At 41.6% G+C, this 72089-nt stretch overlaps 1 protein-coding gene across 1 annotated transcript; it reads right to left on the reverse strand.

Annotated features, from left to right (window-relative positions):
* Nucleotides 1-1396: 1396 nt before the first annotated feature.
* Nucleotides 1397-51555, reverse strand: LOC128830823 (uncharacterized). Its single transcript, XM_054016614.1, has 4 exons — nucleotides 51353-51555; nucleotides 50421-50754; nucleotides 3009-3087; nucleotides 1397-1561 (listed from the first exon to the last, which is right to left on the reverse strand). The coding sequence occupies exons 1-4, from the start codon at nucleotides 51426-51428 to the stop codon at nucleotides 1397-1399; spliced, it is 654 nt and encodes a 217-aa protein (XP_053872589.1). The 5' UTR covers nucleotides 51429-51555.
* Between the last annotated feature and the right edge of the window lie 20534 nt (nucleotides 51556-72089).

Below are 72089 nucleotides of genomic sequence, written 5' to 3' on the forward strand. Positions count from 1 at the left end.
TGCTCACACTTCTAAACTTAATCCAGAGACTCTCAGGTTTTTCTGCAGTTTCATACCGGAGGCAGGTAGGAGAGCCTGCCAAGAAAGATTGGGGTGGAGAGAGGAAATCAATAAATTGGCATGCTCTGTTACCACTGTATTTGCCTTTTCACAACTTCTTGCATATACACTGAAATTAATACACTTTCAGAAAAGTGTCCCTGGGACTGGCTCCCATTTCTTGGGCTGACAAAAGTGACAGTTTGGGGTAAAGTACCTGAGAAATATGCCATCTCAAATGGTGGAGACTTATAGATAAGTACCTCAGATAAAAGAATGTCTTTAGTATGATGGTAATCCCAAATGACAGGTACAAGACACCTGCCAGACTGAAGACATCTTTTCTTGAACAACTGATCTGGCATAACAGCACCTCAGTGTGCTGGCAGTCCCTCTTTCTCTAAAGTCTGGATTGCAACATGACATCATTTCTAACTCTAAATCATCAATGACAGAATAATAAACAATTGCAGACATTTGAAACTGCATATACAAACTTCTCTTCCTGTTAAGAAATCTTCACAAACACTGTCAAACTCCAGCAACTTAGAGAGTTGCCTCTTTGCATGAAAGGCCCAGCCCTGAAGCACACCAGGCAGTAGTGGAGTAGAGAACACCAGCTGAAGTGGAGGAGCAGGCAGACATTTTACTGTTGCTGTCAAATTGTATAACAACTCTAGTTCTGGAGATAGGATTGCCTTGTGGTTGCACAGTGAATGATGAGAATGTGCCTATCCCCAACCACTGTAGATACCAGCATTTGATTTTTCATTTCATTTTAAAAGACTGGCTCTAAGACAGCATCGAAGAATGATTAACCTCATTTTCTAAAAGAAAAAGAAGCAGTCAGGTAAAAAGTAGCCAGACCAAGGAACTGTGTGATATGGAGGAATTGCAACATATGGGTCTGCTCCATAGTAGTCATGAGTTGGAGATGACATATTCACATTGTGCTACATTACATTCCTGTCTGAAGGAATTGAGAAGGGAACCATAGATCCATTGTCTAAATGAATGTTCCCGACTTTTTGCACTATTTGTCTTCTGGGACAGACTCTAGTCATTTTAGACAGTAATCATAAATTACAAGAAGGGGCATTTCTGAGAATCTTAGTAAAACAATGGATTTTTATTTCTTGAAAACTATGTGACAAACCACAAATGGGCTGCTGAAGAGCCATGAGGCTGTGGGATCACAAAGAAATACACATTTTATTAAACCTGTGGACAAAAATAGAATAAACTTAATGATCAAATAATAGCAGACTTGGATTCCTTATGGTAGGAATGTATTTGTTTTTATTAGAATAAGAGCAGAGATGCATCCAAGGGGAATCTCGGAGAGATAGTGCCAATCTCAATTCTCATTCACTTTTCTTTCATTCTTTTTCCCATGTGAATTTGATGTGATTTGTTGTTGTTCAAAAACAGCCAATTTGGAGTTCTTCTTATTCCACTCTTTGCAAGGAAGGCAGTGAATGAAGGTTTTCCTTAACTGCTGAGGTTGTTTATATCTGTTCACCTGTCAGAATTTTAGGCACGCGTTTGAATTGCTTCTCTGTTCCCTATCCACTAACAGTAATAATTTTCTAAAATTTCTACCTGTTCAAGCAAAAGATAAATTAATCACAAAAAAACATGTGAATGAAATGCTAAGAAGTTCCATATGAAGGGACGTTGGAAATAAATGTGGTTGTTTATTTGAGAAAAGACAAACAAGAAGGGATATGATAAAGGTATACAAAACAATGAATGGCATAGAGAAGATAGATTGGGCACTATTTAGGGAACATTCAATGATATTAGTAGGAAGCAAATTTAGGCTATAGCTGCCTTCTGCAGGATTTCTTTCACTTTTCTCTGAAGCAGCTGGTACTGGCAACTGTCCAAGATTGGACAAGGGGCTGTATGGACCATTGGTCTGATACTTAGGCTACATCTGGCAACTGAAAAAATGCTGATGCTTAATATATATATGGAGATATACCTATCTCATAGAACTGGAAGGGACCTTGAAAGGTCATTGAGTCCAGTCCCTTGCCTTCACTAGCAGGACTAAGTACTGATTTTTGCCCTAGATGGTCCCTTCAAGGATTGAACTCACAACCCTGGGTTTAGCAGGCCAATGCTCAAACCACTGAGCTATCCCTCCCTCTCCTTCAGCATTCTTAATGCTGAAGAATGTTCCATAGCAAAATCTGTTGGGCGACCTTAAATAAATGAAATCCATTCTCTCTTCATGTTCACGATTTTCTCTTGTCCTTGATGCTGCCTTTTGGTTTTTGTTTCTGGAGGATTTTGCTTTTGTTTGTATGTATTAATGAGGCATTTACATCTCTCTCATGTAAACTGTCCCCTATAGATTCTATGGATAGGAGAGCTAAGAGAATGTGCATTGTGATATCACAAAGGGGATGAGGTTTCACTGAGCTCTGCAATTGAAAACAAACAAACAAATGCTAATCTTAGCATGGTCAGAAATGATTTTTTTTCCAGTTGACAGTAACTTTATTATACACCCAGTTTTATTCAAACTTGACATCAGACAAATTTGTTAATTAAAAAATTAGCTGCATGTCAAATTTCAAAGTTCAATTGTTTGAATATTCTGTGTGTGTTGGAGAGCAGGGGAAAGTATGGCAATAATGGTGTGAAAGTGTATTTTATTCAGTCTTTCATAATTCGAGAACCATTTTGTCTCTATTTTCTTTTTTTCTTCTTCTTTTTTTTTTTTTTTTTTGAGACAAACACCTTTGGCTGAAGCTAAGCATGGAAAATTTGAGCCCAGAAATTCTGTGAAAGTTTTGAGTGAATGAAGATGGTGTATAACTGAAACTGTTCAACAACCATAACTACAGTATTTGGCCTGGTGTATACTAGTAGTGGGGGGGGGGGGGGATCGATCTCAGTTACACAACTTCAGCTATGTGAATACCATAGTTGAAGTTGACGTACCAAGATCTACTTACCACATTGTCTTCACTGCGGTAAGTTGATGGCTGACGCTCTCCTGTAGACTCCACTTGTGCCTCTTGCCCTGGTGTAGTACTGGAGTTGACGGAAGAGTGCTTGGTGGTCAATTTATCGCATCTAGACTAGACACTATAAATTGATTCCCGCAGGATCGATCGCTGCCCATTGATCCAGTGGGTAATGTAGACAATTCCTTTGTTGTCAAAAGATTGGCACAATGCTAGATCACATGCTGTAGTTTAGCTTATAGTGGCATGGAACTCCTTAAAGTAAAAGCACATTGTAAAATGGAGAGTGGGGAGGAGGGGAACTACAGAAGCTGGTGTGTTGGTTAGCATTAGAAACATTTTGTCAGGGACAAACCTTCTAAGTTGTTATTTTTTTATTGTAAGCTCACTAGGGCAGGGACTGTCTCTTATTATATGTTTCTACAGTGCCTAATACAATGGGGACCAGACTGGTTGTGGCTTTTAGAGATTACCACAACATTAATGCTTAATAGCCCAGATTTTTGAGCATGTAGAGTACTAAGCACTAAGATAATATCTGTTTAGTAGAATCAAAGAAAAAGGCAGGGGCAAAAATAATACATGCACAAAGCCCATGGGCCCCAGTTCATTTGATAAATCATCCCTTGAAAACCTTTCCTACCTCCATTCTGTCCGTCCCCCTTCCCATAACTCCACTGTTCTGACCTTTTCTGCCCTCTCCTCCCATCAAGATGGCTCACCAATCTATTTCTCCGCTTCCCTATGGCTCCCCCGTGACAGTGCACCCCATATTCTTCACAGTGATATTATTATATGATTATAACATAATTATAATATATATTATTAAGTTATGTGAGATGTCTTTGAAAAGGTTATGATTTGTTGAATATGATTATCCTATTTGTATGCATGTATCATTTTTGTATCTGAAGTTATGAATATTGACTACGTATCTGTATTTCAAATATAATTACAGTTGGGTAATGCTCACTAGACAAGATGTTTTCAGTCTAGATAGCTGGGTGGGGAAGGGCCTATTCAGGGCAATAAGCCATTAGGAAAAAACAATAGGCCTTAGGAGAAGCTTATCTCCCACCTGGGGAGCCTTCCTGAAAAAGCTACAAACAGCCTCTGAGTAATGGCTGCTATGACTCTACAAGGACATGAAATGTGACCACATGTCTCTAGATTCCATCTTGGGATGTCAGTAGTTTTCCACAGACCGGTCTGGGAAGCAAGCTTTGAGAACAAAGGGTTCCTGCTATATGCAAAAGCTATATCAGGGAGGGAGTGACATCATCTGGTGTTCTTCGCTCCCCACACAAGAAGACTGCTAAAAACACCTGAGGAACATAGACTGAACTGGCGGAAATGCTGGACCCAAGCTAAAGGGATTTTTAGCCTGTGAATAGAACACCTGGGGATTCCAAGCTGTAGGCAAGGGAAGCTTGCCCCTTAAGAATCTGCAGCCTGCTTGTATCACCTGTTAGGGTGAGAAACTGCTAGTCATATCCAGTCAATTTAGCATATTATGTTTAGTTTGAGTTTTTTGTTTATTTGCTAGGTAATCTGCTTTGATCTGTTTGCTATCCCTTATAATCACTTAAAATCGATCTTTTGTATTTAATAAACTCATTTTTGCTTTATCTAAACCAGTGTGTGTGAATCATAACTCAGGGGCAAAAAGCTGTTGCATATTGCTCTCCACATTGAGTGAGGGGGCGAAATTTATGAGCTTACACTGTACAGTTCCCTGTGCAGTGCAAGACGGTATAATTTAGGATTTATACTCCAGAGGGTGTGCATGCCTGAGGAGCTGATAGTTGCCCTAGCTGTAGCCTTCCCATGCAGGGGCTGGTCAGAGACCCTGCATGTAACTGCAGCTGAGTGTGCCCCTACCTATATGTATGCTGGTGAAACTGCAGGCTGGAGAGGGCTTCCCAGAAAATCCATTTGATGGTGTTATATTAAAAAAAAAAAAACTCAATTTGTTAGACATGTTGATGCATTATGAGGCAAATATTATCTGTGGTTTCACAATGCCCCAGAACTCTTTTGGTGCTTTTTTATTGAAAGACAAAAACCACTGAAAGTATGATAATAAAACAAAGACCAAAACATTGGTATAATCATATCAAAGCTGCTTATGCCAAATAAAGGCAAAATGATGCTGGAATACCTGAGTAATTAATTTGGTGTTTAACTGACCCTAATAACCTTTGAGTGACTTTTTTCACTACACTAAATCCACAACAGGTATGCAGATAAAACCAGTGTTAACAGGTTGTCATTATCATAATTTGAGAATACCTTAAGAAAGAAGAGGCAGAGCCTATCCTTTATTTAAATTTGTATACATATTTGGGGGCCAAGAGATGCCTAAAGACCTTGGAAGTATAGTACTTTCATTTTCCCCATTGACTAATACCGAGGTGTCTAACTGTCCCCATTACTTCTTAGTGATTTTATTTGCTATAAAAAAGCCACATCAGATAGGATGATAAAATCAATGCAGAAAGATTGACTTCATTTTAGTTTGAGTATATGTTATTGTAGTGAGGCAGAGTGGCCTCTCTCTTGCTTGGAGAGCGAGGGGGCACTACACTCCCCTTGGTGGGCAGAACTAAACCCGCCCCCCTCGCCGGAAGTACCAGGGCAGGAAGTATAAAAGGAAGGCTATGCAGCTCAGCTGAGCTGGAGCCAGCAGACGAGATGGATGCCTCTGCCTTGCTGCAGCATCCAGAACGGAACCCTCAGAGGAGATGAACCCAGACGAGGATTTGCCAGGACTACCATTGGCTGTATACCCCAAGGAGCCCGAGGACCTGAAGTACCAAAACCCCGGGAGGTAGAAAGTATCCCAGGGGCATCCAACAACTAGCCGCTATAGGGCTGACTACATCTAAGTCGATATGTTGCGCCTGGATCCCCGCCAACCCAGTGGCAGACCCCTCTGCCACTGTAACGGGCCTTGGGCTGGGAAGTGGTAGAGGAGGGTGGGCCCACGTCCCCCTGCCACCCAAACCCTGGGGTGGGCGACCTCCCCACCTTAGGCCAGGATGCCTGTGCTCTATGAACACACCTGCCAGCACCCTAGACTGCTTGGCAGATGCGTAAACCCCTTTTAGAGCCCCTGGACTGTGTGGGTGCTGCCCTTACCTGAACCCCGAGACTACGTGTGTTTTCTGGCTGCCTGAACTCCAAGCTTAGACGTAGCCTGCTCCCTGCTCTGCCTTGCCCAAAGGACTAGAGCTAATAGATGGTGTCTGTTTGCTGGCTGCCTAAGCCCACAAGCCCAGGCAAAATCCTTCCCCCCTGCTCTGCCCCACCCCAAAAAGCTAGAGCTTATTGACTAGATGTATTTGCTGGCTGCCTGGGCCGGGAGGCTTAGAATACAGCCTGCCACCAGCCCAGCCCCCCTGGAGGGCTAGGGCCCTAGACTGTTAATTGTGGTCAGCTCCACTGAGGGGCTGTGAGCTGGACACTGTGCCGGGTGCTTCCCTGCCCAGGGGCAAAAGCCCCAGACTATTTTTGTTTGCTTGAGCTCTAGACTGCTTACGGCTCAGCCCCACTGGTGTGACCTCAGCCCAAGAACTAAACCTGGAAAAAAGGAGTGGCCTCCCTCCTCACTGGACAGCGAGGAGCACTACAGTTATATATGGAGACACACAGGTTTGGCATAAAAAAATGTATTTACATTTTTGTGTGCATTGGGGTCAGATAGCTCCCAAAAGTTTAGGAGGGTTAAATGGCTGACAATAGCTTAAATGGCATCTCTATATACAGCAATTCTTGTGGGAGTACTTAATTAAGTCATAATTACAAAAAATATCCTTGTCAGGCACTACAGGACTATAGGGAAACTGAAAGACATGTAGAGGAGAATCTCATTATCAAAGATCTGTTCTATATAAATTAAAATTGACTTATTCCAAATAGGCTAGATTAATTGAAAAGCTTGTCTTTATGAATTTACAAAGTAGTTCAAGCATACCATAAAAATAGAGATTCAGGAATATTTTAATTAAAATATGAAACAGGTACTTGATTAAGGGATAAAATCCATGGTTGATGGGAGATCCTAAGATGACCGCTAAAATTCTGGAAAAACAAATAACATTTTTTCTTTTTGTCACTCAATTTCCTTCTCAGGCTTATGGAAGGATTCTTTCCACAGTATCCTGAGCACCAGGGATAGATAAGGTATCTTAGGCTTTGTCTACACTGGCACTTTTGTTGTTAAAACTTTTGTCACTCTGGGGTGTGAAAAAATACCCTCCTGAACGACAAAAATTTTAACGACGAAAAGCACCGGTGTGGACAGTGCTTCATCCTGTCAACGAAGCTACCGCCCCTCATTGGAGGTGGTTTTATTTTGTCACCGGGAGAGCTCTCTCTCAGTGATGAAGACCAGCCACGCCGCACACCTTACACTGGCGTGGCTACAGCGGCACAGTCCCGCAATTGTAAAGTGCACAGTGTAGACATAGTCTTAGATCTATGCCGTGAATGAACAACAGCTTGAATAACAGCAGTGGGACTATTCACACATCATTCTCATGACTTTGGGCCAGATCCTGCAATTGCATCCATACAAGCAGGTGACTTCTGCCCAAATGGAATCCCTTTGACTTTAGAGGTGCACCACAGAAGTTCAGGGATCTGTCTGCATGGATCCAGTTGCAGGATCTGGCCCTTTTACTGTATGATAGGCGCTTTCCCTATATGTTTTGTCTCTTGCTGTGTGCTTGTACAGCACCTAGGTCAATCCTGATCAGGGCCTTCTGTGTGATAGAGTAATATAAGCAATAACAGACAATAAAGCTTGGTAATTTAAATACTCAAACATTTGATTAATGTTTAATAATCTTTATTATAATTAATTGTAAAATTATCAAGATGAATTGTCAGTCTGCAGTATAAGCTCCTGTTCAACAAATACATGAAACTAAGGAATTTTTGTGACGACAAAGTGGCAATTTCAGGAGTGGTGCCTCCCAGAGATGGCTTCTTTGTGCAATTTCTGAGGAAAATTGTTGCACTGAATGACGAACGGTGCTGTTATACAAAATGCCGTGTTGCCACCTCTTGTGACAAAATCATGAATCTCAAATATTTTAATGTGTTTTTCCCCCCTTAAAGCCCCAGGTGCTGAAATCATGCTATTACATGAAAATCTCATCTTAGTTTTTATTTAGATGAAAATTCTTAGCCCTCGTGGTTGAAGAGAAAAGCCTAAAAATGGATGCAATGTATCAGAGAGAAACCACACTATCCATTGTGCATAACCCTCTCAGAGACTGTTAGAGCCAAGATTTGTTTATTTGAACTTTCAAAAACAATGACAGTCCCCCGTAATCCATTCCTACACAATCTACCCACCCAGAACAGGCATCTGGCAGAACTTTCCCTCAAACTCCCCCCCACCACCACCTATTGTTGTCTTGCGATGGCAGGAGTGGTGGCCTGCTACCCCTGTCAATGTCTTTGCCAGATCTTAGAATCAAAAGGATAGGAGATATGTGATATAGCTCCAAAAATGCAAAGGTTGAAATACTCCTGCCAAAACACCAATCAGGCAACAAAACCTAGGCAACCCAGCTCAATTTGGAAATGTAACATAGAAATAAACATTGCATTTTCATGGACATTCAGGCAGTTTACATTTTTGGAGACATAATTAAATTAATAGGAAAATACATTTGTGTCACAGAAGCTTAGAGAACTCCAAAGAGAATGTGACAGGTTGCCTCTGGGGTGCCACCTGGAACTGGGGTACCACTGAGCCCTCTGACCCACCAACCTGGGCTCCCTATCACACTGTGCTGCTGTGACAAGCTGCAAAGCCCCCCAAGCTTGTACTTTCACCAGAACTCACACAGGTAGGGTAACTCACACCAAGTTGCAGTTACACACTGGATCTCTAACCACCAGCTTCCCAGCCTGGGACCCCAGAGCAGTACTGTCCTGCCCTGGTTAAATCTGGCCAGAAGATGGGTTTAATACCCAGTCCACCACTCCCTCAATGTGAAGAGGACCATGCACACTTGTGATAACCAAGCTGTGATTTCCCCCCGAGACCTTAGTCCAGGGATCGGCAACCTTTGGCACGCGGCCCATCAGGGAAATCCACTGATGGACTGGGACGGTTTGTTTTCCTGCAGCGTCCTCAGTTTCAGACAATCACAGCTCCCACTGGCCACAGTTCGCCGTTCCAGGCCAATGGGGGCTGGGGGAAGTGACGTGGACCGAGGGATGTGCTGGCCGCCGCTTCCCGCAGCCCCCATTGGTTTGGAACGGCAAACCATGGCCAGTGGGAGCTGTGATTGGCCGAACCTGCGGACGCTGCAGGTAAATCCTGCCAGCGGATTTCTCTGATGGGCCGCATGCCAAAGGTTGCTGATCCCTGCATTAGTCAAACGCACACTGGTTTGGATTAAAATATAAAATATGTTTATTAACTACAAAATATAGATTTTAAGTGATTGTAAGTTATAGCAAACAGATCAACGCAGATTACCTATTAAATAAACAAAACTGCAAACTGAGCTTAACTTACTAGATAGGTATGATATGAATTACCAAATTGTTACCCTGAGTAATAAACAGGCTGGCAGATTCTTAAGGCACAAGCTGCCTTTGCTTTGCAGATTGAGTTTCCCAAGTTTTCATACACGGGCTAGAAATCCCTTTAGCCTATGACCATCACTTCCCCCAGTTCAGTCTTTGTTCCTCAGATGTTTCCAAGTGAGTTGTTGCAGGGAGAGTGAGATGCCATCATGATGTCATTTCCCCTTTTTATAGCTTCTTCCCACTTGCTGGAAAGGTCTTGTGCTGTGACCTGGGTCAAACAGTTCCCATTGTGTAGTGCTATCTCTGAGAGGTTTCTATTGTACACAGTTCCTAGTAATCCTTGTGCTTGTGTGCATTTCCTCAATACGCCATTAACATTGTTTGGCCTTTTTACTGTTGTACCTGAAAGGCTGCTTGTGGGTGTTTTCAGCCTCACAATATGTTTCAGTAACACATGCATAGCCAAACTTCATAACTTCACATTCTACAACAGCACATACAATCCAATGAAATATTAAAGTCTAGCAGATCAAGACTTTTAGAATGATACCTCACAAGGCATACTTTGTGCAAAACATATCCTAATTATATGACAGTGGTGAATAAGGGGGTGCCAGGGTGTCTCAGAGAAATTTTAATTTTTGTTTTGTTTTAAATGTGACATATTTTACACAAATTTGCAACTGAGATAGGAAACTCTAAGATGCATGAGTTCCAATGAACAAAGTAGGCCTTTGCCTCAACTGTAATAACAAGTACTAAATAAATCTGTTAAGTTTTATGAAGTCACTATTGATATGCATAGTATATTAACACATGACCTCATATGTGGTAAGGAGTTTTAAGAAGCAAGTTTTCTGTGTTTGCCTCCATGAAATTCATAACCTCATGATCAGAGAGAAATGTGAAAAAAGTCAAAAAGGAAAAATAAGTAAGAGGGTGCAAACAATACTTCAGAAGACAGCAAGGGGTCAATGAGGTACTGGTTGCTCAGTGGGGTGTTGATGTCTCACTAGATTGCAATGAGGTAGTGCTGCTCAACATACATGTTGCAACTATGGAGCATGTAGATAACAAGAAAGTTCATTTAGAAGGAATCATTTCTCAGTTGGAGTACAACTTGTAGACTGGAACTAAAATAGGGTGGGCCTGCCTGGTTTGGAACACAACTGTACAAGTTGTCTTAGTAATGTTACAAACCATTGTTACTACTATACACAGGTGGTGCCTCAGGAGCAAGAAGGAGTTACCTTTCTTTGGGCTTGTCTACACATACAGCACTGCTGCAATGGAGCTGCACCGTTGCAGCTGCGCCGCTGTAGCGCTTAGTGAAAATGCTACCTAAGCAAACGCTACCTCAGCTGATGACACTGACATAACTTCATTATTTTCAATTGATTTATACTTGCTGAGAATCTGGCCCTCCATTCATACAATTTTGTATTATGCTTCTTTGTATCAATTCTTCGTCAACTGTCCTGGCACCATGTAAGTTTTTCAAGCATTGCACTCCACAATTTACTTGCCTAATTAAAAACAAGGAGGTGCACGAAAGCCGACAAACAGCTTGTAAAATCTGACATGCTATTACTGAATGTAAAAATGTTTTCTAGTTTCATTCTTCCTTTCAACTGTCTTCTTCTTATTAGACTAGGTTAAAGCACACAGCAGTGCCTTGTACAATGGAGAACATATTGGGCAGGATTTCACCTATGGCCTTGTCTTCACTGATGCATTCAATTGTGCTTCAATCTGTTGTAATACAAACAACTGAGTCAAGGGGGCCTCTGAGACTGCCCTGCTGACAGCCCCCTCTTATAAACAAAAGAGGCTGAAGTTTGAGGTGGCTCTGCAGCTCACAACTGATCAGTATCACATGGAGAGAGAGAGAGAGAGAGAGAGTGGCAGCCTTTCCAAAAATTGTGGAATTGGCCCTCTTATCCAAGAGAAGCTCGTGTGTCTCCGAGGGATTTTTGCTAAAGGATCCTGACACAAAGTCATTCATCTAATTTGTTTAGACAGGCAGAGACTTAGGGTTAAAGGTGAAAATAGCACCTTCTTTGGTTCTGACTTGCATTCCTACAGACCATGCATATTCTGTATATCTCCATTTCCCTAATTTCATCAAGTCTTATCCATCTTCTTGAGTTTGCAGTTATCTTATGGATCTTCTGGGTAGGAACACATTTGTGTTGTAAGTTAATATGGCAGCAAGTAGAGCTGTTACAGCTTGTGAGTTGGTTTGAAGGTGGATTGGCTTGTAAATTGTTCAATTTTTGGCACCCAAGCCACAGAAATATATGGTACTTAATTGTAATCTTTAAATGGAAGATAATGGCCAGTGGAAGACAATGAAACAGATATTATTTAGAAAAAAATCTGCCTGTCTATATCATAATTTTTCTTCTTCTATTAAAGTTAAAGGGAAAACTAAGGGCCTGAATCATTATTGCATTAATCCAATGAAGCACCATTGAAATTGAAAGAGATAAGTCAGTGTAAATAGGAGTACACAACAGTGAATTAGGCCCTAGATCTGAGTTTGTTCCTTATTTCCCCACTTAGAGTCCTACATTCTTTGTTTTGAAACAGTAACTAGAAATGTGTGAAGTTTTGTAAGAAAATCTGAAATAGTACTAAATTCAAGAATTTTTCACAAACACAAAACCAACCCCACTTCCACACAAAGCTTCATTAATATACGTAACTCTTTGTAGAAGAAAAGGGGCAATTCTTCAGTGCAGATAGACCAGTTCAATGGCCCTGAGCAAAAAATGGATGAAAGTGGAACCAATTTAGCAAAAAATAGACTTTGGATTTAAAAGTATAAAAAGTGATGTTTCTGCATATATTTAATACAGAAATAACAAAACATAATATTTCCATATTAAAATTAACTTTCATTGTTATTATCATTTGTATTACTGTGACCTTAAAATCTGTAAGTGTCTAGGATCCCAAATCAATCCTATTGTGTTAGGTGTGTACAAACACAGAACAAAAAGACTGGTTCTGTCTGCCACAAAGAGCTTACAGTCTAAATACAAGAGTGGTAAAAGGCGTGTAACACACAAGCAGAGTGAACAGTGTGATGGCAGGAAATGTTTGTTAGGTGTTATGTTTTTGTTTGTTTTTTGCAGTTAGTGGTTGGGTGGGTGGTTAGGATTTTTTGGGTGGGTTTAGTTAGAAGTGGATCAGCTAAATGGAATGAAAAGGGACATGAGGGGGAATGCACAGGGTACACAGGGCATGTGTGGAGTGAAACTGAGGTGAAGAGAGTGTGAGGAAGGAGTGGAAGGAAAAAAACAGCCAATCAGCACAGAGCAGAGAAAGTCAGAACATTCTACAGTTTTGCTTGGAATGTCCAGAGGTCTACCTGTCCCCAGCATCCACAAAGGACATTCTCTCTTCTTCTCACCAATCATCTATAACATTCTGAAGCCTTCTGGGGTGGGCTGTGAGAGAAAAAGCAGGGCTGATAACGTTGAACTTATCAATGTCTAGGAAACTTTCCTGACAGCTTGTATACCCAACTTCTCATACTTCTATCCCTTTGGCCACTGCCTGGCACCCTTGCCATCTAGGATCTGGGCTACCCCGAGATTCCAGGATCTAACTCCTAGTGGGCTAACAAGCAGAATGCCTCCATGTGAGCAAGCCAAAATATTCCATTTCTGTACTCCTGATACCAGGATGGGAGGTTTTTTTTTCAAAATTTTGACATTTTTGGCAGCAGGAAAAGATTGTTTTCTAGTCACCTCTGGTTCTAAAGGTTGTAGCACAGAACTAGGAATCAAGAGGTCCAGGCTTCTAATTCTGACACTGACTCAGTGCATGACTCTGGTGGAGCCAAAGCCTCAAGTTCCCCATCTGCCCAGTGAGGATTGTTGTAGGGTTTTTCTGTTTACCTACCCATTTAATTTGCTTTACAATTAATATTCAAAAGCACAGGTACATAAAGCCAGCAGCTTTCCCTGAACCAGGAGATTAGAAAATAAGCCAGATACTTGAAATCCAAACTCTAACCAATACTAGCCCTCATTACCTTTCCCCCACCAAAAGCTGAACAAAAGAGAGATGAGTCATGTAATATGTACTGGAAATCAACAGATTTCAGACTGAGGAGAAGAGTAAATTCCAAACTCGAGGCTCTAAGTGTTTATGTCTCGCTAATATCCACAAAACTGATTCTATTGTGCTTGTAGTTTGACAGACCTAATGAGGTTTTGATAAGAGCCTCCTAACTGAGGCTGAACAAAAGCCAGAAGTGACCCATTTCAGTGTTACTAATTTACCTTGGTTATGTGCATCATTGTGTTACAGAACTTTCGATATGCCCCACCAGAGTAAATTAATTCAGATCAATTCATGGTTTTCAAACCTTGCAAAACATGTACATGATAGAATTGAAAATCAAATGCAACTGCAAATATGGAACAAAAATGTAAAAGTTGCAAAAGATGCTGCTGCATCTACCTACTTCTTTATAAGCTCTTTCAAGAGTGATGTTGCTTTCATCAAGTAGCTCTCTCAATTAACTATGTCCTGATATATAAATAGCTGACAAATGGAGATGCATTGAACATGCTTGGTACGTACTCTGCATGACTGTTGAGAGGTGTCATGCAAACTTTTGCATGACTGTTGAGGGGTGTCATGCCACATCAATTTGAGCCGGGTCCTCAGCTGGTGTAAAAAGGGATAAATTCCATTGGCATCAGTAAAGCAATAGTCCAGCTGAGGATCCAGCTCTCTGATTTTACCTATCTTTGTCTAAGCCAGTTGGCGTTGTGAGTTTGTATATTATTGGAGAAATTTTGTTTACCAAAATGCCATCACAATATTGCAAATGCAGAATGGCTTCCCCCTGCAACTAGACATGCTTTGTATGGATTATGGCAGGGAACTGAAAATGATTAAATATGCCCCTGAGTTTTGTAAAAGTTTCCCGAGTATAACTCGTCCCAACTCAAATTTCAGACCTGCTTCAATGGTAAGTTTGCAAGTTTGGGCCAGTTTCTGGTGTTACATTCCACAATATTACAAGGTTTGGGGTTGGAATGGTACTCATATACTACCAGGTGAAAATCAGCAGTTCTGATTAATTTTTGCTTCATTTGAAACCAAAACTCAAAGTGAAACTTGGCAGGTGACTGTTAAAATTCCGATGATGTTCACACAACCTCATGCTTAGAGCCCTACCAATTTCACCACCCTGAAAAACATGTCAGGCAAGTGAAATCAGCCCTTCCCTGTGAAATCTGATCTCCCTTGCTCTGGGACCCTGGGGCTCCTAACAGCTAGTCTGGCCATGCTGTGGAGGGACAGGAGTTGTCTTTCCCCTGCAGGGCTGGTCTTGGTAGGGAGATGAGACCCACCTCCAGAGGCAGCACAGAGATGAGGATGGTACACCCTCACTTCTGCACTACAGCAGCCCAGGAGCTGGGCTCTGGGCTTTTGTCCCCTGCCCCCAGAGCCTCTTGCTGGGTTGGGGGCTGGCAGCTCCAGCTGGGGCAGCCTGGGCTTGGGGCCTCCCTCCTGCTCCAGCCAGGGCTTGGGGCAGCCAGGCTGGGGGCTTCCACCCCTCCCCCAGCCAAGACAACCCTGGCTCTGGGCTTCTGTAACCTGTTGCTCCAGCTGGGACTTGAGGCACCCCCTGCCACTCCAGCTGGGGCAGCCTGGGCTCCGGGCTTCTGCACCCCCACCCATCTCAGGCATCCTGGGCTCCAGGCTTCTGCACCCCCACCCATCTCAGGCATCCTGGGCTTCAGGCTTCTGCACCACCACCCATCTCAGGCAGCCTGGGCTTGGAGCTTCTGACCCACTCCGAGCTGTGGCTTGGGGCAACCCCCACCTGATCAGCCCAGGATCAGGACTTCTGGCTTCAGCCCTGTGGCTCCGGCCATGGCTGGGAGCTTCCGCTCCTGTCAACTACAGCTGGGGAGCCCAGGCTCCGGGCTTCTACCCCCAGCTGGGGCTCAGGATGCCCGGTCTCAGGGCTTCTTCACCCAGGGCTCCTGCTGGGGATTGGGGTGACCCAGTCCAGGTTTCCACCCTAGACCATGAAACAGCAAGGTTTTGTGAAAGTCTAGTATTTCCCACACTTTAGTCCATATCTATCATTCCCCCCAAATCACACCCAATTTAGGCCCAGCATAAATAGCATAAACCCCATTTTTGTGCCAGTTTGAGCTAGCGTACTAGAAAAAGAAATGTAGCTGTGGTGGCCAGAGCAGTGGGAGGAGCTTGTCATGGGTCTGTACTGAGGGTGGCTAGCCCCTAGTGATGCAGTGGCTACAATTCTTCTTCTTCTTCTTCTTTTTTATTAGTGCAGGTATGTCTTCTCAAGCTGGAAATTATACCTCCAACCCAAAACATACTCATAACCACTGAGGCTAAACTATGATCTTAAAAAAAGAAAGAGTCATGGAGTATGGCTACGAAATAACATTTCTCCATTTTTCTTCCTCTTTTTTCTTTGTTAATAGAATTTACAAAAGTTCACCATTTTTTTTCACTAGGTATGTGAAGGTTAACTTAGTTTTATAGGCATTTCCAGAGGAGAAAATCTAGATGTAAGCCTAGCAGTCCCATTTTATTTTGTGCAATTCAAAGTATGGCAGATGACTGATACTGTAAATCACTTAATAAAGTTTTCCACCCATGACTTGCACAGTGTACAGTTTTTGTCCTTAAATAATCTAATTTTCCATGTCCACTCACAGAACATCAGGTAGCCAATAAAGTTTTCAGCAGAATTTTCTGTCAGCCCATTCTTCCCTGGCTTCTTTAATTTATAGTTTTTGCTAAAAGATTGTGAAAGACATCAAACAATTTTTTAAAAAGAAGAACAGGAGTACTTGTGGCACCTTAGAGACTAACAAATTTTTGTTAGTCTCTAAGGTGCCACAAGTACTCCTGTTCTTCTTTTTGCGGATACAGACTAACACGGCTGTTACTCTGAAACAATTTTTTTGTGCTCTTTTGACTGGTGGTGTACTGTTTTCACTTTTAAGAAAATAACATTGTTTTGTTTTGTTTTCAAGGTAATACCAAAGATTAACAGAGAAAGTTATGAGGACTTGCCCATTGTTTTGTGGAAAACTCATTTATTTTATTCAAATGCACAGCATACTCAGTGATGCTTATTTTGTATTTGACTGTAATGAAGTCAGTAGAGCTTATTAATTTGGAATAGTGGAAAAAGACAGTAAGAAAGATAGTGTTTGAAACTGCTTAAAATAATAATGAGGGACACAGTAGTTTCTCTTAAGTGCTGGAATGTCTATTTTGTGCTTTATGGCATACAGAGCTCTACTTCTCTGTTACCTCACTTCATCCAAACGAAAGCTATATATGGTAGAAAAAGAATCACATCAAGTTGTTTTTTGCTTAGCTGAGATAAAAAAAGCCATGAAACAGATGTTTCACAAGTGTTAAATTTATATTTTTACATCTTTTCAGAAGTCTCACAGTGGCATGTCATTCCAATCAAATAGGCTTCAGGTCACAGATGTAGATGTAACGTGAAAAGTAATTACATTGATTGAAGCCATAATTCATGCAGTTCATACCTGAAATGAAGAGTGCACTTACATAATTTTGAAGATAAAGGTAGTTATGCCTACTTAAAAGTCAATGTGAAAGTTATATTCATGACAGAATTTAAGTGTTGTAAAATTCCAGAACATTAAGAAGAATAAGCAGCTCACACCAAAACTGACATGATACAGATACTTTGACATGGCCAAAAAACACTAGGAATGGGAAAATTGGTAGTCTGAAAAAATATATTATTAAAATATAAATATTATTCTTCAAGAAGTCTAAAACAGTTTTATCCCCCTCAACGTTTTTCAAAATCCCATTAAACCGAGATCTCATTGAATCTCACAAGTTAACTAAATTTGGTCAGTACTTTGATGAGAGACTGCAAAAGGTTGCTCGGCAAATTATGTCGGTTAACCAAATATCCAGCTGTTGATATGCCTGTGATGACACCCCTCTTCCCATGTTCCAACTACCATCTCTCTCCTTAGGAAGCTCAGAGGCAGGTCTGCAGTTATCATAATCTGGCAAAACTCTATTGAAGTCAGCTATGTTACTTTACACCATCTCAGGATCTAGCTCTCTGTTTCCACCACTGGTCTTCTTCCAGCACTTTTTTACTCCTGACATTTAAATAGTTATTCAAACCCACTGTAGATAACAAGTAGCATTATAAGGATAGAGGGATGTGTTTTTCTTTGCAAAAATCAGTCAGCAACAGTATTCTATTAACCCCATGCATACATTTCCCCTCAGTGATGGTTGTGGTTTGTTTGTTGTTGTTATGTTTTGTTTTTGTTATCTATATAAATTAGGTTACAAATGGAGCTGGGCAAAATAATTTGGACAAAGAATATTCCCACTGAATAATTCAGATTTGGATTAACTAAAACATTTCACTGCTTCATGTTGAATTTGTCACATTGTTTTGGTCGAACCCTCTCTCAAAATTCCAATGAAATTTAAATGTTTTATTTTGACATTTTTCAAACATTTTGACTTTTCATATGACTTTTCATTTTTAAATATTACTTCAATTTTATTTAAAAAAATAAAAACAAAATTTAAGATTTTGTTCCTGGTCTAATGAAATATTTTGTGAAAGCTAAAATGATTTTCAGTTTGACCACCACAACAAGAAAAAGGTTATTCACACAGCTCTAGTTACAAATTCTTCAAGACTTGTGTTGGCTACAAATCACATGCAAATGAATGACACAATACAAATAAATAATAAATGATTCACTCTGACCTCTCAGTCTATTCTAAAAATATGGCAGGATCCCATCATGTTTGTTGATAGACGTGGTGTCTTCTAAATAAGAAAATAGTGGTCTTGGCCATTTGATCATAAAACACGATGGAATTTTTTGCAGTACACAGAAGCCCCCTGAAGTTAAAATTAGCTATAATATTCATTGCTGCATTTTCAATCCTAAGTTTTTGTATAATGTTGCCATGCTCTGTGCCATTCCATGCTAGATCCATGGATGATAAACTATCACTCATTAGTTTCTATAGTATATAGGGGCCAGGTTCTCAGCTGATTTGAATGGACTTCAACAGAGCTATATCATTTTATTCCAGCTGAGAATTTGGTATCCTATCATTAGAGCCCTGCGGGTATCTGCTTTATATCTGTGGACCATTTCTGTGGATAGTAGCACAGATGCAGATACACATTTTGTATCCATGCAGGGCTCTGACGGTACGAGCCGGGTGGGCAGCTGTGAGGAACCGCAGTGCAGATTCTCCACCTTCCCTGAGCGGAGGACTTGGGGGGCAGGGCAGATGGAGGGTCTGCCACTGACAAAGGTGTGAGTGGAGAAAGTGGAAAATCATAGACGAGACCTGTGAAAGCTGCAGCAGGAAGGAGGCACACAGGGGTGGCTCTATGTTTTTTGCCTCCCCAAGCATGGCAGGCAGGCGGCTTTCGGCAGCACGCCTACGTGAGGTCCGCTGGTGCCACGCCATCGGTGTCTCCGCTGCCGAATTGCCACCGAAGCCGCGGGACCGGCCCCCCCGTGGCTTGCCACCCCAGGCACGTGCTTGCTGCACTGGTGCCTGGAGCCGTCCCTGGAGGCACAGTCCAGCCTCAGCAGCAATGGAGCCCACATTGCAAATGACTCTTATAGAGAAGTTTGATATTGGCAACTCAATCAGTTGGCATTGATGGATCCAGAGATTTGAAGCAATTCTGGATACCTTTTGCTTTAATAGATAAGGCACAAAATATCAGGTAAATGCCCGGATATTTGCTATGGGTGATGCTGAGGCTGAGATCCTATATGCCATACCCCTAAATGGTGTGTGTCAGGGGAAGATATTCCAAAATGAAAGATGCTTTTAATGTCCATTTCATAGGCAGACAAAATGTGCCAGGAACAATGCAAAACAGCTCAGACTTTTACTAGTGCAATTTGAATTTAAGAACAGTCAAAACCTTCAATTTAAAATTGATACTGAGGGAACAGTCACCCTGCAATTAAAAAAAAAAACTAATAAAAATAATAAAGAGATTACAATCAATCCCAGGATGGAAACCAACTAAGTTTCTATTTGGCTTTAGTAACTACACTGGATGTTTGTGATTATTTCCTAGGAAAGCTGGAGAAAGGATGGAAAGTTATTCAACAAATCAGATATGTAATATAAGGTTTAACAACTCCCCTACTAGGGTTGCTAGAAATACAAAGACTACACCTAGTACAGAAACTGGAATGCAAAAAGAAAACTATACAGGAGATGTAATCCACACATTTTCATAGGGCTAGGAAAGCTCTCAGGGGAGTACAAAATAAAATAGGTGCCATCAGTGATTCCTTTGTTCTAAACAGACCCCACACCACATTTCTATATTCTTACTAGGGAAAGTCAAAGGAAAAATAGAGAATGAAAGATAGGGGGTTATTTCCCAGATAGAACCCACTGACTGGTGTGTGGGGATTGTTTACTACTTAAGTCCAAAGGCAAAATCTGTGTTTATGTGGACCTTACAGGAAGCTTAATAAAGCCTGTGCAAAGAGAGACATGCTTTCTGCAGTTCATCAAATCTTATTGAGCTATCAGAAGCCAAATGGTTCTCAAAGTTAGCTGCTACAGAAAGCTTTTGTCAAATCCCCCTTGCTAAAGAATCTGTACCTTTAACTGCGTTCATCGCCCTTTGATGAAGATACTGTTTTAATCATCTTGCATTCCGCTTATCTTCAATACCAGATCAGTTTCAAAAGAGAGTATCTCCGATTGTATCAGGTTTGTCTGGCATCCTTTCCCACGCAGATGATGTGTTGGCTTATGGCAGAAAATGAACATGATGAGCAACTACAGACAATTTTTATATGCTTCCAACAAGCCAGCTTCACTCTGAATGGGAAATGTGGATTCAGAAAAGAGTAAATAAAATTTGTAGGACATGCAATTAGCAAACAGGGAATTCAGCCAGATTCAAACAAACGGAAAGCATTAGTCACCTTACCCAACCACAAGATGTTTCTGTTGTAAAAATAATCCTGGGCATGGCAAATCATGTTGGTTCCAAGTATCAGAGGGGTGTTTGTCTGTATCCACAAAAACAACGAGCAGTCTGGTGGCACCTTAAAGACTAATAGATTTATTTGGGCATAAGCTTTCATGGGTAAAAAAACAAAACACTTCTTCAGATGCATGGAGTGAAAATTACAGATACAGGCATAAATATACCGACAAATGAAGAGAAGGGTGTTATCTTACAAGTGGAGAACCAGTGTTAATAAGGCCAATTCAGTCAGAGTGGATGTGGTCCAGTCCCAATAATTGATGAGGAGGTGTCAATACCAAGAGAGGGAAAATTGCTTTTGTAGTGATCCAGCCACTCCCAGTCCCTATTCAAGCCCAAATTAAAGGTGTTAAATTTGCCACACTGCCTTATGTCTAAGGGCTGCTATATTGACTCTAGCCATTGGGTCGCACTGCCCTGTACCCAAAGGCTGTTATAATGACACTGGCCCTTAGATCTCACCACCCTGTGCATAGGGGCTATGATATTGACTCTGGCCATCAGGCTGCACTACCCTTCACCAGAGGGCTGTTATATGGATCCTGGCCATTAGGCCATTTTGCCCTGCACCTGAGGGTGGTTATATTGACTCTGGCCACTAGGACACACTGCCCTGAACATGAGGGCCACCGTAATTGACACTGGCTGCTAGGCTACACTGCCCTGAACCCGAGGGGCACCATACGTGATGCTAGCCACTAGGCTGCACTGCCCTGAACGTGAGGGTTGCTGTAATTGACTTGAGCTGCTAGGCTGAGCTGTCCTGAACACCAGGGCCACTACACTTGACTCTGGCCATTAGGCCACACTGCCCTGATCCCAAGGGCTGCTATACTATGTCCCGCCTCTCGGCTGTGCCATTTTCGAGCTAAGGACTGTCAGGGAAACTGTGACGGTGGTAATATCACAACCTACTCCCCCCCCAAAGGAGGACAGAGTGTATATTTAACATGACAGACTCCTTGAGTGGTAATAGCAAATATAGACCCCATCATTTTGTATGTATAGTTGAGATTATGTTTTCCACTGTGCATTGAATTTCATCCGCCATTTTGTTGTCCAGGCACCCAGTTTTGTGAGATTCCTTTGTAACTCTTTGCAGGCTGCTTTGGACTTAACTATCTTGAGTAATTTTTTATTTTCTACAAATTTTGCCACCTCACCATTTACCCTTTTTCCAGATCATTTCTGAATATGTTGAACAACACTGGTCTCAGTGAAGTCCCCTGGGGGACACCACTATTTACCTTTCTCCATTTTGAAAACTGACCATTTATTCCTACCCTTTGTTTCCTATCTTTTAACCAGTTACTGAACCATAAGAGGACCTGCCCTCTTAACCCATGACTGTTTACTATGCTTAAGAGCCTTCGGTGAGAGACTTTGTCAAAGGCTTTCTGAAAGTCAAGAACACTATATCCACTGGATCATCCTTGGCTACATATTTTTGACCCTCCCTCAAAGAATTCTAATAGACTGGTGAAGCATGATTTCCCTTTACAAAAGCCATATTCACTCTTCCCCCCCAAAATTGTGTTCATCTATGTGTCTGATAATTTTTTTTTTACTATAGTTTCAACCAATTTGCCTGCTGCTGAAGGTAGGCTTACCAGCCTATAATTGCTGGGATCGCCTCTGGAACCTTTTTTTAAAAATTGGCAGTGGATAATAACAAATTAGTTTTTTCTGGAAAGAAAAAGGTACATAATTTTAGTCAATTAATTGCCCAGATATATTGACCTTGCTATACTTACACAGGTACATCTCATCCAGAAACTAACATCAGTATTTGCTAGACATGATGTTCCTGAAATCCTCATATCAGATAATAGGCCTCAATTTATTTCTAAAACATTCCTAGTGTTTGTACAGGACTTTTATTCTGGACATCATACAAATAGTCCAAATACCCCCAGAGCAACAGGAAGCTGGAGAAAGCCATGCAGACTTTTAAAAGACTTCTGCAAAAATCAGTGGATTCTTACAAGGAACTCATGGCACATCAGTCTACACCACTTGTATCTGAATTATCTCCAGCAGAACGTTTAATGGGAAAAATACTAAGGTTGCCTTCATCTGTAGCACTGATACAGCTTAAGTCTAATGGAATTTCAAAACTGGAATGATGAAATAAAAATTTGGCAGCAAGAAAATGTGAATGTTGGCCACAGAACAGAAGCACTACCTGAACTTAGAAAAGAGACAAAATAATTGACTGAAAAACTCCAAATGTCTGGAACTGTTCAGAACTCAGCAGAAACTCCCAGATCCTATCTACCAAAGACTCCAGGAGGACAGCTTCAGAGGAAATGTGTTCATCTTCAGTATTTTAGTATTTATCTCTGTTAGACAGTGAGCCGCCTCCACAGATAACTCTGCATGCAAACTCAACAGAAATGAGAATATGGTCTGAAAGACTGATCAGATACCTCAAAAATTTGATCTTTAGAATACTGTTTTAGACTCATTAAATGGAATTGATAAGGGGACATATTAAATAGTGTAAATAGTTTTATGGAATTTGAAGTTTCTTTTGAATTGTTGTATATATACACATTGGTTTATAATTTAAATTGTAATCTTCTATTAGGAAGAAAGGGAGAATTGGAGCGGTCCTCTAGAGAGTGAACCAGGATGTGTTGCAGGGGTAACTTAATAAAGAGAGGGACTTCCCTGTCAGGAAGTTCTCTAGTTATGGCTCTTTTTGTTTATTTTGTTTTTTAGTTTTTTGTTTAGTATATAATGTACTACTAAACATTAATAAGGGTGGCAGAAACTAACTTGGAGTTAGGGAGTAGTCTGAATCACTTTTCACTAGAGGTTCTGATCCCTTTCCACCAGAGATGGAACATCTTGAAACTGTATAGTATTTTCATGGGAATGTAGTTTGGACAGGCATGTTGTATAGTTGAGTTCTATGGAACACACAAATCAATATACTAGATCAAAACAGTGGTCCATCTCATCCAGTATCCCATCTGTGACAGTGACCAGTATAAATACTTTAGAGGAAGGTTCAAGAAACCCCATAACTGACAATTATGAAATAATCTGTCCATAGGGCAAACTTCTGTTTACTGGTAATCTCAGGCAATTGCAAGTTTCCTTCTGTACTGAAACAAGAGGGTTTATACATTATTTAATAGAAAAATAAGGGGTAACTGTGGAGTTCTCATTATCCATATAAAACAACACTTTAAAAAAACACTTTTATGATTAATTGGATGGAGAATGGTGTTATGTTGTTTAGTAAAGGGATGTTGTTTAGTATGTTGTTTAGTATGAATGTTGTTTACTAAAGGGAAATCATGCCTTACCAATCTACTAGAATTCTTTGAGGGGGTCAACAAGCATGTGGACCAAGGGGATCCTGTGGATATAGTATACTTAGATTTTCAGAAAGCCTTGACAAGGTCTCTCATCAAAGACTCTTACACAAAGTAAGCTGCCACAGAATAAGAGGGAAGGTGCTCTCATGGACTGGTAACCGGTTAAAAGATAGGAAACAAAGGGTAGGTATAAATGCTCAGTTTTCAGAATGGAAAGAAGTAAATAGTGGTCTCCTCCAGGGGTCTGTTCTGGGACCAGTCCTATTTAACATATTCATACATGATCTGGAAAAAGGGTAAACAGTGAGGTGGCAAAATTTGCAGATGATACAAAATTACTAAAGATAGTTAAAACCCAGACAGACTGCGAAGAGCTACAAAAGGATCTCTCAAAACTGGGTGACTGGGCAACAAAATGGCAGATGAAATTTAATGCTGATAAATGCAAAGTAATGCACAATGGAAAGCATAATCCCAACTATACCTATAAAATGATGGCGTCTAAATTAGCTGTTATCACTCAAGAAAGAGATCTTGGAGTCATTGTGGATAATTCTCTGAAAACATCCACTCAATGTGCAGCGGCAGTCAAAAAAGCAAACAGAATGTTTTGAATAGTTAAGAAAGGGATAGACAATAGGACAGAAAATATCATGTTGCCTCTATATAAATCCATGGGACGCCCACATCTTGAATACTGTGTGCAGATGTGGTTGCCCCATCTCAAAAAAGATATATTGGAATTGGAAAAGGTTCAAAAAAGGGCAACAAAAATGATTAGGGGTATGGAACGGCTTCCGTATGAGGAGAGATTAATAAGACCGGAACTTTTCAGCTTGGAAAAGAGACGGCTAAGGGGAGATATGATTTAGGTCTATAAAATCATGACTGGTGTAGAGGAAGTAGATAAGAAAGTGTTGTTTACTACTTCTCATAACACAAGAACTATTAAATTAATAGGAAGCAGGTTTAAAACAAATAAAAGTAAGTATTTTTTCACACAACGCACAGTCAACCTGTGGAACTCCTTGCCAGAGGATTTTGTGAAGGCAAAGACCATAACAGGGTTAAAAAAAGAACTAGGTAAATTCATGGAGGATAGGTCCATCAATGGCTATTAGCCAGGATGGGCAGGAACAGTGTCCCTAGCCTCTGTTTTACAGAAGCTGGGAATGAGTGACAGCGAATGGATCACTTAATGATTACTTGTTCTGTTCATTCCCTCTGGGGCACCTGGCACTGGCCACTGTCGAAAGGCAGGGCAGTCGGCTAGATGGACCAGTGGTCTGACCCAGTAGGGCCATTCTTATGTTCTTATATTATCCCAATGAGATTCAGGACCTGTAAGATATTTATGTTGAGAGCTTTTAAATTTGTCTTGCCTGTATTTATTTTAGTCTCTGTATAAAGCAATTATATCTATTGTGATTCTTAGGTAGGTAATGTTCTGTGCAATATATTAGCTTATATTCTGATTTTTTTTAAGTTAAACAGTTTTAAAGTATCATGCCCCCCTATACAGTGGCACTCTTTCATTAATTATAAAGGAATCTATATTTCTTGATGAACAAATTATGTGATCAGTAGGAGGTATTGCTAAGTAGCGATCAGAGAACACATTCCGGTTTTAACATGTAAAAATATAGGCTGAAATCTTGCAAAACTTTTCACACAGACTTCATTTTGAAGTAAATGGGCCAACTCAGTTCACAAAATCAAACACATGAGTTCATCTTTGTAGCACCAGGGTTGTAGTAGCTAAATAAAATACTTTATTTTCTCACATCCAACAGAATGCAAACAGATATTATTTAGTGTCTAATTTTGCCACAATACACTTTTACATTTAACCCTGTGATATAGAAAGCTTGGCTTTTTCAAATAGTCTTTAAGTAATAGTGAAACTTACAATGAGGGCCAACATCTTGTCTTAAAGCAATCACTTGAAGCAGCCACGGGGTTTCCAGTATAACTTTGTTCAACCTCTAGTTTTAAGTCTGTTTCTACTAGAGAATCCAGGTTACCTTTAGGTCTTAGAAAGGTGAGCAGCAGAATATGGATCCTGGACTTCAGAAAAGCTCTTTGACTCCCTCAGGGAACTGATGGGAAGGATCCCCTGGGAGAATAACATGAGGAGGAAAGGAGTCCAGGAGAGCTGGCTGTAATTTAAAGAATCCTTATTGAGGTTGCAGGAACAAACCATCCCGATGTGTAGAAAGAATAGTAAATATGTGAGGCGACCAACTTGGCTTGACAGTGAAATCCTTGCTGATCTTAAACACAAAAAAGAAGCTTCCAAGAAGTGGAAGATTGGACAAATGACCAGGGAGGAGTATAAAAATATTGCTCAGGCATGCAGAAGTGAAATCAGGAAGGCCAAATCACACTTGGAGTTGCAGCTAGCAAGGGATTTTAGAGTAACAAGAAGGGTTTCTACATGTATGTTAGCAACAAGAAGAAGATCAGGGAAAGTGTGGGCCCCTCACTGAATGGGGGAGACAACCTAGTGACAGAGGATATGGAAAAAGCTAATGTACTCAATGCTTTTTTTGCCTTTGTCTTCACGAACAAGGTCAGCTCCCAGACTACTGCACTGGGCAGCACAGTATGGGGAGGAGGTGACCAGCCCTCTATGAAGAAAGAAGTGGTTCAGGACTATTTAGAAAAGCTGGATGAGCACAAGTCCATGGGGCCGGACGCGCTGTATCTGAGGGTGCTAAAGGAGTTGGCAAATGTGATTCATTGGACATTAATTTTGAAAACTCATGGCGATCTGGATGACTGGAAAAAGGCTAATGTAGTGAACATCTTTAAAAAAGGGAAGGAGGAGGATCTGGGGAACTAAGACCAGTCAGCCTCACCTCAGTCCCTTGAAAAATCATGGAGTAGGTCCTCAAGGAATCAATTTTGAAGCACTTCGAGGAGAGGAAAGTGAACAGGAACAGTCAACATGAATTCACCAAGGACAAGTCATGCCTGACTAACCTAATTGCCTTCTATGATGAGATAACTGGCACTGTGGATGATGGGAAAACAGTGGATGTGTTATTTCTTGACTTTAGCAAAGCTTTTGATACAGTCTCCCACAGTATTCTTGCCATCAAGTGAAAGAAATCTGGGCTGGATGAATGGACTATAAGGTGGATAGAAAGCTCGCTAAATCATCAGGTTCAACGGGTAGCAATCAATGGCTCCATGTCTAGTTGGCAGCCGGTATCAAGAGGAGTGCCCAAAGGATCAGTCCTGGGGCTGGTTTTGTTCAATATTTTCATTAACAATCTGGAGGATGGCGTGGATTGCACCTTCAGCAAGTTTGCAGATGACACTAAACAGGGAGGAGTGGTAGATACGCTGGAGGGTAGGGATAGGATATAGAGGGAAGTAGACAAATTAGAGGATTGGGACAAAAGAAATCTGATGAGGTTCGATAAGGATAAGTCCTGCACTTAGCATGGAAGAATTTCATGCACTGCTACAGACTAGGGACCGAATGGCTAGGCAGCAGTTCTGCAGAAAAGGACCAAGGGATTACAGTGGATGAGAAGCTGGATATGAGTCAACAGTGTGCCCTTGTTGCCAAGAAGGCTAATGACATTTTGGGCTGCATAAGTAGGAGCATTGCCAGCAGATCGAGGGATGTGATCATTCCCCTCTATTCGACATTGGTGAGGCCTCATCTGGAGAACTGTGTCCAGTTTTGGGCCCCACACTACAAGAAGGATGTGGAAAAATTGGAAAGAGTCCAGAAGAGGGTAACAAAAATGATTAGGGGGCTGGAGCACATGACTTATGAGGAGAGGCTGAGGGAACTGGGATTATTTAGTATGCAGAAGAGAAGAATAAGGGGGATTTCATAGCTGCTTTCAACTACCTGAAAGGGGGTTCCAAAGAGGATGGATCTAGACTGTTCTCAATGCTACCTGATGACAGAACAAGGAGTAATGGTCTCAAATTGCAGCGGGGGAGGTTTAGGTTGGATATTAGGAAACACTTTTTGACTAGGAGGTTGGAGAAGCACTGGAATACGTTACCAAGGGACGTGGTGGAATCTCCTTCCTTAGAGATTTTTAAGGTCAAGGGTGGGGAGGCTCTTTTAGAAGACCAAGCAAAGGGCTGGATTTAAAGGGCCCAGAGATGCAGCTGAAGACCATGGTGAGGGCTGAGCATTTGAACTCTTTGCTATCCTTGAAGGGGTACATCCATTTTGACTGTGTGACTTGGCTGGAGGGCTGAGCAGCTGAAGACCTGTCTAATGAGGCTTACAACCAACAGGTGGTGGCAGGGGCAGCCCAGCCACTAGGAGGCACTAAAGAAATGAGCTAATACATCACCATATTTTTGGCTATATATTTGAAGACATGGGACCTGATTCTTTTCTCATTTGTTTATTTTGCATTACTGTACCTCCAATGATGTCAATAGGATTAATACCATCGTACATTGATGTAAATAACATTGCACTAATTCTATGTTTTTAAGGATTACTTTAAATCTCAACTATTAAGTCTTAGATCATTACTAATTACATTCTTATGAATAACTCTATCCTATGACCATATGTGAGACTGACTATTAATAAAGAGTTCTGGTAGGAGCTTTTTACACTAACTACTACTTCACTCCATTTGAAAAAGGAATTGTGAAAGTTATCATGAACTCTTCAGCAGCTAACTCCAGGAAGTTGGGAGCTGTGTTTAATGTTTCCCAGCTGAAACATCACAGCTGAATCAAGATTGATTATTATGATTTGTTCAAGAAGTAAGATTGGTTCCAAGTGAACTTATATCCACCATGTAGTCTAAAACAATTACTCAGAATGTGGCTACCTCCGCCTTATTTAGGATTTCAACTAATTAATTACTGATATTTAGTGGCAACACTATCGCAGAACACTGTTCAGAGTATTTACAAATTATGCATTTCATAACACTACAAGCACTTTAGGTATTTTATTCTCAAAGTACCTAATGTTTTTATCTATATATTTTATTCACTTTAATTTTTTCTCAGTCAAGCACAAAATCAAGTCAAGAGCCTTTTTATATTGTAAAACTTTCAATAGCCTTATTTTACCTTGCACGGCTAGTCACAATCCAAACTACGGTTCCCATTTTCACATAGTCCATCTTTTTTATCTGCTCCTAAAGCCTGCATAAAGTCTCATGGGTTTCCTGTATTTTCCATAGCAATTCTTGATCAAAAGGAATATTTTTTTTCCAGAGCACACTTGCAATTGGTTTTATCTGAGCAGTTTCAGATCTTCCCTCACAAAATGTTTCTCCCATTTTCTTCAGCTCTGAAGTGCATTGTTTTGTCTGCACTAATTGCTTTTACTCATATTTGCTTTACATGTTTCTTTGATGTTCTTTTTAACTGTTTAGCGGTTTTTGAATTTGTTTATGAAAGGTGCTGTATAATACAGTGATTGATTACCTTTACACGTCCTGGCAGCTTCTGGGAAGCAATCCAACAACAAATGAGAAGGCCCCTGCTTTTAAAGCTCCCTAGTCATTGACAGCCTTAGCAAAATTGTACAGATGCAAAATTGCAACTTGGCCACTTTCCGGGAGACTCTAGCTTTCCTTCACAGACCAGTGAAGCTATTGGAAAATATTGACGACTATACAGCTTTTTGTGTATTGCAAGTAGAATGGTACGTTAGCCATAACATTTTACTCCTTTTAATACCTGTCATGTCTAAGTGCCATTAGAATCACTGCCTTATGCTCTTTAAAATCCCTTCATAATAGTCTTCTGCTTTGATGATAGTGACTAGACAGGTGGAAAGCAATATTGCACCAATCTAGTCAATGCAAAAAACATGTTCAGATTCCTGTTACCTTGTTCTTCCTCCCTCCCCTCATGCACATTTCTTCCACCTATTGTGGCTTGTCATTGTCAACCACTTTAGGTCATGGATTGTTTTTTTAGTACATATTGTTACTATGGTTTGATTGGTACCTCTAGCCTAGGCACTACTCTTATACAAATAATTATTACATTACTGAATTGCAGTAGTATCTTGAGATTGCAATCATAGATCAGGGGTCTATTGTGTTGCACACTGTAAAAACACTTAAAGCTATTATTGCATTGCAATGTTCTGAGACATAAAGTCACTCTTAGAGCTGGGTGGGAAATGATTTTCCCATCCTATACTAAGGTGAAACCAAGACCTTGTGAAGATTTTCAGTGGAAAAACTAGAGACCCCTCTGAATCACCAGGTGATTAGGACAATCACCTGGGGTGGTGGGGACCCAGAATCAGTATGTGGTCTGTAGCAGGAAATTGGACTTGTGTTGCCCCCATAAATATCATAACCAGAGGCTTTGGCTCTCCAGGGGGTGATAGTGTGAGTCTCTCTTCCTCCAAACTCCTTTTCCAGATCCAAACGTCTGGTTTTGATGAATCCACATTTTCTGACAAAAAAGGTTTCATGAATATGTCCCAAACTACTCTAGTCACTTTGTCCTGATGGTGCAGTATGGACTTCTATGGGGCTTTTCTTCTGAGGTTTTGTGCACTGGATGATGTTTACCTTGTCTTTGGCTTAGGCCCTCTGGTTGATGTTTGGTTCCCTCACTATACTTTACACCACATCTATTCTCACATGACTGAACATTTTTCTTCTTTTGGGATATGGAGATTCTTGGCCTCTAAGTCAATAAAAAAACTGATTTTCAAGCTTAGAGGCTAGTACACTGTTATTGGCTTCTACCCCTCACTGCACGTTTGATGGAATTCTAGTCTTCCTCTCACCTACTCTTGGGCTTCTCTCTCATTGCCTGGCACTGGTCTAGCCATTCTAGGCGGAGTGGGTACAAAATGCTGGCATTCCACCATATAAATGGCTATACAAAGTAGTGGAAAAATCAGGCCCAACTTCTTTGGGCTCACTCCATTTGTACACCTCTATCCTCCAAGTCGCTGAGGCCTCTAGCCTACTACAACAAAACACTAAGTGGTCTACATTGGGGGGAGCGGAGGGGGGAAATCAATCTAAGTTATGCATTTCAGCTATGTGAATAATGTAGCTGAAATCGACGTACTTAGATCTATTTACCGCGGTGTCTTCACTGCGGTAAGTTGACAACTGACGTTCTCCCGTTGACTCTGCCTGCACCTCTCACCCTGGTGGAGTACCAGAGTTGATGGGAGAGCGCTCAGTGATCGATTTATCACATCTAGACTAGACTTGATAAATCGACCCCCGCTAGATTAATAGCTGCCTGTTGATCCAGTGGCTAATGTAGACAAGCCTTAATGTGATTAACTTTAAGCACATGGACAGTCTCATAGACAGTGCTCAACTTAAAGCATGTTAAGTACTTTGCTTGGTCAGGCTACAGTGTTCAGCACTTGGCAGCTTTGAGTCATTAGAACACTGGCTCCCTCTGTCACTTCACACTATCTAAGACTGCCATTGCTAGACCCTTCTCTGAAGAGGATCTCTTCTGATCCTATTGTTTCTAAAATAATAGATTTCAGCTGGTGACAGAGATTACTACTAACGATAGTATTTAACCCCAGAAAGGACTTTGGAATGCAGTTTGTATAAAATATTATAAATAATGAAGCTTCATTTTTGTTTCCCTATTCAGTGCTAGCTGGTATATCTGGAAGGCTCTCATGTCTATCATGTGGAGATGCATTTGTTTTCCCATAAATCTTGCTTTATGGAACTGTACCTCAGTGGCATGCTTCCCTGGAGATCACGCAGATTCCTATCAAAAAAGTTTGCACTGAAGTTGCTAGTGATAGAGGTGGAGTTATCCCCTTAGCACATCTGGAGTGAAATTCTGGTCCCATCAAGCCAATGGCAAAACTCCATTGACTTCAGTGAGCCAGGATTTCACCTGTTCTTTCTTAATCTGAGGGCTAGAATGAAACATGGCTGCAAGGGTAGGAGTAGACATCTAAGATCCACATGACTCCCTGTGCAGCCATGATTGTAGCGGTAAATGGAGGCTGGAACAGCGCAATGGATAATAGGGGGCTTTGGAGGAATAGCCCAGAATACATCCTATCCAAGAAGAAGTGTGCTAATAACTTTTTCAGTTCATTTGCAATTTTGGAAAAAAAAGTAGTCAACCTGGAACTTAAAGCATTGTTTTCATTGAGCATTATTTTTTTAAAAAACAAAATTAAAGGAAATGTCAAAGCAAAGTTGTTTCCAATTGAAAAAAATAAAACTATTTTGACTTTTTGCCCCAGCATGAGTAATTCAGCAAAACAGACATGAATTCTTGAAATGCATTAGTGTCACCAAATCTGCATTTCTTATCAAGAGTATGGCCAAAATTTTTTGCGCAGCACTAACTCCATGTTCCTCATGTCCCTTATAAGCCCTATACTCACCCACATGAACCATGAACACCTCTCTGCTCCCTGAAATGAGGATATAACCTTACCTCCACAAGCACTAAATTACAGAATTTGGAGTGAAAGTTTTACCCTTCCCAGAAGTTTATCTACAGGAGGGTTGTATATGACTCAGTCTGCAAAATAAACATCCAGTGAGAGTGAATGTAGTTGTAAGAAACACAAACATAAGCTACCTGGTTCCCCATTCTATTGCAGGGCTGGAAGTTGCTTCCCAACTCTCTTCCTTCAAACAGCAAGAGATATGACAATGTAGAGGTTTATAGCTAGAGATCAAATTTCTCTCATCTCTTCTGGTAATTGCTCAGCTTTACCTACTGTGATAATATTTTTTTTATTGTTACAGTCGTTTTGAGTGTTCTGCCTTCACTGAGAGCTGATGTATCAGAATTATGGGCAGATGAAAGGTTCCACTTAAGTAATTTATACTGCATACCACATTTTCACTCTCATTACTGGCTGACAGATTAGTAGATGGTTGAAGGGACTTTTAGTCCTTTAAAGGATTTTTTAGCACTAAAAGATTAATGTTAATTTTATATAACAAGATTAATGTACAGTAAAATTGTAGGTTATTCTTAAATTTTCTTATATGTTACTATTTACCCCCTTCTCTTAATCAAGACACTCTAAGAATATTTACCTTGCTATTTGAGAACTCCCCAAAAGTGATACTGGAAAAGCACCTAGCCATCTGCACAAGATATGTTGGTTTTGTTTCAGGTTTAAATGAACTCTGTGGGAGCAAACAACATGGTTCAGCTTTCAGAATTGCCCATCTCTGGTACACTTGCTCCTTTCTATGAAAGTTCTGGGACTGACTATTGCAGTTCTGCTAATGCCATTCAAAAATGATAAGTCCAAACCCTCCCCCCCTCCATTATGATATTGACTTTAAAAAGTTTCATGGCTTTTACAAAAAAATACATGATGGCTTTTAGTTTGCCTTCTGCTTTTTATGCTTTTATCCGGAAGGTCCCACCCCAATCCCACCCCCCAACATGTGTGGTATCATATTAGGTTCTAAATTTGACCTTAAATGCACAGGGAAAAAAGCGAGCCTCTTCACTGGCTATTTGAAAAGGTGGGGAGGAGGGACTTTACTTACCCTGCCCTAACCTCAGGAGTTGAGGAGCTGCCATTCTATCCTTCTCCATCCTCCTTCCTTATGGCTATCCTCTGCATCTCCTCAGTGTCCCTCCAGCTCCTTGCATGCCCCCCATTAAATTTAATCTCTCCCTATCCCACACATTCCCCTGGGCCTGCTCAGACGCCTTCCATGCGCTTTACATTCTTTTACACCCTCTCTAGTACTGCTCCTGCACATTCTCCTGAATGTGCAGTCCATCACTCATTCCACCTACTTAGCCTCTGTTCTGATCCTCTGTGTCCTACCTGACCATAGAGTGGCAGCCATTTTCTGATGGCAGCCTGGCTTCAGACCTATTGAAAAATAATGGGACTTAGTAACCTTTGGAGCTAAATAAGGAAAGCAAAAAAATAAAAATAAAAATCACACGTTTCAAGATGGGAATTGTGTCATGTGAAATTTAATAACCAACCCAAATTTTACCTTACGTGTGATAATTGTGTGAAATGGCAACACTACCACTGTTGGCATTTGAAAGCTGAAGTAGATGGCTATCTAATCAGGAATTACCATGTCAGATCAATGTTCCATATACATTAGAGTTTAAAATTCAGAGAAATTGAGGCTCTCCATACCGCACCCCGAATTACTAATAAGTTAAAAACTGGAGCTAGCTGGATAAACAATTTTAATACCTATACATGTTTTACTGATCTGGAAACATTATCAGATGGAAGCGGGAACAGAAATTGTGTTCATCCACCCAGAGTAGAGTTGTTAGATTTCTTATCAGTTTCAGCTTTGGCTGCTGCCTGATGAATGAAAGCAACAGATTTTCAACAAGGTGGGTGAGGCAAAAAAATTAAAACACTTTTAGGAGACTGGAAATGCTCAGTTATCAGCTTGTTCATTGCATACTATTTTAGCTGCAGATATTGAAAATGGTAAGGGGTGCCCAGTATTATTCTTGAATATTGTGGCTCAGGTATAGAGATAGGAATTGACTTTGGCCAAACTGAGGAAAGCTAAGAGAACAATACTAAACCTTTGGGACAGTGTGTTCTTTATAAATCAGGCTGAGATACTATAGCAATAACGTAATAGTAATTTTTGAAGTTGGGCAAGGCAAGTCTTTTCTAAGGGGGTCATAAATGTCTCTTTAAAAATAAAAATATATGGAGATATACCTATCTCATAGATCTTGAAGGGACCCCAAAAGGTCATTGAGTCCAGCCCCCTGCCTTCACTAGCAGGACCAAGTACTGATTTTGCCCAGATCCCTAAGTGACCGCCTCAAGGATTGAACTCACAACCCTGCATTTAAGCAGGCTGGTGCTCAAACTACTGAACTATTTAGCACTCATACTTAATAACTGGGGGAAGGAATAGCAATTCAGAGAATTAAATAATTTCAACACTGTTGATCTGACCCATAGAACTGATACATCAATTGGTCCACAACAAAAATCAGATTTAATTAGGATAACAATATAGTTAACCTGGCAAAATACTCCATTATCTGGTGTAAAATATATAAGCATTAAAATTAGAGTGTCAAAAAGTTTTGATTCTTTTAAACAAAAACATAGGCTTTTGTGAAAGTTGATTGTGTTTTAGATCAGCTTTGATTTTTGAGCAATACATTACTGGAAACACTGGCAACATTCCTTTCACTGGAAAATATGGATTTTATTGTACGTATTTATTAGGTAGAAAGGCAATACTAAATTTCAGCAGAGAAGACAGCCATAATTTGGCTGCCAAGAACTGGTGAGTACAAAGGGCCAAAGCTACCTGTAGTATTCAAGCCCATAGGGGATACTTGCTTCTGACAGGGATTTAGGACAGGTTTTTAAAAGCTATTTAGGCCTAAAAAGGCAAATAGACACCCAGCAGCATTTTCAAGAGAACCTAACACCCTTTGAAATCAAACCTGCAAAAATCTGACCTCTAGTCAATGTCCAGGCCCCTTCTACATACCAAATTGTTTATACAGAATAGTGCTGGAAGGGAGGGGGAGAGTGCATGTTATACCTCACTCTGTTTGCCCAGGTTCTTCATCACCTTAATAGACATTGCTTCATCAGATGTAGTAAGTGCCTCAGGTATTTGTGCTTCCACCAGCACTTGTGAAGGCATTGTGTCTGTAAATGGTTTCTACAGGCATAGTATCACCACACCAACCCTACAACTGGTGCTCCATTTCCCATTGCTCCCCCACTTCTAGTATAGTTCAGGATTGTAAAGTTGTAATAGAACCCATAATGTAGGACAATCAGTCTAAAGTAGCAGACAAATCTGAGCAGTCATCCATGACCACTGCAACTCTATAGCAACTTGTTCCTTCATCCTAGACTTAGAACTTCTACTATGGGGAGGTAGGGCTGATGCTGATCTGCTTTGCATATTTCTACACGAATCTCATACCAAGTTTTAATACCATGAATATCAGTTGGTTATCAACCTATGAACTAAAATGCAAAGCCTGAGATTAATGGAATATAAAAAGCATATTGGAGCAAGGAAAGCTTGTGTCCTATCCTGTACCATAAGAGCTCAGCTGAAGCAGTTTTAAGTTAAGAGTCTCAAATGTAAAAATGCACAATACCAATATAAGTAGTGACAATTCTTTAAAAGACATCATATGTCCAGGCACAAGTAATTTTTCATAGACTCAGTCAATCACTGTTTGTTTTACATTTTTATTAATGCATAAATAAGCTTTATAAACACACACAAAAGAAATATATTAAATTCCATTATGCTGCATTTTGCATTAATCAGTGTTATGGCATTCAATCAAGCTGAATGTGACATAAGTGTTAAAGGATTTCTTTTTTCTAAATATTTGCATGGGGATTTAACCAAGAAACTTCCACTATCTCAAATACCTAAATCAATGCAGACTGCTTTAAAATCTACCCCAAAAACTGCTATTAAACAGAGATGGAAACCATCTATACTAGAATTTTCTACAAAGGAATACATTCTATTACGGCAGAAAGGGATCTAGGGGTTATAGTGGACCACAAGCTAAATATGAGTCAACAGTGTGATGCTGTTGCAAAAAAAGCAAACATGATTCTGGGATGCATTAACAGGTGTGTTGTGAGCAAGACACGAGAAGTCATTCTTCCGCTCTACTCTGCTCTGGTTAGGCCTCAGCTGGAGTATTGTGTCCAGTTCTGGGCGCCGCATTTTAAAAAAGATGTGGAGAAACTGGAAAGGGTCCAAAGAAGAGCAACAAGAATGATTAAAGGTCTTGAGAACATGACCTATGAAGGAAGGCTGAAAGAATTGGGTTTGTTTAGTTTGGAAAAGAGAAGACTGAGAGGGGACATGATAGCAGTTTTCAGGTATATAAAAGGGTGTCATAAGGAGGAGGGAGAGAACTTGTTCACCTTAGCCTCTAAGGATAGAACCAGAAACAATGGGTTTAAACTGCAGCAAGGGAGGTCTAGATTGGACATTAGGAAAAAGTTCCTAACTGTCAGGGTGGTTAAACACTGGAACAAATTGCCTAGGGAGGTTGTGGAATCTCCGTCTCTGGAGATATTTAAGAGTAGGTTAGATAAATGTCTATTAGGGATGGTCTAGGCAGTATTTGGTCCTGCCATGCGGGCAGGGGACTGGACTCGATGACCTCTCGAGGTCCCTTCCAGTCCTAGAATCTATGAATCTATGAATGAATCTATGAATCTATCTCCCTTTGGCTTCTAGTCTTTTAAAACTGACTAATCTTTGGGGCAAGGAATGCCTGTTCCTTTGTATTTGAAAACATATGCAAGGTGCTACTACTATCTAATTTAGTGGAGAAAGGAGGTTGTCAGGGCAACACAGTTAAAGGGAAGGAAAAACACAACATAACAAGAGAACATTAATCAGCAGGAGAGAGAACAGCAGAATGTACACCAAAGTCATGGGTGAATCTTCATACAAAGTAGTAACAAGCTTCTGCTTACAGAAGAATGGCACTAAGTGATGTTCCTAAATGAAGGTCTAATATTTCCAACATTGTTTATCAGAATCTCTTCCTAAGTGTTTCTCAAAACTCCAAGCTTAATCAAAGATCTTACTGTCTCTGTGCGCTCATTATCTCAGTCCTGAAGTTAATCTACATTAATGTTTATTGAGACAGAAAAAAAAATCTCTATATATGGAAAATGCAAGAAAATAAATATTACATTGCTTTATCTATCTTAGATTTATGGGATCTGAAAATGCTTTACAAAATACAGTACAGACATAGTCATTTTTAAAATAAAAGACAATTCCCAGTGGCCAGCAACCACCAGGCAGCCAGTCTAATGTACAAAAGTTGAGGAGGAAGAAGAAGAAAATTATTAGTCAAGGAGATGAAACAACCCCCTATTACTGAACTGGGCATAGAATCTTTAGTGTGCAAAAGACAAGACAGAAGCTCTGCTTTTAAAGAGGTCTCATCCAAAAGCACCGGATAGTAAACTGAAGTGACCCTGTTGACATTCCCAACTGTGGCTTCTGTGAGCCTTAAACCACTAAGCTGTGCAGTTGGAAGGGTCAGGTTCAGCTCTCTCTGAGGCAACTCAACAGCACAGTTTCTGTGGCACTGCAGAAGGAATAAAGATGCAGAATGTGGTGGCAGTAACATCCCCTCCACTCCATGAAGGTGAGTCTCTTTTGGCAGACAGAGCATAACCAGCACAGGGAGATGTCATTTTTAGCCTATGGAATGCACCTATGAAATATTTCTGGTGGATGTTAGTTGAGCATATAAAAACCTCTTTTGTTCAGATCTTATGATTCCTACTACTGACAAGTATTCATGTATTTCCTGTCTGTTTTTCTCTGTGCCCCTCATTTTCTTTGTGTCGCTCATCTTCTTATCCAGCTTAACCATACAGTCAACTCTGTCAGCTTGAGTGCACACAGTCCAAAGCTAGCAAGTGAAGCTTATCAAGAGTCATCCTCTTTTTGTGCCTTTGATCATAAAATTGAACCTGTGGTCCCTTTGTCTTTTATCAAAACAAACTTTCAAGTACTTTGAAGTACAGCATCCTCAAGAGTGTTGGTATCAGCTTTCACCAATCACACATGGCCATAACCATTATCTCATTGCTTCTTTGTGCATGGTGTAGGGAACGCACTGCTTCAATGAGACAAACAGGAAAATATTGCTAGATCCTTTTATAGCAAGACCATAAAAAAGAACATTAGTCTGCTGAGACTAGAAAAATCTGCAACGCTCCAAAGGATGCCCTCCTTGAATGTGGCTTTTAAGAAGAATAGGTTGGCTGATACTATGGATACAGTGTAACACACAAGACTGAAGTTGGATAATTATTGTAAGCTTTAATCAGAGAAAAGAAAAAAAGACTCAGGGTTTTTTGTTTGTTTTTGTTGGAATACATTGCTTTATTTTGGAAGCTTTAGTTTTCAAAATTATGTTTTCCCTTATTTAGGGCTTGAGTGTTCAAATTGCATCCTCAAGCTGCATGTATTAATTTTAAAGGAAGTAGAGACAGCTCAGTACTTCTCAGCGGCTGATCAGTACCTTGCAGAATCGACTAGTACACAATTCTGTTACTGCTTTTACATTTCAAGCAAAACAAACAAATAAACAATCCTATATGCAGAAGAGGGATATGCATCAATCATGCCTGCTAGTATTTAGTATACAAACAAGCTAGGAAGATGCAGTGTCTGAGCTAAAAGTGGGAATATCAGTTCAGAACCAAGACTATACAATGTGATAACAGTACTAAGAAAAAAAAAATCACTGATTGGCAATCTATGACATGCCAAGTGAACAGCAAGGAGGGAAACAATGCCTGCCTTTTAGAGGAAATTTATTGTGCAGAGCAAGACCTTAGAGCAGAGCAGGAGCAGAGGCATAAATGTCAGAGATATTTGAAGCAGAGACCATTAGTTAGGGCTATTATCAAGTCCAAAAACAATAGCAATGAGAGAGGCAATGAAAATAAAGAACTGAAGAAAGCGTGTACAATATATAGTCCTGCAACTGCTAGCTATAGCAGAAATAGAAGTGCTGCTATAAACAATATGCTCTGGTCAGATAGCTCATCATTTAGTTATTAAGTTAGTATTCTGATGAGTTTTAAAATGATTATATATTAAAAAATAGCTCTAGTGAAATGAGAGACGTTTTTTGTTTGTTTGTTTTATTAGGATGTACTGTGTAGTATGTCTAAATATTGGTCCAGAACTAGCAAAATGTATAAAAGGATGGGATGCATGAAGACACTTTAGAGCAGGGATCGGCAATCTTTGGCACGTGGCCCATCAGGGAAATACGCTGGTGGGCTGGGACGGTTTGTTTACCTGCTGTGTCTGCAGGTTCGGTCGATCGCAGCTCTCACTGGCCGTTCCAGGCCAATGGGGGCTGTGGGAAGCGGCGCAGGCTGAGGGATGTGCTAAAGAGAAAATTAGAGAGATATACAACGGTGATCAGTCCGTGTGGGTCTGGTTACACCAACTCTAGTAGTATCTCATAGAATGATAGATATGTAGGCCTGGAAGGGACCTTGAGGAGTCATCAAGTCCAGCTCCCTGCATTGAGACAGGACCAAGTAAACCTAGACAATCGCTGACATGTCTCACCTGTTTTTGAAAACATCCAGTGATGGGGATTCCACAACCTCCCTTGGAAGCGTATTCCAGAGCTTAACTACTCGCAGAGTTAGAAAGTTTTTTTTTCCTCTAATATCTAGTCTAAGAGTCCCTTCCTGCAGATTAAGCCCATTACTTCTTGTTCTACCTTCAATGGATAATTGATCACCATCCTCTTTAGAATAGTCCTGAACATATTTTTTTCCCCCCTCAAAATGAAATATATTCATTTCCTCATAGGTTAGGTTTTCTAAACCTTTTATCATTTTTCTTACTCTCCTCTGGGCTACCCATTTTCTGCACATTTTTCTTGAAGTGTGGTACTCAGAATTGGACACAGTATTCCAGATGAGGCATCACCAGTTCCAAGTAGAGTAGGAAAGGTACCTCGCATCTTCCATATGACACTCCTGTTAATACACTCCAGAATTATATCAGCCTTTTTTGCAACTGCATCACATTGTCTCATATTCCATTTGTTATCCACTATAACCCCTAGATCCTTTTCAGGAGTACTACCACCTCGCCAGTTATTCCCCATTTTGTGTAGTTGTGCATTATACTTTGCACTTTTCTTTAAATTTCATCCCATTGCTTTCATGAGCCCAAGGAAAGGAAAGATGCGAGAGCAGAAGGAGAATAAGGACAATAGACTTAAAAAAAAACAGACTTTAACAAACTCAGAGCTCTGGTAGGTAAGGACCCATGGGAATAAAATCTAAGGGATAAAGGAGTTCAAGAGAGCTGGCAGTTTCTCAAGGAAACAATATTGAAGGCACAATTGCAACCTAGCCTGATGCAAAGGAAAGATAGGAAGAATAATAAGAACCAGTATCCCCTTGCTGGTTCAGCTGTTGGAGCCAAGGCACTGCTTACTCCCCATCCTTCAGAGTCTCCTGCTCTAAGTTGGGGTGGGTGTGTGTGTGTGTGGGGGGGTGTATTCGGGGGGGTGTATTCTGTGTATCTGAGATATGGAAGCTTGCATATCGCATAAGGGAATTTTTCTCCTCATTACATCTGAGCAGGTGTATAATATGACTCAATTTAATTCCCCAGTTCATTGGCAGGTTTGCTATAGAGCCCATCACAGTAGTATTCACATGCCAAGGTCCCTAATAAATTTCAAGGAGCCTCTGGTTATAGAAGGCTCTGTGTGGGTTTAATATGTTTGTTTGTTGTTTTTTCCAAAACATCTATTACACTGGTCTACAATTTTTGAGAAGTCGTCTGCTTCAGAGATAAAATGTGCTATTTATTATGTATTTTGATGTGCTGAATTCAAATATGACAATTAAAACAACTGATTGGCTACTGTTTCTAAGATACATAAGTCCTACATTTTATGTCTATGTATATTGTGTAGATAGTAGAGTTTTAATCATAAATTGTAAACCTAGGTCTTTTCATATGTTTATGGTTGCTTTACATGATAATATTTCACCTGTCCTGTTTATGTAACACTTTATAAAAATCAGCAAAAGGGTTATATAAATAAAATTTATTATGAAACAAAAGGCAAAAAACTATTCTGTACATAGTTTAGTCCTATTCAGTGTCTACTTGGCACTTCTTGGCTTGTCTCTTGTATTCATTAAATGGAGCATCTCTTGTCACTGTCCAGCAATAGTCTGCAAGCATTGATGGGCTCCATTTGCCCTGATAGCGTTTCTCCATTGTTGCAATGTCCTGGTGAAATTGCTCTCCGTGCTCGTCGCTCACTGCTCCGCAGTTCGGTGGAAAAAAAATCTAGATGAGAGTGCAAAAAAAAAATGTATCTTTAGTGACATGTTGCAACCAAGGTTTTTGTATGCCTTGAGGAGGTTTTCCACCAACAACCTGTAGTTGTCTGCCTTGTTGTTTCCGAGAAAATTTATTGCCACTAACTGGAAGGCTTCTTTTCTTTTCCTTGCCATGCAGGGCATGGTCAGATGCATCATCTCAAAGAAGTTCACGAATCTGAGGACCAACAAAGACACCTTCCTTTATCTTAGCTTCACTTAACCTTGGAAATTTTCCACGGAGGTACTTGAAAGCTGCTTGTGTTTTGTCAATGGCCTTGACAAAGTTCTTCATCAGACCCAGCTTGATGTGTAAGGGTGGTAACAAAATCTTCCTTGATTCAACAAGTGGTGGATGCTGAACACTTTTCCTCCCAGGCTCCAATGACTGTCGGAGTGGCCAATCTTTCTTGATGTAGTGGGAATCTCTTGCACGACTATCCCATTCGCAGAGAAAACAGCAGTAGTTTGTGTATCCAGTCTGCAGACCAAGCAAGAGAGCAACAACCTTCAAATCGCCACAAAGTTGCCACTGATGTTGGTCATAGTTTATGCTCCTCAAAAGTTGTTTCATGTTGTCATAGGTTTCCTTCATATGGACTGCATGACCAGCTGGAATTGATGGCAAAACATTGCCATTATGCAGTAAAACAGCTTTAAGACTCTTCTTCGATGAATCATGAACAGTGTCCACTCATCTGGATCGTGAACGATGTTGAGGGCTGCCATCACACCATCGATGTTGTTGCAGGCTACAAGATCACCTTCCATGAAGAAGAATGGGACAAGATCCTTTTGACGGTCACGGAACATGGAAACCCTAACATCACCTGCCAGGAGATTCCACTGCTGTAGTCTGGAGCCCAACAGTTCTGCCTTACTCTTGGGTAGTTCCAAATCCCTGACAAGGTCATTCAGTTCACCTTGTGTTATGAGGTGTGGTTCAGAGGAGGAGGATGGGAGAAAATGTGGGTCCTGTGACATTGATGGTTCAGGACCAGAAGTTTCATCCTCTTCCTCTTCCTTGTCTGACTCAAGTGAGAATGATTCTGGTGCATCAGGAAGCGGCAGTCCTTCTCCGTGGGGTACTGGGCATATAGCTGATGGAATGTTTGGATAATGCACAGTCCACTTTTTCTTCTTTGACACACCTTTCCCAACTGGAGCCACCATGCAGAAGTAACAATTGCTGGTATGATCTGTTGGCCGTCTCCAAATCATAGGACCTGCAAAAGGCATAGATTTCCTTTTTCTGTTCAACCACTGGCGAAGATTTGTTGCACAGTTGTTGCAGCATATGTGTGGGGCCCACCTCTTGTCCTGATCTCCAATTTTGCAGCCAAAATAAAGGTGATAGGCTTTCTTAACCATAGTGGTTATACTGCGCTTTTGTGATGCAAAAGTCACTTCAGGACAAACATAGCAGAAGTTATCTGCACTGTTCACACAAGTACGAGGCATCTCTGCTCACTTTGGCTAAACAGAAATGTGTCCCGTTGCAAAATCAAACACTGACAAATAAGAGAGCACAACACTGTATGATTTCTAGAGCTGATATAGGGCAATTTGTTCAGCAGAGTGATGTAAGCTTTGTTATGATTGCATCATCCATGACTTCTAGGAATAACATGATGCAATTCATATAATGTATGATGCAATACCAGCTTCAGATTGCATCATTCATTGTTTTGCCTAAAAAGCAAGTACTGTCCAAACCCAGTCATAGATTTATTCGTAGATCCAGTCAAAGATGTATTTTAGTCATTTCTGGTTTAAATTGAGATCCCTTCCCTTTATAACTCACTTATCCTCCGCCATTCCCAAGTCAAGGGTCATATATACTGACCCAATAGCATATCTTGAAAACTAGAGCCAATCAACAATTTTAAGCATCATTTTCGTTCTCAGTGACCCAGAATTAGTAAAGTTTGACTACATTTATTTCAGAAGCATTTTGGCTGTGGAGCAGTGTTATTAGATAATGACAGTCCCTTTTGCAAATTGCTTACAGTCTAATACACACGATATAACCACAGAAGAAAAAAATTAATTTGTGTAGGTGGGGGGGAAGTAAGGTAACAAAAATGATAGGATGCATGGAATCCACTTGTTTAAATCTTTTCTTTCCCTTAGTTTTTGAAGGTAATTTTCTCACTGGCACTGTTTGCACCTTCTCTTTCACCCAAGATTTTTCTGTATGCTATTTAGCTGAATCTGTAAACTCACTAAAGCAGTGTTTCCCAACTTGGGATGCTCCTTGTGTAGGGAAAGCCTCTGGCAGGCCAGGCCAGTTTGTTTACCTGCCGCGTCCACAAGTCCAGCTGACCATGGCTCCCACTGGCCGCGGTTCACTGCTCCAGGCCAATGGGAGCTGAGGGAAGCGGCAGGCAGTACGTCCCTTGGCCCGCACTGCTTCCCACAGCTCCCATTGGCCTGGAGCAGCGAACCACGGCCAGTGGGATCTGCGATCAGCTGGACCTGCGGATGCGGCAGGTAACAAATCGGCCTGGCCCACCAGGGGCTTTCCCTACACAAGCGGCGTCCCAAGTTTGGGAAACACTGCACTAGAGCATGGATGTTCACTGTAAATATCTAGCACTGCTCAATAAGTAATAATAGTAAATGGACTTCAATCTTATATCCATTCGGTAAGGTCCACAAGTATTCAGTCACATGAGGAATTTGTGGATTTTTTGAGTTTGAGAGAAATGTAAAAATCTCCTCTATGTGAGGGATTTCAGACACAAGTCAGATGTAGTCAGGACTGGGGAGTCAATGAAGAGAGTTGAATCTCTGTTTCACCTATTGTCGCTGTCTGTGATCAGAATAAATAGAATGTCTTGTCATTTTCAGAAAGGAGATTGGATGTCTCAAGTGATTTGGAACCTTACACTGTTAGATCACTTGTTCAAATACACCAACGTTGACCCATACTATGGTTGTTTGGTTGCCTAAAGGGATCAGTTAAAAAGTCAGCATTTGTCAGAGAGTAGTATCTCAAGTTTTGTATTATATTATAGGCAGAAAGTGACATAGCAGATTCCACTCTGTCAACCATTAGCAGAAGTTGATATTTAGTAGCCACCATTTGATAGGGAATGAATTTGGTAGTCTGTTTCTAGTCCCTGTGCCTGGATGCCAATATGACAGAAAATATAACCACAGTTGGAACCAATTTTTCAACCTTGCTGGCAGCATGAGCAGAGAGGCATGAATACCCAGTCAAGCAAGTTTCCGAGAATCTCCTGACAGATGCTGAGTGCCCTTAGGAGCAGGGCCTGGATGAGTATCTCTAAGGTGCATCTTTAGTCCCTTTCAGCATTAAGGTTCATGCAAGGGCACCGGAACCAGGGAGGCCAGTGAGCCATGGCCCTCCCACTTTTTTAAAAAAAGTGGGCCCTCCCACCACCCCTCCTCTTCCCTGAAGACCCTGCCCCCCTCCCTCCAGCCAGGAAAGCAACTGGAGCCAAGCAGGACAGCCCTAGGCAGGTGGAGGTCCCACAGCTTCCCAGCCACGCGGCTCTTACCATGGCCGGGCTGCGGCTCTGAGACCCCCTCCACTGGCTGGAGCTGGGTCGGGGAGAGCCGCACAGGCATCTGTGGGGACAGGCCCGCCAACAGTATTAGAACCCACTATGAATAAGTTGTGGCGTTGCTTGATCTAGTTAACTTTTTTTTTCCAGTTACAGCACCATTACTAAACAATTGTGAGCCTAAATCTACAGAGCAGAATTTGTTATTTTGAATTATATATTTAATTTAAATAAATACATTATAGAATTAAATTAATTAATATTGTGACAAAGTTCCTCCTATATCTTGGTGGGTCCTGCGCTTATTGGCAGATTTTCTTGCCTCAGACATTCACCATGTGGGTTGGGGAACAGCCCAGAGACCTTCTCCTCTGGAAGAACCCACAGTCCAGGTCAATTGGGAGGTTTGGGTGGAACCCGGGCCCGCCCTCTACTCCAGGTTCCAGCCCAGGGCCCTGTGGACTGCAGCTGTCTATAGTGCTTCCTGTAACAGCTGCATGACAGCTACAACTCCCTGGGCTACTTCCCCATGGCCTCCTCCAAACACCTTCCTTATTCTCACCACAGGACCTTCCTCCTGCTGTCTGATAACGCTTGTTCTCCTCAGTCGTCCAGCAGCACACCCTCTCACTCTCAGCTCCTTGCACTTCTTGCTCCCAGCTCCTCACATTCCCACCACAAACTGAAGTGAGTTCCTTTTTAAAACCCAGGTGCCCTGATTAGCCTGCCTTAATTGGTTCTAGCAGCTTCTTCTTAATTGGCTCCAGGTGTCCTAATTAGCCAGCCTGCCTTAACTGGTTCTAGCAGGTTCCTGATTACTCTAATGCAGCCCCTGCTCTGGTCACTCAGGGAACAGAAAACTACTCATCCAGTGACCAGTATATTGCCCTCTAGCAGACTCCTGTACCACACTGGTCTGGGTCTGTCACAATATATAAAACATTTAAAGAAGCACAAAGTAAGAAAACACCTAAAGTATCAAGTAAGCTAATTAAATGCCTAATTGTGATTCACGTGTAATCTAAGACAAGGAAAAAATGTATATACAAGATGTAACTGAATATGACCAACAAAGATAAAATATACAATACTTGTGCTGCGTGACATCAACACCCAGAGCAATGAGGCGATGACAGGCATGATGTGCTGTGCCTCATCTATTGGGAGATCCCTGAGGAGGTGGCCAGGGGTGAAGGCAGAGGGAAAACCCACGCCTCGTTCCCTGGCTGAGCGGTGGATGTGGCCCCTCATCCTGTGCTCATGATAGCGGTTTGTCAGCCAGTGCTAGCAGCTGCAAAGGGCAGGCTAGTCCCGGTTGCCTCTCAGCAAACTTAGGGTATGTCTACACTACGAAATTAGTTCGAATTTATAGAAGCCGGTTTTATTGAAATCGGTTGTATACAGCCGATTGTGTGTGTCCACACAATAAAATGCTCTAGGTGCTCTAGTCGGCGGACCGCGTCCACAGTACAAGGCTAGCGTCGACTTCCGGAGCATTGCACTATGGGTAGCTATCCCACAGCTATCCCACAGTTCCCGCAGTCTCTGCCGCCCCTTGGAATTCTGGGTTGAGATCCCAATGCCCGGATGATGCAAAACAGTGTCGCGGGCGGTTCTGGGTACATGTCGTCAGGCCCCTCCCTCCCCCATCACAGCAACGGCAGACAATAGATTCGCGCCTTTTTACCTGGGTTACCTGGGTTACCTGTGCAGACAACATGGAGCCCGCTCAGCTCAGCTGAGCTCACCGTCACCATATGTCCTCTGGGTGCCGGCAGACGTGGGACTGCATTGCTACACAGCAGCAGCTGCTAACTGCCTTTTGGCGGTAGACGGTGCAGTAGACTGGTAGCCTTCATCGGCGATCTGGGTGCTGGCAGCCGTGGGGCTTGCCTTTTGGCAGTAAATGGTGTATTACGACTGTTAGCCGTCCTATTACAAGTCGGGTCATCGTACGTTAGCAGAGTCTTCCCTGAGCAGCCGATTGTGCAATAGGCCTGAGGACCATCGTCATACACCGCCCCGTATTTGCTGCCAAGCACCCAGAAAGATGCCGAGGGCTATTAGTCACGCTGCACCGTCGTCTTAAGATGTAAAAAATAGATTTGCTCTGTATTCATTTGCTTCCCCCTCCCTCCGTCAAATCAACGGCCTGCTAAGCCCAGGGTTTTCAGTTTAATCTTTGGGGGGACCATTCTGTGTGACAGTTGTTTGTGTTTCTCCCTGATGCACAGCCACCTTTCTTGATTTTAATTCCCTGTACCTGTACGCCATGTCGTCACTCGGCCCGCCCTCCCTCCTTCCCCTAGTCCGTCAGATACTACGTTTGCGCCACAGCTCAGAGAGCCGAGAAGCGCCTTTCGCGCCTTTTCTTTGAATTCTGGGTTGAGATCCCAACGCCCGGATGATGCAAAACAGTGTCGCGGGCGGTTCTGGGTACATGTCGTCAGGCCCCTCCCCCCTCGTTACAGCAACGGCAGACAATAGATTCGCGCCTTTTTACCTGGGTTACCTGTGCAGACAACATACCACGGCAAGCATGGAGCCCGCTCAGCTCAGCTGAGCTCACCGTCACCATATGTCCTCTGGGTGCCGGCAGACGTGGGACTGCATTGCTACACAGCAGCAGCTGCTAACTGCCTTTTGGCGGTAGACGGTGTAGCATGAGTGATAGTCGTGGGGCTGGCAGCCGTAGGGCTGCATTGCACCAGCCCCTTGCCAGGCGATGGTATATTATGACTGGTACCCATCGTCGTCGTACTGGTGTGGCTGTCAATCATGGCCACCTGGGCAGACATGCTACTGTTTCGATGATGATGGTTACCAGTCGTAATATACTATTTCCTGCCAATTGCCCAGTATTGTCTGCTAAGCACCCAGAAGAGGCCGAGGGTGATGCTGAGTGCTGGCGGACGTGGGGCTGGCAGACGTGGGGCTGCATTGCTACACAGCAGCAGCCCCTTGCCTTTTGGCAGATGATGGTATATTATGATTGGTATCCGTCGTCATCATACTGGAGAGGCTATCACTCATGCTGCACCGTCGGCTGCCAGCTTAAGATGTAAAAAATAGATTTGTTCTGTATTCATTTGCTTCCCCTTCCTCCATGAAATCAATGGCCTGCTAAGCCCACGGTTTTCAGTTTAATCTTTGGGGGGACCATTCTGTGTGACAGTTGTTTGTGTTTCTCCCTGTTCCTGTACCTGTACGCCATGTCGTCACTCGGCCCTCCCTCCCTCCCGCCCTCCCTCCTTCTCCTGGTCCATCAGATACTACTTTCGCGCCTTTTTTCAGACCAGGCGCCATAGCTAGCACTGGGATAATGGAGCCCGCTCAGATCACCGCGGCAATTATGAGCACTATGAACACCACGCGCATTGTACTGGAGTATATGCAGAGCCAGGACATGCCAAGGCGAAACCCGGACCAGGCGAGGAGGCGATTGCAGCGCGGCGACGAGAGTGATGAGGAAATTGACATGGACATAGACCTCTCACAAGGCACAGGCCACAGCAATGTGGAAATCATGGTGTCACTGGGGCAGGTTCATGCCGTGGAACGCCGATTCTGGGCCCGGGAAACAAGCACAGACTGGTGGGACCGCATCGTGATGCAGGTATGGGACGATTCCCAGTGGCTGCGAAACTTTCGCATGCGTAAGGGCACTTTCATGGAACTTTGTGACTTGCTTTCCCCTGCCCTGAAACGCCAGGATACCAAGATGAGAGCAGCCCTCACAGTTGAGAAGCGAGTGGCGATAGCCCTGTGGAAGCTTGCAACGCCAGACAGCTACCGGTCAGTCGGGAATCAATTTGGAGTGGGCAAATCTACGGTGGGGGCTGCTGTGATCCAATTTGCCAGGGCAATGAAAGACCTGGTGATAGCAAGGGTAGTGACTCTGGGCAACGTGCAGTCAATAGTGGATAGTTTTGCTGAAATGGGATTCCCAAACTGTGGCGGGGCCATAGAAGGAACCCACATCCCTATCTTGTCACCGGAGCACCAAGCCACCGACTACGTAAACCGCAAGGGGTACTTTTCAATGCTGCTGCAAGCCCTGGTGGATCACAAGGGACGTTTCACCAACATCAACGTGGGATGGCCGGGAAAGGTACATGATGCTCGCGTCTTCAGGAACTCTGCTCTGTTTCGAAAGCTGGAGGAAGGGACTTTCTTCCCAGACCAGAAAGTGACCGTTGGGGATGTTGAAATGCCTATCGTGATCCTTGGGGACCCAGCCTACCCCTTAATGCCATGGCTCATGAAGCCGTACACAGGCAGCCTGGACAGCAGTCAGGACCTGTTCAACTACAGGCTGAGCAAGTGCCGAATGGTGGTGGAATGTGCATTTGGACGTTTAAAAGCGCGCTGGCACAGCTTACTGACTCGCTCAGACCTCAGCGAAAAGAATATCCCCATTGTTATTGCTGCTTGCTGTGCGCTCCACAATATCTGTGAGAGTAAGGGGGAGACATTTATGGCAGGGTGGGAGGTTGAGGCAACTCGCCTGGCCGCTGATTACGCGCAGCCAGACACCAGGGCGGTTAGAGGAGCACAGCAGGGCGTGGTGCGCATCAGAGAAACTTTGAAAACGAGTTTTGTGACTGGCCAGGCTACTGTGTGAAACTTCTGTTTGTTTCTCCTTGATGAACCCTCCAACCCCCCCCCCCGACCCAGTTCACTCTACTTCCCTGTAAACCAACCACCCCACCCCACCCTCCCCTCCCGCTTGCAGAGGCAATAAAGTCATTGTTTTTTCACATTCATGCATTCTTTATTAGTTCCTCACAGAAGTAGGGGGATAATTGCCAAGGTAGCCTGGGATGGGTGGAGGAGGAGGGATGGAAAAGGACACACTGCATTTTAAAACTTTAACTCTTATTGAAGGCCAGCCTTCTGATGCTTGGGCGATCATCTGGGGTGGAGTGACTGGGTGGACGGAGGCCCCCCCACCGTGTTCTTGGGCGTCTTGGTGAGGAGGCTATGGAACTTGGGGAGGAGGGCTGTTGGTTACACAGGGGCTGTAGCGGCGGTCTCTGCTCCTGCTGCCTTTCCTGCAACTCAGCCATACGCTCGAGCATATCAGTTTGATGCTCCAGCAGACGGAGCATTGCCTCTTGCCATCTGTCTGCAAGCTGACGCCACCTATCGTCTTCAGCCCGCCACTTGCTCTGTTCATCCCGCGATTCAGCCCGCCACCTCTCCTCTCGTTCATATTGGGCTTTTCTCATCTCCGACATTGACTGCCTCCACGCATTCTGCTGTGCTCTATCAGCGTGGGAGGACATCTGCAGCTCCGTGAACATATCGTCCCTCGTCCTACGTTTTCTCTTTCTAATGTTCACGAGCCTCTGCGAAGGAGAAACATTTGCAGCTGGTGGAGGAGAAGGGAGAGGTGGTTAAAAAAGACACATTTTAGAGAACAATGGGTACACTCTTTCATTACAAGGTCGCATATTTCGGCTTGCAGGCAGCCATGGTAGGCCACAGTGTTTTGGCTTTTTTAACCTTCTTAACATGCGGGAAAGGTTGCAAACAGCAGCGCATTTCCCATATCAAGGATGAATTGGGCTGTCCATTTAAAATGGGGTTTCAATGTAAAAGGAGGGGGCTGCGGTTTCCTGGTTAACATGCGGCACAAACACAAGTAAACCACCCCCACACACACACACACACACGATTCTCTGGGATGATCACTTCACCCCTCCCCCCACCGCGTGGTTAACAGTGGGGAACATTTCTGGTCAGAAGAGCAGGAACGGGCGCCTCTGAATGTCCCCTTAATAAAATCACCCCATTTCAACCAGGAGAGCTTTCTGGAGATGTCCCTGGAGGATTTCCGCTCCATCCCCATACACGTTAACAGACTTTTCCAGTAGATGTACTGGCCGCGATTTCCAGGGCAAATTAATCATTAAACACGCTTGCTTTTTTTTTGTAATGTTTACAAATAGTTACAAAGTTACACTCACCAGAGGTCTCCTGTGTGCCCTGAGGGTCTTGGGTGAGTTCGGGGGTTACTGGTTCCAGGTCCAGGGTCACAAACATATCCTGGCTGTTGGGGAAACCGGTTTCTCCGCTTCCTTGCTGCTGTGAGCTACCTACAGTACCTCCATTGTCATCTTCCTCGTTCCCCGAACCGTCTTCCCTGTGTGTTTCTCCAGTGAGAGAGTCATAGCACACGATTGGGGTAGTGGTGGCTGCACCCCCTAGGATCGCATGCAGCTCCGTGTAGTAGCGGCAAGTTTGTGGCTCTGCCCCGGACCTTCCGTTTGCTTCTCTGGCTTTGTGGTAAGCTTGCCGTAGCTCCTTAATTTTCACGTGGCACTGTTGTGTGTCCCTGTTATGGCCTCGGTCCTTCATGGCCTTGGAGATCTTTTCTAATACTTTTCCATTTCTTTTACTGCTACGGAGTTCAGCTAGCACTGATTCATCTCCCCATATGGCAAGCAGATCTCGTACCTCCCGTTCGGTCCATGCTGGAGCTCTTTTGCGATCCTGGGACTCCATCACGGTTACCTGTGCTGATGAGCTCTGCGTGGTCACCTGTGCTCTCCACGCTGAGCAAAGAGGAAATGAAATTCAAACATTCGCGGGTCTTTTCCTGTCTACCTGGTCAGTGCATCTGAGTTGAGAGTGCTGTCCAGAGCGATCACAATGAAGCACTGTGGGATAGCTCCCGGAGGCCAATAACGTCGATTTCCGTCCACACTACCCCAATTCCGACCCGCAAAGGCCGGTTTTATCGCTAATCCCCTCGTCAGAGGTGGTGTAAAGAAACCGGTTTAAAGGACCCTTTAAGTCGAAAGAAAGGGCTTCGTTGTGTGGACGTGTCCAGGCTTAATTCGGTTTAACGCTGCTAAAGTCGACCTAAACTCGTAGTGTAGACCAGGCCTTAGAGAGGATCGATTTGGAGGCTGAACTTTCTGGCTTGTGTTTGGTGCAGAGCGGCATCCTTGGGGGAGGAAATCTGGTAGGGTAGAGGGAGCTTGTTCCTCTTTAAAGTCTCCCTGTCCTCAGCCCCACAGAGCACAGCAGGCACGGCGGCTCCCAAGCAGCCAGAGGAGGCAGCAAGCTCTGCGGTTCCCGGGCTGCTGTTGCTGAGGCTCTGCCAGACTGCCAGACCAGTAGGGAGCAGCAGAGCTCTGGCAAACTGTTACTGTCACAATGAGGGACGGCGCTCTGTACAAAACAGAAGCAGAAACTGGATTTCTTTTCTTTTTTAAATCTTAATTTTTATTAAAAAATACATATTTTCCCATCCGCCTGATCCCTTTTAAGTTACCAAGCCCCTGGGCAATTGACCCCTTTGCCTCCCTCCTGTCAGCAGGCCTGTGTGGGGAGTTGTAAACCCTCCACCTGCCCTGGCGGGTTCACAGCTCCCAGTCGACTTTGGCTTCCAGCATGGCCGAGGCAAAGCCTCAGGTGGAAGGGGTGAAGGCCCTTGCCCTTCACTTTTGTGAAGGCTCTGCCACCACTGGGTTCATAGAGAAATGTGACATTACATGGGATACAATCTGGACTGTTGGACTGCTGTGTCCCCTCCATTCTCCAATCTGGGGTGCCTTTTACACTGCTTCACTGTGAGAGCAACCACTCCTGGCTGGCTCCCACACAGCCTTTAGCATGCAAATTATTCCCAGCTAAGTTATATGAGTGCTTTTAGCTAGCCAAAGCTGAATTATATTGCAGAGTGACACCAGCAAATTCCAAGTCCCAGACTTGTCTTCAGAAATATGCATCTTATACTGCCCAACTTTTTTCTTTGGGGCAAAACAAGCTCATAGAAAGTCCATCCTTTCATTAATAGAAAATGAAATGCACAAATCATTTTGTCCAAATGAAGTTTCCCAAACATTTAAATCCAAACATCCTCTGGGTTAGATAAGAAAATAAAACAAGTTTATTACAGAAAGATAGATTTTATGTGATTACAAGTAATGAGGCATAGAAGTTAGAATTGGTTACAAAGAAATAAAAGGTAAAATGCAAACTAACAAACAGAGTGAAATTAAAGCAAAAGGGTATCTCTCACCACATGTTCTTTTGCAGTCTTACTGGTTGGATGCAATTCAGTCTGGAGCCTCCCCTAGTCCAATGCTTCTTTCCAGTTGTTCCATTGCCAAGATGTAAATTTCTCACTCACACTCTTCTTCTTGCCAAAGAATGGCTACTTAATCATGTGATAGACCATTTGATTGTGCTGACATATGACTGAGGTGCTGTTTAGCCTTTTGTCTCTGGGGGAACTGGTTTGAACCTGTTTCCTTTGACTTGGAACATGTCTTATACAGTAGAATTTTATAACTTTACATACAATATTGCCACATGCATTTTATCAGCACAATAAATTTCAGCAGATTCTGAGTTTTCAAATGGTAGCTCACAAGGAATACTTTGTACCTTATTTATCATAGTCTTGTAAAAAGGATGAACATAATGGTATTGACTGTCACAACAGGGGAGTTTAGGGAAGCTTACTCACACTACCACTAATTATGCTACTTCCATCAATAAGGGTACAATTTAATTTCTACTGAAGTCAATAGAATTTTTTTCCTTTGTGTTCAGTGTAAGATAGTTGGAGCCCTATTCCAGGGTTGATTTTTGCCAGGCGTGCTTCTGTGGAGTAATAAATTTGCACTACAATTAGTCCCATTTGTATGGGCTACTATATCAGACATATAACAAATAGCATTGAAATGAATTATTGGTATTATATTAGCACCTAGTGTCCCCAATTGAGATTGGGTTCGCATTGTGCTATACACTGTACAAACACATAGGAAGACACAGTCCTGGTCCCAAAGAGCTTACATGCTAAATAGACAAGACAAAAAGGGGGAGAGGAAATGGAGGCACAGCGGGGATGTGACTTGCCAAAGATGGCACAGCAGGCCACTAGCAGAACCAGGAATAGAACCCAAGTGTCCCAAGTCTCAGCCCAGTGACTTATCTGCTCAATGACAACAGGGTAAAAACAGGGTAAAAAAAAATCTACCAATTAAACTGTATTGTTCTTACTAAAAACCAGGAGCAAGGCCCAGAAAGAAATAAGTGAGAGAAGTGGCATGGATAAGCCCCCATAATCATCTTACTTTAAGAATGTTTGTTTTCAAAATCTGTGCAAAAGAAAGAGAGACCAGAGGTGGGTTCGTGCTGTTCCCAGCTTATGGAATCATCATGCTGGCAAATCTGTTTTGTATTATAATTAAATGATTGCACATTACAGCTAAAAAATGAAAAGCAATTACAAATTGATTAACATAGTGTTAATGGCCTAAGGGAATTCACCTTTGTTTGGACGGAGGGCAAATTTATTTATTAAGGGCAAATTTATTTCCCTAAAATGCTTGTTTTACTGAACATTGGAAGTGGGAAAGTATTGCCTGTAATTAGACACTCAAGGACAGAGTCAGATATTATACTGAACTGCAAAGCAAATCTAGTGGGATATGCAGTGATATCAGTCCAGTGACACAGGCTCACTGTTGCTAGGAGCTTTGATATCAGCCAGAAATATGCTGAGAAAATTAATTAGAGGAAATCATTACTGAAGACATAAAGTCACTGATCTTCATTTAAAACGGAGTCACTTAATTTGATAAATTTTACTATTAATATGGAAACACAGACATAAGTTTGCATAATAATAATGTATATTACCAGAAACTGTTTTTGTTTTTTTTTTTTTTTAAATAACTGTTACAGCCTGGAAACAGTGAATTTACAATTATCTAAATTAAGTTAATTTTCAGTGAACAGAAAATACAGGTGGTTTTTTTTAACTTCAGTTTGTTTGTTATCAAAGTACATGCTACATAAATTTTGTCTTCAGTCAGGGGAGTTTCCTGTTTGGTTTTCCTCTTAAGATTTTTTGTTTCATACTGATGGTCATATGGTAATAGATCTGTCTCAGGAATTCAAGGTTTTTATGCCACTACACTGCATGGCCACTTGGAATTTCACAACAACAGTGAGGCTAAAATTCAGTTCCTCTTCCTACAGAAGTACATGCCCCTAGCATCTGAGCTGAATGAAAGTATGCACCAAGGTCCAGCTTCTCAAAGGTACTTTGGTCCCTAACTCCCACGGGGTTAGCAGTATCAGGCTGATGACACACTTAAGCAGTTCTAACTTAGTAGAACCAGATCATAGCTGAGCCTTTTATGGCTGTGCACCCTGTATAAAAGTCCCATTACAACTGCCTGCCCTCTGCTGGGGGGCTTCTAACAAAATGCTTTCTAATGGGGGCAGGAATGGTAGGGGAATGAGTGGAGCCATGACTTTATATCTCACGCCAAGCCAAATGAGATGATGCTGTTCTTCTGAAAGGGTTTGGTGCACCTCCATGCATTCTATTCTACTTCTAAAGCAAGATACCCCCAGTGCTACCTCTGGGCTGGCACAGATTCACAATGCCTCCAACTCAAAGTTGTGCATACAAGGTATGAATTGAGCTGCTAGCATAGTCAAACACATCCTCACTGCTCTAGCAGATTTCTCCTTACATAAGAATGGTTGACACTGGCAGTATGCTTGGTTACTATCATAATCTATTGGTTGGGTTTGATTTTTCAGCAGTTAAAGGGCAGAGTTGGAACATGCAGTTTAGGACTCTTGTAGGTTTTGTTTACTATCAATGACCCAGATTAAGCATAATTTTCTGAATAAGCAAAAGCAAAGTGAGAAGAAGCCACATGGTATTTAATCCATCTTTTATAAATTGTATGTTAACATCTTCACACCATTTCTGTGTATATACACAGACACACAGAGAACAGATAGAGGGATTCTTGTACTAAGAATATTAAAATAATCAGTAGCAGTGGTTGGAGAACTGCAACTGCATTTTAAAGAAAGTTTGCAGTAGGAAGATAATGATGATACAATGAACTCATGACTAATATCTAAGGGCCTGATTGACTCTTATTTATGTTAAGTTATGCCTTACTATGGATTAGATTGTAGGCCACAAGCCAGTAGTAAGAGGCAATGCATAGTTAGGTAGCCTTAACTAGAGGTGTCACTGTCCATACCATTTTATATACACTTATACGTACATAGATCTTTCAATTTATAATTTTACTCATGAGATTATTCACAAATATGCATGTTTACATGGTCAGGTCAAAAGTCAGTCCTGCAGCCCTTGAGAAAAGGGAATTCTTTTCAGGGATACATAGCACAAGCATGTAGGGACAAAATCAGAAAGGCTAAGACACAAAATGAGTTTTACCTAGCAAGGAACATAAAAGAATAAGAAGAAAAAGAGAAAGAATGGAGGTTGCTCATACCTCTGAAGTGTTCATAACTGTGTACAAAACGTTATGATTATTTCAAGTTAACCTTGACTTAATACAGCTTTGAAACTTTACTATAAAGAAGAAAAATGCTGCTGCTTTCTCTTTATTTTTTAGTAGTTGACATTAACACAGTACTGTACTATATTTGCCTGTATTTGCTTTTGGGGGGGGGGTCTCTGCTGCTTCCTTATTGTGTACTTCTGGTTCCAAATGACATGTGTGGTTGACTGGTCAATTCATTACTGTGTTCGTAACTGTGAGGTTCTACTCTAGCTATCTTGGAAAACAGGAAGAAAGAGTAACCTCCCTCTCCTCCCCAAGAATTATAGACCAGTCAGTCTAACTTCGATTCCTGGAAAGATACTAATAAACTATTAAACAATCAATTGGTAAGCACCTAGAGGATAATAGGATTATGAGGAATAGCCAGCATGAATTTGCAAAGAACAAATCATGCCAAACCAACCTAATTTCCTTCTTTGACAGGGTTATTGGCCTAGTAGATGTGGGGGAAAGCAGTAGACATGATATACCTTGATTTTAGCGAGACTTTTGACCAGATGTTCTCATAAGCAAACTAAAGAAATGCAGTTGAGATGAAATTACTATAAGGTGGATGCACAACTGAAAGCCTGCACTCAAAGAGTAGTTATCAATGGTGTACTGTTAAACTTGGGGAACATATCTAATGGGGTCCTACAGCAGTCAGTCCTGGGTCCAGTACTATTCAATATATTCATTGATGGGTTGGATAATGAAGTGGAGAGTATGATTGTAAAATTTGCAGATGACACCAAGCTGGGAAGGATTGAAAACATTTTGGAGGACAGGATTAGAATTCAAAAGGACCTTGACAAATTGGAGAAATGATCCGAAATCAACAAGATGAAATTCAATAAAGGCTAGTGCAAAGCACCTCACTTAGGAAGGAAAATCAAATGCACAACTACAAACCAATGAGTAACTGCCTAGGTGGTAGTACTAATGAATAGGATCTGGGCATTACTATGGATCACACATTGGAATATGAAAAAAAACAAAGTGATGCTGTCAAGGCTGTATCCCCACTTTGAACTTTAGGGTACAAATGTAGGGGCCTGCATGAAAACTTCTAAGCTTAACTACCAGCTTAGCCCTGGTCCGCTGCCACCATTCCCTCCCTGGGAACCCTTGAAAAACCTTCACCAATTCCCTGATGAATACAGATCCAAACCCCTTGGATCTAAAACAAGAAGAAATTGACCATTCCCCTCCTTCCTCCCACCAACTCCTGGTGAATCAAGATCCAAACCCCTTGGATCTTAAAACAAGGAAAAATCAATTAGGTTCTTAAAAGAAGGCTTTTAATTAAAGAAAAAGGTAAAAATCATCTCTGTAAAATTAGTATGGAAATTAACCTTACAGGGTAATCAAACTTAAAGAGCTTAGAGGACTCCCCTCTAGTCTTAGATTTAAAGTACAGCAAACAAAGATAAACACTCTAGTAAAAGGTACATTTACAAGTTGAGAAAACAAAGGAAAACTAACACGCCTTGCCTGGCTATTTACTTACAAGTTTGAAATAGGAGAGACTTGTTTAGAAAGATGTGGAGAACCTGGATTGATGTCTGGTCCCTCTCAGTCCCGAGAGCGAACACACTCCCAAACAAAGAACACAAACAAAAGCCTTCCCCCCCCCAAGATTTGAAAGTATCTTGTCCCCTTATTGGTCCTTTAGGTCAGATGCCAGCCAGGTTACCTGAGCTTCTTAACTCTTTACAGGGAAAAGGATTTTGGAGTCTCTGGCCAGGAGGGATTTTATAGTACTGTACACAGGACAGCTGTTACCCTTCCCTTTATAGTTATGAAGACCTTGACAAATTGGAGAAATGATCCGAAATCAACAAGATGAAATTCAATAAGGCTAGTGCAAAGCACTACACTTAGGAAGGAAAATCAAATTCACAACTACAAAACAATGAGTAACTGCCTAGGTGGTAGTACTAATGAATAGGATCTGGGCATTACTGTGGATCACACATTGGAATATGAAAAAAACCAAAGTGATGCAGTTGCAAAAAAGGGCTTAAATCATTTTGGGATATAATAACAGAAGTGTCAGATGTAAGAAATGGGAGGTAATTGTCCTGCTCTGCGCAGCACTGGTGAGGCCTCAGCTGGAATACTGTGTCCAATTCTGGGCACCGCACTTTAAGAAAGATGTGAATAAATTGGGGAGAATCCATCTGAAAACAGTTTTTTTAAAAAACAGTAACCTATGAGGAAAGGTTGAAAAAAAAAACCTGGGCATGTTTAGTCTTGGAAAAAGAAGACTGAGGGGGAATCTGTTAAAAGTCTTCAAATATGTTAAGGTCTATACTAAAGAGGACTGTGGTCAATTGTTTTCCATATTGAATGAAGGTAGGACAAGAAGTAACGTGCTTAATCTGCAGCGAAGGCGATTTAGATGAGATATTAGGAAAACTTTCTAAACAAGGATAGATAAGGTCTAAAACAGGCTTTCAAGGGAGGTTGTGGAATCCCCATCACTGGAGGGTTTTTTTAAAAATCAGGTTGGAATAACACCTATCAGAAATGTTGTAGATTTACTTGGTCCTGATGACTTCGAGGTCCCTTCCAGCCCTACATATCTGTGATGATATGGTTCTATATTTTATGCATTTATCTCACCACCTTTCCCAAAATGGCTCATCCCTACTTTTGTTAATATTTTAAATCTAGCACTATATGTCCTGACGTAGCTATTCCAGATTGCTGAAAATTCAGACATAGCCCTGTCACAGATCTTACCTTTCCTGTGTTGAGATGCAGCTGTGCCTCAGTTCCTTCTCATCCTTGGATAGTTGGGCAATTTCATACAGTTTAGCCCTCTTAGTCACACCATAAAGGTCCCCCTTTCCAGAGTACTGAAAAGTCCAAGGCACAGTTCTCTGCCCTCTGCAGGCCACAATCCATTTCCTTCCATCCTCTGTGGAATCCCCAGCTTGTGACTCCCTAAACAAGAGTGAGTTCACACTAGGGCTCAAGACCCCACAGCTTCTTTTGTGCCAGGTCAAATAGTACTTCTGCTTTCATTACAAATCAAAATTGTCATCTCATTTGCTGGCTTACATGCTGTCTGCTACTGCACTGAATATTTACCCCTCCCTGTAGATCATTCCCCTGCTTCTTAAAGCCTACTTCACCTCTGTGTTTCTCAGGCTTCCTTCCATACCTTTTCAACAGAAAGAGCCATTCCAAGCCTTTCTCCCGATCTACATCCTGTGTAGTGAGACCCACAAGTCTGATTTCTTTCTATTTTGAGGGAAGGCTGTTCCTTATAGTCTTTGGCACTCTTTCTCAGCATGCCTTGTTGCAGCCTACGATTCCCAAGATGCTTCTGGGAAATACACCTTCCAGAATTTGCTTGTGCTATGTTTAACCAGGACCAAGGTATAGCATCCCTTGGAGACTCCTGTTACTGGCACACTAATTACAATCATTAAAAAGTACTGCTGTATGATACCCTTCACAGCACAGAAAATGTTAAGGTAAACATAAATTGCTGTGTAGGCCTGTCTTCTCATGAATAATGGGACATGGGTGAGGCCTCATTTCTTGAGAGACAGGATTAGGGAGGTAAATGGATCAGCAGACTGGAAACAGAATGTCTGTACTAGCTAAGAAGCTAAGATAAGGGGGAACACCCGGGGAACCATTCACAGTGGACAAGATGAGCCTGAAATATAAGATGAGGTAAAGAGTAAGTTGTGCATAGATAGTGAGTGCTGTACAGGGGTTAGTTCCTACAAAGTGACCAAGCCAATCCCAAAATGTGACACATTAAATTGCATTTATTATACTTTGTGTAAATGCATATAAAGGAAGAGGTTTGCTGTGTAACAATGGATGTATGGTGTGTCCTTTACTCTCCCCCTCTACCCCTCAAGCTTTAGTTTGATCAACTTAGGGCTAGTTTACACTGGCAGCACTTTACCGTGGCTTGTGTGGCTTGCGCTCTAAAAACAAAACAAAACACCCCCACAAGGGGCATAGCTCCCAGCACTGGTGCACTGTCTACACTTGCGCTTTACAGTGCTGAAACTTGCTGCGCTCGGGGGGGGGGGGGTGTTTTTTCACACCTCTGAGCGAGAAAGTTGCAGTGCTGTAAATTGCCAGTGTAGATAAGACTTCAGAGTAGCTTTGCTGGATGCCGAATAAAGGAACCTAAGTGATAAGGCTAGAGTTGAACTAAGTTCATGGTGAACCAAGTAGAAAAAGTCTCAGGGGAACCCCAACATAATAGTGCCATGACTCTGATCCGCTCATGTGGAGTGGGTAATATTTACATTCCTTAGTTTACAGGTTGCAACCTAGCATTAGGGGAAATGGAACTGGAAGGATGTAAGGGTTTAAATATGAGGAAGTTAATATCACACTGGAAAAGTGGGTTAAATCTAAGGGTGGACGCTATGTATCCTAGAAAAGTATAAGGAGGAAGCTGGGACCAGGTCAAACAGGAACTCCAGAGAGTGGTATTAAATAATAATAATAATTTTAAAAAATGCTTGGCAGAGCAGGGTAGAGGTCCATTAAATCCCATAAATAAACAAATTATTGACAGAGCACAGAAAAGGTCTGTTAAATGCCACTGAAATTTTCAAAAACTAGGACCCACTGGCATCCATGCAAAAATAATTGTACCTAGAATTATTTACCCTAAGGCAAAGAAAGACCAGATCTAGGCAGCAGTTTTACAAGGATTATTTCTGGTGGTTAAAACTTTACAAATGAAATGTGCCACCTGGAGGGATAAATGCAAAAAAAGCATAAAGAGTAAATCACAATTGTAGAGGAGAAAACAAACTAAATGGAAAAGATAACAGAAAGGTCAGGCCGAACACAATGTCTGTTACGTATTTGTATAAATCCAAACTAAAATACAGCTGTCCTTCAAGGACTGTATTTAGTGAGTACAGATTTCCAGACAAAGAGTATTAAGTTTTTTTTTTAAAGTGCAAAAAAAAAAGCAGATAAAAATAAGCTTAGAGCCTCCAAAAAAAGTCAGCTAAAAATAAGTTACTCTGAGAAATACAATAGAGTTATGGTCCCAGGATTTAGTAGCTACTAAGGACTTTGGAAGTGTCTTATTAAACAATAACAAATGGAGGTGAGTATTTAAGAAAAGGTGTGCAGTTAAAAGGAGCTTTTGCACAAATTAACACTGCAGAGCTCAGAGGGGATTAAATTCTTGGGTGCAGTGGAAGTAATAAAGTAATTAGAGAGAACTTCAGGGTATTTAAAACAAAACAATGCTTGGTTTGGTAATTAAACTTCGTTATGACAGTATGACTTAATGCATTCATGCCTGTTAAAATCCTTAGTGAGCAAACAAATTTTGCAAAGGGGAGGCAGGTGGGGACAAATACCACTGGTATGTTTTCCTGCCTGCCCCCAGAAGCCTTTACAGCCATTCTGAAGGAAATGGGCCCTTCCTAGTAAATATGTCTATAAATGATCAATTTTGCTGGTTGCTGCAGGTACAAAGACAATCTAATTTAAATTAGGGCTGTCAAGCAATTAACAAAATTAATCACACAATTAATCACACTGTTAAACAATAATATAATACCATTTATTTAAATAGTTTTGGATATTTTCCACATTTTCAAACATATTGATTTCAATTACAACACATAATAGAAAGTGTACAGTGCTCACTTTATTTTTATTATAAATATTTGCACTGTAAAATACAAAAGAAATAGTCTTTTTCAATTCACCTAATACAAGTACTGAAGTGCAATCTCTATCATGAAAGTTGAACTTACAAGTGTAGAATTATGTACAAAAGATCACTGCACTCAAAAATAAAACAATGTAAAACTTTAGAGCCTACAAATTCACTCAGTCCTACTTCTTGTTCAGCCAATGGCTCAGACAAACAAGTTTGTTTAAATTTGCCGGCAATAATGCTTCCCGCTTCTTGTTTACAATGTCACCTGAAAGTGAGAACTGGCATTCACATGGCACTGTTGTAGCCAGTGTTGCAAGATATTTATGTGCCACAGGCACTAAAGATTCATGTGTCCCTTCATGCTCCAACCACCATTCCAGTGGACATGTGTACATGCTGATAACGGATTCTACTCGATAACCATCCAAACCAGTGCAGACCAACGCATATTTATTTTCATAATCTGATTCAGGTGCCACCAGCACAAAGGTTGATTTTCCTTTTTGGTGGTTCAGGTTCTGTAGTTTCTGCATCAGAGTGTTGCTCTTTTAGGACTTCTGAAAGTATGCTGTACATCTCATCCCTCTCAGATTTTTGAAGGCACTTCAGATTCTTAAATCTTGGGATAAGTGATGTAGCTATCTTTAAAAATCTCGCATTGGTACCTTCTTTGTGTTTTGTCAAATCTGCAGTGAAAGTGTTCTTAAAACGAACAACATGTGCTGGGTCATCATCCGAGACTGCTATAACATGAAATATATGGCAGAATGCGAGTAAAACAGAGTAGAAGACATACAATTCTCCCCCAAGGAGTTCAGTCACAAATTTAATGCATGCATTATTTTTTTAAATGCCAGCTACAAAAGTGCCATGCAAACACCTTTTCTCACTGTTAAGTGACATTGTAAATAAGAAGCTGGCAGCATTATTGCCCGCAAACCCGACTTACGCAAATCCGCACTTATGGAAAAAGTTCCATAAGCTAGAAATAGGAGGGGTTTTTTTGTTTTCACGTAATGGTTGGGTATATGTTTCCGACTTGCGCAAAATTCGAGTTACGCAAGGCATTCCAGAACAGAACGCTTGTGTAAGTTAGGGAACGTCTGTATCCAGTCTGTTCAATCAGAAAGAAAGGCAGGTGATTACTGCACAACATTTTCCATTCATATATTAATTACATTTTTTAGAACTAGTGAGGGGAAATTTTATTTTCCCCCCCTTTTTTGAAATTCTAAATTTCAGCAGTTTGATTTCCCTTCTTCTCCAGCTTGACAGCCTTTTGACAAACAAGGGGGGGATTTTTTAAAAATCATTTTCCAATTTTTTTTAATTCAAATCTTAGCAAAATAAAAAATCTGTCTTGCTCCATTAAATCTATTAAGAGTTAGATGCTGCTATTAGATATAGCTGAGAATCTAGGGAGGCATATAGCTATGGAACTGGAAAGGAAGAAATCTTCCCTGAGTTTCCTGCTTGTGCACTGGGTGATGTGATGGGTAGATTAATGTACTACACCTCCTTTGCGGGGTATAACATACTCCCTTGCACCCTGCAAGCACCAATGGCTGGCACATAGAGGTGGGAGAGACGGGGAGGCAGCACATAGCCATGGTGGGGCAATGTCAGACATGCAACCCCTGATCTACCTATTGCCCCTCTGTATTGCAATCTGGTTATGTCCTATGGAGCTGTTTTGGAGACCAAGGAACAAATGAACAATAAATGAATTTGGTTCAGTTGTTTCCACATCCCATTTTTGTCCAATCTCTGTGAATAGTACAGGAATTACTGTCAGGAATATTTACTAAAACAGTGAATTTTCAGTAAATGTTGTAGAATATTCACAGAAAGAAAATTCTGTAATAGTGACTAATTGCAATGGAAATCTGATTCTAAGAGTAACTCTCATCCAGTTGGGAAACAGAAACATTCCATGTAACCTATGTTGTCAGTCAAAGCAGCTAGAATTTAAAACATTTGCAAAGCCTTGCTTATGAACAAATTACATACTAAAGACTATTCATAGAAATTATTCAGTTAATGATTTAAAATAAATAGGAGAACAGTTATTAATCCGGACAAGTCACAGAGGACAGACACATTTTGACCAATAAATGACTGGTTATGAATTATTCCTTCAACTCTACTCAGATTCACAGATTCAGATTTCACAGCCAGACGGGAGCATTATGATTACCTAGTCTGACCTGTATAACACAGGCCATAAAACTTCTCCAAAATATTTCCTGGAAACATATCTTTTAGAAAAAACATCCAGTCTTGATGATATCTGAAAGCTAATTTTACTTGTCATATATACATTCACAGCTCAGCAGATAGCTTTCTTAAATGTTTGTTTCTAGGTCTCTCCTGGCAAGGCTGAAATTAAGTCTTTTTAGAGTTAGAGGGTCTAAGGACATGTGTACATTGGGCAGTTAGTGTGGCTAGGGTGTGAATTTAAAGCCCTCTAGCAACTCTGCACTGACTCCCTGTGTGGAAACGCTCACTTTTCATTAAGGGTAGTTTACATAGAAAAAAACAAACAAACAAACAAACAAAAACAACACAGCAGTGAGTTTCAGATCCTGGATCTGATGACTTGGGCTTGCCTTACAAAGCTAAAAATAGCAGTGTAGACATTCAGGTTCTGATATGAGCCTGGGCCTTTAGACCTCCCCTCCTTTCTGGGTTTCAGAGCTCAGGCTCCAGCCTGAGCCTGAACATCTACATGCGTAGTGTAACTTAGGTCAATTTACTCTGGTAGTGTAGACAAGGCCTAGAATGTCCACATGGGGAGTTAGTGAGTTCTAGATAGTTCAGGCTTTTTGTAGACAAACCCTTAGTCTGCTTTCACATACGTGGGTTTTACACTGGTATAACAAATGAATTTAATAGTTTAACTCTATTGAATTTAATGGCGTTACTCCTGGTTCACAGTGGTGCAAATGACAGCAGAATCAAATCCATGTAATCCTGTACAAGGGACAGCCTCATAGTGCTGAGAGTAGCAGATGCTGGTTTTCTGAATGTTAATAATTGGTTTCCATCTTTTACTTTTCACCAAATAGCTAGAGGTTTTAGTGTCACTGCTATCCATCTGAAGCATCACATTGACTTAATGTCAATCAGCTAAGTATTAAACCAGTAAAATATTTGTCTCAATAGACAGAGCCAAAATGTTCCCAGAGATTTATAGGGCTCTGTGGTAGGGCGGACTTGGTCCAGAGGACCCCTGATGAAGGCCTCACAGCCCTGCATCACCCAGTTCCAGAGTAAAGGAGCAAGAAGTCCTCTAGGGCCTAGAGTGGCTGCAGAAGAGAGGCCAATTAGAGGGGCTTTTGGACCAACCAATAAGGGGCCAGAAGGACCAGATAAAAGGCAAGCAGCAGAGCAGAGCCTTCAATTGCTGTGTGGAGCTCAATGAGGGAGTGAAGACTGGGTGACTGGCTGACTGGCAGAGCTGCAGTACCATGGACAGCTCATTGCAGACAGGACTGAAACACCCAGGGCAGGCTACTGAAGACTGGGTGCCTGGCTGGCAGGAAGAGCAACGGGACCAGCGTTTGGTCAGTGTGGGCATGCTGAAGTCCAGGGGGACTGAGCACAGAATCTGGCCATGCCAACAATGGTACTGAGTTGGGCCCTGCTGGTCTGGTTGAAGACTGAGACCAGGGTGGCCTGCTGAAACACCACCAGCTGTGGGTATTAAGATGGCCCCCAGTTGGGTAGTTGAAGAAGGCAGTGCCACTGGGAGAAGGCTTAGAGCTATGGCCCCACACAGGGATGAGATAAGAACTTGGATTGTATACCCCAGAAGCGGAGCGGAGGTGGGGGGGACAGTGTATGCAGCTCAGCCGGAGGGATGAGTTGCTGAAGACCACCAGGAGAACCATCAGCTGGCAGGTGCTTGCGAGAGGCGGGTGCTAATCCGATATAAGAATTAAAACTAAAATCAGACTCACACCCAACCAACCACAGGAGGCTGCCCATGAGAGGCAAGTGCTGTCCCAAAAAATACTGATTGCAGGTATATCAGCCAGAGAAAAGGGGGTGCTCACGAGAGGTGGGTGCTGACCCCATTAGAGGCGCAAATAAACACTGTGTATTGTAAAATATTAAGGAGGTTAGGAATCCCCAAACCAGATCCAATTCACACATGATTCTGGCCTTTCTGGGGCAAGTTATAATTGATCAGCCCACAAAAATATATGAATCCTCTAGAGTGACATAACTGTCACTCATTCCCGGGAACTTGGTCTCATCACTAAATGTTCTGATTGATCAGTGAAGTTTTAAAATCATCCCATTTGTTGCCAATATTCCACACTAAATCTGTGTGCAGAATGAGTGAGGTTAAAGCAGAATCGTTTAAGAGTTTTTCCTTTGTGAATCAGAATAAGTCTGTTAAATCTGACTCTAACATCTAAAGCTAAAATTTCTAAATGGAACACTCCTTCTGGCCTTTCTGCAACATCTACCAAATGCCAAAACCAAGCCTACGGAAGATTAGACAATATCACACTTAAAAAAAGTTACTTCTGCTTTGATTGATATTCCTGGTTCTATTTAACTGTAGGAAACATTATTCAAACCAATAAAATCCTTTTTTGACTGAATGAACCTCTGTATTCACACTTTACATGCTACTGTAAAAATCTCTGTACAAAATATGCCTTGTTAAGTATCATTTGAAAACTTGTACCTCACTGGTCAATAATATGGTGAAATAAATATGTGTGGCAACGTTATAATGTAAAGTTATGAAAATACACTGAAATTGTTACTGAAATAAGTTTACCAGACAAGTCTGGGGAGGAGGTAAACCTATTCCTCAAATACAAAGGACAATATAACACCTTTAGCCAGGTGTCATCAAAGTTGTTTGGCAGTTAGAGATCAAGTGGCCACTCTTTGTCAAAGGGGGAGCAGGAACAGATTGAAATGTATTTATCTGAGTTACGTCTAGATACAGTTCCTTCCCACTGGAGGATGGAGACATGGACTCTCATGGTGTAAGTGGTTCCATGTTAATGCTTGCTAAAGGGTAACTGGACTATAAAAGTGCCAGGCAAAAACACCCAAGATACTCTGTCTTTCTCTCCCTTTTACCTAAGAAGACAAAGGAACCAGCCTTTGAACTTCAGGAGTGATCCTGACATGAAAATTTGATCAGCAATTTTGTTGGGAACCCATGGTAAGGATTTTTACTTGAACCAAGTCTAGTTTGTTTCTACCAGGAAACATTTTATCTTTAATTCTCTTATAACCATTTCTCACTTTAATGCCTTATACTTGTACTCACTTAATGTCTTTGTAGTTAAAGAAACTTGTTTTATTCTTTAATCATAATGACAGTGTTGTGTTTAAAGTGAACCGTGTAGGTAACTACAGTGAACAAACTATTGAATATTGACCCTTTTAAGGGGAAATGGGCCTCTAATATCGGAAGTGTCCAGAAGAAGGATGGACAGTGCAGAAAAACATTTTTGGGACTGGGAGTGTGTTGGGGTTAGCCTGCAAGTGGTAAACAAGGCTGGTGGAAGCCAGAATGTGGCTGCGTGTCACTGATAGGCTGCAGATACACACACTCACAGTGTGAGCTGCATGGTGTTTGCTGCTGTAGCTCCCAATCTCAAAAAACAGCGAAAGCATTGTGAGGCACCCAACATTGCAGGACAGGTGATAATACCCCCCTCACTAGTCTCAATTGCACTTCAAGAATGTGACACCCTTAAAATTGAATAAAAAGTAAATATGACCACCATTCAAGCAATATTAAAAGAGTGAATAATAGGGAGAGTTTCAGAACTTTGAGACACACTCCTAGTACAATCTTACCACTTCTACAGTTACCTTCCCATATTCATTCATTCATTTGTCATAGCCACAAGTGATTGCTGACGCAGTTGGCTAGAACAGAATGTGACAATTTCTTAATGTATGGTGTGGGTTTTTTTGGCAGGGAGTCCATTATAGCTGTGCTTGTCAAACAGTCTTCCATTTTACTGTGCAGCAAAGACAAGAGACAGAATTGTCTCTGCCTTGAGATAACCCCATTGGTAATTGAATTAAGTGACTAACTCAATCTCAATAATTTTCATATTATAATTAAAATACACATTTTTGCACACAAAGTTTGCATTCAATAATAGATTCCCCCCCACACCTTTAGCAAGCTAAATTGGTACATTATGACTAAAAAACCAAGATTATGAATACAGATATTTTGCTGCAGCATTTTACTATATTTTTCTCTATATAAATTTTGATGTAAAGTTTGAAAAAACATAATTTGGTAATTTCTACAGTTATTCCCAACTTTTAATGGCTCAGTACAATATGCCATGTCCATAGGCTCACAGGGTAATCATTTGAGTGGCCTATACCAATCTCTTTAGGTTTTGGATGCACTTTTTCCAATTAGAGAAAGAAACCATACCACTTTGCTTATTCCTATAACTCTGCTCATGTGCTAGCTCTCATTGGGCTAACAGGAGTACAAAGAGCAACATAGCTGTGGTAGCACAGGTAGCCATATTGGAGGCATGGCTGAGCTCTGCTGAGCACATACCCACCGCTACCAGTGCTCCTGTGGATACACTGCTTTTTATATTCACACTAGCTCAATGAGAGCTAGCATCAGTATGTTTACATGAGCAGGGAAATCACACCCTTACCTTCTAGTGCAGACAGTTTGTTGATATTGTACATTTACTGTCTTCCATTCTAAGGTACCATAAAGATCTTTGTGAAGAAGTATTTATAGTGTTATATTGTTCACCTCATAGTTCAAACAAAACTCAGAGGATTGTCAACTGGATAATAAATCAAAGCGAAACATGTCACAAAAATGAAGTGAACAGCTATAAAACTACAGAAACAATATTCCTTTGACAAATGCCTTCCATGGTATTCAGGCAAGTTCTCTTTGAAAGCTGCACAATTTCCATTTCCATTTCCTTCTATCTAGCTATTAATTATTATTTGAATTACAGTAGCATGTAGAAGCCCCCAAAAGACCTTGCAGCCCTATTCTGTTAAGCACTGTACAAAAAGACTGTGAAAGATAATCACTGCTCCACAGAGCTAATACTCTAGATAGACAAGACAAACAAAAGGTGGAAGAAAGGAAGTATTGTCCCCAGTTTACATATGAGAAACTGAGGCACTGAGAGATATTAGTTTATTTGTTCTAGTATGTTCATGAGAACCAAACCACTATATTAACTAGGGTGACCAGATAGTAAGTGTGAAAAATTGGGACAGAGGTAGGGGGTAATAGGAGCCTATGTAAGAAAAAGCCCCAAATATCGGGAATGTCCCTATAAAATCGGGACATCTGGTCACCCTAGTGTTAACTGGAAACAAATTAGTTTAATCTATCCAAAGGGCAGAGCAGAATTTACAAATTGCTGTGTCTGGAAAGTTTAACATCGCTTCCCAGGTCTTTTAATGTATATATGAACAAACAACACCTGAAATTCAATAAACTGAACAAATACATGGACAAAAATATTTAAAAACTCTGGCAGATGGAGGTACTACTTGATTTGTAATGGTATGGTCAGAATAACAGTGGATAATTTGAATATTTAATCAACAATCATATTGTATTGTCAGCCACTGTAGTTACAAAATGAACCCAATTACCTCCTGAACCACTTTATCTGTGGGTTATAACTCTGGTCAGGACCCTTTGTTTGTCTTGTTTTTGTTTTGTCTTTTTAGATGGTAATCTGTTTGGGGTCAGAGACAGTCCCGTTTTTGTGCTTGTACAGTTCTTAGTCCATTGTGATTGCTACTGGCAAGCAAAAAATGTAGTAGTGCCGTGCACCTTTCTAGAAGCCTGATTACAGTGGTAAATGCCATTTTTATGAGGCAAAGTTAATGTTTAAAAGGAAATAAAGGCTATTTCTATTAGCTCTTTGTTGTGTAGTGTTTATTCAATCTAAAATAAGTCCTTAAAACTTAACAATGTGGTCACTATTGGGTGCATTCTTCAGCTGGAATAAATTCTCATACCTATATCCCGTAGGCCTTACCCCTAGTGCGTGGAAGAATATCACTACCTTTATTTTTCTCTGAAGGGGAGACATTATAAAACTCACTTTAATGATGTCCAGCAATAGATTGCAGCACCTCAGAGAAATTGTAATAATCCATTGTAAAGAGTGCCCCAGTTAATCACAATAATTGTTCTCAACAAATCAGTAGAGGCTGAGCTCCAGATGATAGGACAGATGTGAGGAAGTTCCAAGCTGTTCTTGGTAGTCGAAAATATATAGAAAGAACTGAAAATTTAAATGATAGTAAGCATGATTGTCCTTTAGATGGTTGTGATGATTTTCCTCAATGCTTACACCAGGGGAAAGCAGTTGAGAATTTCCCAGATTATACTCTGTGGATTAATAGTAATATAGTATTTATGATTATTATTTATTGGTATTGCAGTAAAAACTTGGAACCCCAGACATGGGCCAGGATCTTACTGCGCTAGGTGCTGTATGGTGAACAAAAAGTCTGTACCCCAAAAAGCAGCACTCATATCACCTTTCATAATGTAGATCCTTCACACAGCTTTACATTCACTGCATGTTTAATGAAACTAGCTTATTGTATTAATGTGTTGGCCAATATCTACCGATAGTACTCATTAAGCACAACTAGGGAGCCAGGGATCAATTCCAATCACAGTCAGAAGTTATTTATTTATTTGGAAATCTATGAAAATATATCTAGATTTGGCTGAGAAAAAGAAATGACACTAAATACTGTAAATAAACCAAACAAAAGTCAGCTATTATTTATGGGGCAAATTCTGCCTGGTCATAGGCGTGGAGTAGAAGAAAGGCATAAGAACATCTCCTCCTCTAGTGCTGCCCATGTAAGGGTTAGAAACAAAAAAAAGAGGATGGCCAGATTATTAGTTGCAACCTCTGCTCTTGGAGTGCAGTGGCTGCTCTGTCCCTGTTTGCCCAGAGTGTATGAGGACAGGAAAGAGCTGGAGTCCTAGCTCTAGCTGTCCTACGCATCAGACAGAAGTCGGCCAACCTCATGGGGAATAAGATAAAGCTCAGAAAGGTGAATTCACTGAGCTCCCTCTGGATTGGTGTGATCCAAACACAGGGCTGTGCCAGAATGGCATAATGTAGCTGTATGTCAGTAAAATGAAAACATTCACTATGGCTCACTTGGCTTTGACGTTCACAAAACTAACTCGAGGGATAATAAGTAGGTTCAGTATGTTTATGATTTAATCTGTTGCCATCAAGAAGCACAGATAAGGTTGTTATTTTTGTACCAGTCATGAAGTTACAGATACCAATGTTGACAATGCCGGACATTGCCAACTCTTCATTTTGGTAAAGTTACTTTTCTGCAAAGGTAACAAATTTAATTGACATCCAGGGCAAATTGGGCTACATCCACAAAGGTTGGTTTAGGAACCAAAGAGGTTCCTAAACACCTCTTTGAATGGCCAAGTCCAAAGTTTAGATCCTTAAAAGCCCTGCTCAGCTGCTACCTAGAATTATAGGGTTAGAAGGGACTGCAAGGATCATCTAGTCTAACCTACTTCCAAGATGCAGGATACCAAACCCTGTGGGCTCCAAAAGTCCCCAGAGACCTAAAGTTCCATTGATAAAAAGTCCCTTAGGTACCTAAAATTGCTGATGAGCATGCATACAG

Source organism: Malaclemys terrapin, chromosome 2 (assembly GCF_027887155.1).
Source record: "Malaclemys terrapin pileata isolate rMalTer1 chromosome 2, rMalTer1.hap1, whole genome shotgun sequence".
NCBI classification, from domain to species: domain Eukaryota; kingdom Metazoa; phylum Chordata; order Testudines; family Emydidae; genus Malaclemys; species Malaclemys terrapin.

Excerpts from the sequence above, each read along its gene's own strand:
- LOC128830823 (XM_054016614.1), bottom strand. The coding sequence starts at position 51,428 with ATGTTTGTGACCCTGGACCTGGAACCAGTAACCCCCGAACTCACCCAA. Across the intron at positions 50,755-51,352 it reads GGGCACACAGGAGACCTCTG|CTGCAAATGTTTCTCCTTCG; the intron begins GTGAGTGTAACT and ends CTCCTCCACCAG. Across the intron at positions 1,562-3,008 it reads ACCGCAGTGAAGACAATGTG|GTGAACAGATATAAACAACC; the intron begins GTAAGTAGATCT and ends AAATTCTGACAG.